Source organism: Thunnus thynnus, chromosome 8 (assembly GCF_963924715.1).
Source record: "Thunnus thynnus chromosome 8, fThuThy2.1, whole genome shotgun sequence".
In the NCBI taxonomy this organism is placed as follows: Eukaryota; Metazoa; Chordata; class Actinopteri; order Scombriformes; family Scombridae; genus Thunnus; species Thunnus thynnus.
The window spans coordinates 15,077,979-15,149,794 of record NC_089524.1 but is presented as its reverse complement, the minus strand read 5'-3'; the positions used below and the strand labels follow the sequence as shown (position 1 = coordinate 15,149,794).

The following is a 71,816-nucleotide window of genomic DNA, read 5'->3' as shown; positions in this document are numbered from 1 at the left end:
ATGGACAATAGTTGGTAATACATGTTACGTTAAAAGAATAATTTAACATTTGGGAAAATGTGCCGAGAGTTAGATGAGAAGATCATTATCACTTTCATGTTAATCTGTTATATATGAAGCTATTGGAATATTTTTGCCAAGAACAGTGACACCCTGGTGTCCACTGGTTGTCTGGTAACCTCATGACAAGACTCCAAAAAGTCACTGTACCTGGCCAAGAGATAGCCCAGCACAAAATGCCATGTTTTTACATTTCCAGTTTTGTACAGATTATACAAATGAGATACAATGTGTTAATTAGTGAGCTTTTGAGGTGTTGGCAGATATTATCACCTTTAGACAGAGCCAGGCTAGCTGTTTCCCCCTGTATCCAGTCTTTATGCTAAGCTAAGGTATTCGTCTCCTGGCTGTAGCTTCAGATTGAATGGACTCACATGTATATGGGAGTGGTATGGATATTCTCATTTTACTCTCAGCAAGACATCAGGTACAAGACAAATGTGTTTCCCAAAATGTTGAACTGTTTTTGAGATTTGAGTGTCTGGAAATGGCACTATTTTCTTTGTTCTGTTGTGGTGGCAATTATTGCTAACAATTTTCCTTTTTGCTCAGAAAAGACCAGCGATTGAAGACACAGTCTAAAAGTGCAAAATCATTTCCATCATTTTAACTGCTCCAGCAGCAATCAAAAATCACACATTCCCAGTTCCCAGAAACTCTGACTGCTTGACTGTCTCCACTAAGCTGTCAGCAGCGGCTGCACGTTGTTGTTGTTTTTTTTTTTTTTTTTTTTTTTTTTGACGAATTTGATGAATGTGCCCTCTGGACCTCAAAAAGATAAAGAGCGGGATGTGTCTTGTCATAATGCCGGGCTCTGATCAGCAGCCATGCATGTAGCTGTCAGGATGTTGCAGATGCTTAAAAAGATATTCCCTTCCCTGAGGCAAAGTGAAATTAATGGGGCTATTATAAACACCTGTCACACAGCCCAAATCGAACAAACCATAAGGGCCTCCAAAAATCCTTGATTTGTATGGTTTGTATGGCTCTGTGTCTCTTTGTGCAGCATTGAAGTGGCAGGATGGGAGCAAAATTTATGTTTTTCTGCATCTACCTTTGCACCATCATCATGTGATAGCCTATGGCAGGATGCCCAATAGGAGGTGGCCAATGTCCAGCTTCCTGTTGACAGTTTGTCCCTCAGCTCCGTGGTTCTTGTTAGCTCCTCAGCTTCACACACACACTGCTGTCTGAGGGTGTTTGAAACATAAAAACTCAACCAAGCTTTGTGGCATTTTTCTGCTACAGGTCCCTACAGGAAATCTTGTGGGACCATTTAAAAGATGATTTGCATGAAATAAAATTAAATATTTGTGTGTGTGTGTGTGTGTGTGTGTGTGTCCTACATGTGTCTGCGTGTATACTCTATTGTGTGTATGTATAAGTGCTATTATGTGTACATGGTTTGATGTGAGGACGTGATATACGAGAATCCCTGTGTTTATTAAATTCCCTCAGAACATTTACTGTACTAAGTGAGATTGATGTTGATTGATGCCTCTGCCATTAAGGAGCCGAGCCAAAGAGTGTTGTTACTCAGCAACTTCTGTCTATTCATGATTATTTGGCAACTCAAACAAGTGCACATTATCAGTAAAGATGATGGCAGCTACTTGAGCAGGAGCATTTCAGTCTCTAAATGTTCACACCATGACCACTAGGTGGAGTAAAGATAGATACAGGGTAGACAGAGGATGTATTTCATTATTTTGGATTTGGTTAAAGGCTGTTTTTTGGTTAAAGTCATTGTCTTTTATTTTTTAAAATATGTATAAATAATGACACTTACTTCAATATTAAGTTTTTTTTTTTTTTGGACCCTCTTTGCTTTTTAAATTAATGTCTTATGTCCCTTTCTTGTGGCCATATGTGAAAAATTGTGTACACTCCTTTCAGACAAACAGTTTAGTTTTTGTGTTCTGCTCAGATTATATGTTTTATATATTGTATGTATATATGCAGTGTAAATGAATTATATTTTAATTTATGTATAACTTTGGCGATTTATTTCACAGTGGTGCCTCTCCTTTTCTACCTCCAGGTAAAGTTCCAGGGCATTTTGATCATTTTACAGCTTCCCCGCTGCTGGGCTGCTGCTCACATTCATCAGAGCATACATGATCTAACTACAGTCTGATAGTCCAAAAGCTCAAAAATAAAGTGAATACTGCATAGATCTAAGTGTGTGGAAATCTCTTTCATCAAGTTTGGACTCATTGATGTTTCCAGCACTTTGCAAAGATTTAGCCTGGTGGAGCGGTAAGGCAAGGCAATTTACATTACACAAGGCTTTACATAGAGCATAAAAGGCATCAAGACAGAATATAAAAGCAACACAAGGCAATGTAAAGAGACATTTAAATACAATTTAAGTGTTACATTTGTAAATATAAAGAAGCTAAAATAGAATAAGACAGATAAAATGGGATAAAAGTTATATTGCAGTGTGAAGATATTAATCCTTAAATTATTTAATTAAAAGCCGTGGCAAGCAGAAAAGTCTTAAACTGTGATTTAAAAGAACTGAGAGTTGGCAGTCATCCTGCATGGTCCAGTGTCTACACCACAGACCCAGAATCTTCACAGATACTTAGAGCAACATTTAAATGGTTTATATAAGTTGGTGAACCAGCTTGTTAAGTGTACTTTGCACCTGAAGAGTATTACACCCTGACACTAACCAGAAATATTGGCAATTATCATATATCAGTATATCCCACTTTAAAATATACAGTATGTGCCATTGAATAACTAAATAAAACATGTAGTAACTTATGATTTTTTTTTATCAAAATATTGATATTGATATTTCCTTAGGGCAAACACATACAGCCTAAATGTTTTTTGTTAGGTAGGATGTGATGTATATTTGCTTATCCATTGTGTATTTTTAATAGCAATGTCCCTTTATGGGATTTCAGGTGTAGACACATTTCATGTATGTTGCTGCCCTCTACAGGAAATAAGACTATCTGCTCCATTACCATACAAGTTGTCCAGAAGTCTCTCTAGAATCATTAACGTTTCATCCTTTCTGCCATCTCACTTCTTGTATTGGTGTAATTATAAGTTATTCAAAAAAAAACTGAACAGGGTGACAGTTTGATACAAATATATATTTAATTATAATAAAAGAACACTTACTGAGGGGAAACAAAAAGCAATGGTACAGGGCAGACAGCAAATAAAGAGAACCAGTTAAAGCCTCCAAAATTAGCTTTTTCCCCTCAGTTTTCAAAATTGTAACACAAATATTTTTGGAATGAAATCCTCAAAAAAGGTCAGATGGTTTTCAAACATGTTCAAGGAGAAAATTAACTGTTTAATACTCATCACATTGCTAACAACCTGTGTTTCAGCAGGAACCTCCAGGAGTTGGTTTTGTTGTACCGTGAAGCCACTCCATCAATAGCATACACAGCATTTATACAGTTTTATATAGAAAGAAGCATTGACACTAACAAAGAAATTGGGGCGATTATTGACACACAGGCCAACACGTCAGATGAATGAAGGGACATTTAATGACTTGTTTTCTGAGTTGAATGGGGTGAGAGAGCACAGCCACAAATATACATCATTGTGACCATTATCTACGTATTATGCCCAGTCAAACCAAAAAATCATGTTGTAAAATTTTGATAGTTGAGTACAATGACACATGAATCAAGCAAACAAAAAATATCCAGTCAGCATTATGACTGCACTATGTGTAGCTGAAGATTCCTGAATTTGAATGAAGAAGACATTTAACTGTGTGGTGTGACAAATTTTTTACATATCTTTTCCAAAATGTTTCAGAGAATCATACAGCCAACAGACTTATTTGCATGATGGTTTCTCTTAAATACCTCTCAGAGTAAACAGCTCTTTTTAAAATGTTTGTATGGTACAAGATGGCGTGGCTTTTTTGAGTCTTCAAAACAAAGTTTCATGGACAGGAAAAATTAAAAAGTGTTGGACCTCGAGACACAGTTTAGTCACTATCTGAGGATTCACTGGAGCTGGAGGAGGAAGACGAAGATTTCTGTTTCCTCTTCTTCTGCTTCTTTTTGTGATGCTTCCCGTGCTCCCGTTTGTCCTTCTTGCTTTTCTTCTTGTGGCTTTTCAGTTTCTTTTTCTTCGTCCTCACCTCTTCATCAGATGAGGGAGAGGACCTGCTGTGCTTCTTTTTCTTCTTTGAAGACCCCCCATCACTTGACGACGAAGCATATCTAAGGAGTAGAAACAAAACACAAACTGATCCATTCTGACCCTACATTTACATGTCTGTGCCATGTCTTTTTTGTCTAATAGCTTTTATGTTTTAATATAGCCACTCAACATGACAGTGACGTTGATAGAGTGGACAAAAGAGGAAAAAAAAAACACTGAAAATTTGCAAAACAGGATAAAAAGTTACCTCTTTCTTGACTTTCTTTCTCTGCTCTTCTTCAGTTTGTGTCTCTCTTTTCTTTCACCATCATCATCACGTGAACCTAACACACACAAAGTTGTAGACAAAACAGTCAAGACATGTTTACCTGAAAAAGTAGCCAGTCATATACAGTCATTAATATTGGACCCAGCAACACTACCAGCACTTGCAATACTAGGGCTGCTGCTGCTGCTGCTCATCTATTTGCAATGACTAAATTCTAAAAATCTTACCATTCAGCTGAGTTTCTCCCTGTTTAGTTTCAAACTGCTGAGTCTACCTGGGTGTTTTCTTATTTGTGAGACAGGTTACTCAGCATACAAATACCAACTGATGGGTTGCGAGGGTGGCAGAACTGTCATTTTAAGCCACACTCTGCAACACCTTGCTTAGCCTAAATCACAAATGATAGGCTGTGCTAAAGAAAAATGTCCCATCCGGGGTTTATGCCAGCTTTTTGCCGGTATCACATGTAACTGTCTGGGAGATGAAAATATCAATGTCCGAAATGTTCAAAGAGCAGGAAATGTGCTGACTGCCAAAGAAAAAAAGTAATTCATTAATAGCATATTAAATAGCCTAATATTATGTGACCTGTCAGATATGTTGCCAAGACAATTTAAATATAAACTTATATTTTGCAAAGTTTTGTTTTTGCCTCCACTGTTATAACAATGAGAGATTCACTGAGAGTTTGGTCACGTGACTAAGCGTGGCATGAGATTCAAAAGCCGTACAGTCCAGCAACAGCCCTGCGCCTTGGCTTGACAGCAGTTAACACAACTCTGAAAAGTCTTACTGTTTTCTCTCAGGTAACATTATATCCAGCATTGGCACAGTGAAACAAATGGATCAGCCCAGAGCTCCGTGGTTAAATAACATGTAATTGATCAGTCGGAGGTTTAACTTTTCCCCGGCCCCGGTGAGGATGGGAGAAACGTATAAACATTTAGAAAAGATGATGGTGACTGAAGAAATTTAAGCAAATGTTTAACTTATAGCGGGATGCATGAGAGTTATAGTAACTTACAGGACTCAAAACGAACTTTTTCACCACCTTCCCAAAACTGTCCCTAAGCATATTTTTGTATGTTTAGTTTCTGCGTGGATGAATCTGCAGATGCTGAGTATGGACACATGATGCGGCCGGCTTAATTTTACCCAGTCCCGGTGAAAGGCAGGCTCGGGGAGACCGTGGCAGGTGGAGGTGGTGGCTGAGCTGCAGCTGTAAGCTGCCCGCATGGCTGCATTTAATTAACAACAGCAAAGTGATTTGTTTTATTTTATTGTTGTAGCATATATGTTCAGTTTACAAAGTTTGTGAAAAGTTCAATCTGTTGGATACATTTGTTGGATCATAGCGTTTGTGTTTTTGTGTTTTATGGTTGTTTAAATGTAGGCTATTATATGGCTATTTATTATATGGCAAAAGTATGTGAACCTCTAGGATTATCAATTCATTTGAAGGGGAAAGTAGTGTCAGGTGATTCAATCAATCAATGGGATGACAATCAAGTGTGAGTCTGGGAGGCCCTACCTTATTTAAAAAAGAGAAATCTGGGTCTTCAATATCAAAGTCTGAGCTTCACAACACAGGTTTGTGGAAGTGTGTCATTGCTCAAACAAAGGATATTTCTGAGGACCTTAGAAGAAGCATTATTGATGCTCACCAGGCTAGAAATGGTTACAAAACCATTTCTCAAGAGTTTGGAACCCACCAGTCGACTGTCAGGCAGATCATGTACAAACTGAAGACATCCAACACCCATGTTACCCTCCCCAGGAGTGGTCGAACAACAAAGATCACACCAAGAGCAGGCATGTAATACTCCGGGAGGTCACAAGGGACCCCAGGGTAATGTCTAAGAAACTAAAGGTCTCTCTTGCAGTGGCTCCAGTCAACGTTCATGAGTCCACCATCAGGAGAACATTGAACATCAATGGTATACATGGCAGAGTTGCAAGGAGAAACCAACTTCTCTCCAAAAAGAACAATGCTGCCATCTACAGTTTGCTCAAACTAGGTGGATAAGCCAGAAGATTACTGGAAAAATGTTCTGTGGATGGATGAGACCAAAATCGAACTTTTTGGTTTGAATGAGAAGCGTTATGTTTGGCAATGAGCAAACACTGCATTCCAGCATATAAACATTAACCCATCTGTGAAACATGCTGGTGGTAGCATCATGGTTTGGGCTGCTTTGCTGCCTTTGAACCAGGACGGCTTGCAATCATTGATGGAGCTATGAGTTCTGAGTTGTACCAGCAAATTCTATAGGAAAATGTCAAGTTATCTGTCTGTGAACTGAAGCTCAACAGAAATGGGTCATGAAGTAAGACAACGACCCTAAACACACAAGATGTTCTACCAAAGAATGGTTAGAGCAGAATAATGTTTTGCAATGGCCGAGTCAAAGTCCTGATGTTAATGCTGTGGAAGAACCTGAAGCAGGCAGTTCATGCAAAGAAGCCCACCAACATCCCGGAGTTGAGACTGTTCTGTAAGGAGGAATGGGCTAAAATTCCTCCAAGCTAATGTGCAGGGCTGATAAACAGTTAGTTTATTTTGATCACATCCCTGCTAAAACTGACAACCCATTGATTTGTCATATTTTCCCAAATTTCCTCTGTCCAAAGATAGAAACTTAAGAGCAAAATAGAAATGGTATCCTGGTTACAGCAGCAGTATGCAGAGTTTATCAACATCATGTTACATGACTTTTGCATACTAAATATCAGTTTTCAAATGTCAATTTCTCACAAGCTCTCATTTCCACTAGTGTGTAAAGCTGCTTAGTGAATCTGTAAATCAGTTGTCCCAAGACTATTTCACAAAGATATTTACTTGCAATATGTTTATGCTAATTTCTATAGATTTTCACAGCATTTTCATCATTAATGATGATCTTGTTGCCTTTTAATATATTATTAGCCATAGAGTACTTCAAAAAAGATCAGGGGGATGATATTTCTTACCTCTACGATGCTGTCCACTTCTCCCCAGCTTCTCATTGCGCTGCGCTGCAGGCACATCGTCTTCACTCTCCTCAGTGCTGGTGCTGCTTACATCCAGAACAATGTCTTTCTGGGGGTCAACTCTGACAAAGTTTCGGCACTCAAAGGTCAAGTGGCCCGCTGAAAAATGAAAGTCAAAAACAGAATAGATGAACAACTGTGACAAAGCAGGACAATTTTATTGTTTGCATTTAGAATTATAACACTGACCTTCGCAAACGACTAAGGAAATGTGAATCTGCCCCAAAAAACACTTATTACTTAACAATCAATACTCAAAAGAGCTTTAAAACAGACTATCTTGACTGTAACAAGCCCACATTTACCCAGGTTGAGAAAAGGACTGATAGCACACACACACACACACACGCGCGCGCGCGCGCGCACGCACGCACTTGAACTTGCAATGGAAATTTTGGGTCAAAAGTATACTTACGATATCCACATTTCTTGCAACCAGCTCTAATGTTGTCCTTATTAGGACCTGTGAAATAATGAGAGTTTTTTAGTGTTTGTAGTATTTGTATATATGAACTCATGGATGTCCAAAAACAAGAAGATGTATTGAAATGTTAAATATAACTGCATTCAAAGTGACATGTTATATGATGTTAGGATATTCTTTAATTCCTATTTAAGAGCATACAGTATATATCTGTATGTTTTGCTTTAATACTCTACTAACACAACCAACTACAAAGAGTTCTCACTAAGCTATGTCTTTCTGATGTTGAGACAAACGAAACTTCAGCTACTGCTTATTAATTATGTCACAGCACTATTGCTGTAGACATTTATGAATAAACAAATACAATAGCTACTGTTTTTTTGTTTTTTTACCAGGAGATGTTTGACTGTTTCTCGCTGGAGGTTAGAAAGTTGTTTGTTGTGTGTGCTCTTTAGCTAGGCTAACGTTAAGGTTAGCGACACTTTGTTTACTGTTAACGTTACTCTGATAACTGTCCAGAGAAAATTACACCAGCAATGAAATGCAATAAAAATACTCAATTCTAATACCTACCTGGCACAGCCATTGCACTTTTCACGACAAAGCCGAGACAGTACAATACTGGTTGAGCGCGAATCAACCAAATCTCCTGTCCTCACTCAAAACAGAACCGGTGGGAAACATTCGTTCAAAAATATTGGTTCCTCCGGTTCAATCTTCTTCGTTTGGCAAACCGAATAACTGGCGCATTACCGCCACCGACTGGACTGGAGTATGGAGCAACCGAGAGCACTGCACTGGGTTTTAGCTCAGAAAGGATTTGTCCCTTCAACAACAGCTTCTCAAATACATTTCAAGCCAGACGAACTGAAATACATGTTATATCATCATCATCATCATCAACAACAACAACAATTAATCAAACAAACAAAACTTGAAATTGACAGTTTGAATCCCTGTGCTGAATCAGTGTTTTGAATTAAAAACTGGTACAATTAAAACTATAATAGCAATAATGCAATTATATAAACTATATAAATAGCTCAACCTGAAGGTGTTGCTAACATGTATCACTTTGCAATTTGCATGTGTTCATTCCGGGGAATCATGGGAAGGGGTTGAGGTATAGTGGTAGCCTTACAATGTGTGCCAGAAAGTCTAGACCATCACGATTTATTTAGTGTCTTCCTGGATTATCCTGAATTTTCAGAAAAAATAATATTCTCCCCATGCCTGATTGCTTTCCCAGTAAGGCCAGTTGTGGTTTTTGTTAGCAGTTAATTAAAGCCAGCCAGAGTCACAGTGGCAGATGGAATATGTCGGGCTTCCAGACATGTTCTCATCATCATGTATGTTACTGTGACACACACACCCACACGTAATTCATGTTATTCACAATAAAAACTGATTACAGTCAGTGTTCTCTTATCAGATGATAAGCTTCTTCACAGCTCTGAAGTTACACACTGCAATTGAACTTTGATCACCTACACTTCACCTTATTTTTTCTTGAGCTCTTGTAGTCACCTCACATGCTTAAAAACACATGTGTTTTTGAGAGAAATGCTCTATTGCCAGCTACTGGCCACATGTACCTGAACTTTTCATTTTGAATCTCAGAAAACTGAAAGATGCAGATGTGAAGTTTTTGCATTCTAATATTTAAGGCAAGATAGAAATCAAAACTTCTTTTTAACACATTTGCTTCATTATCACTCAGCCTTTCTCCTCCCACATGATTTAATTTCCTCCACATGGCTGAAATGATGAAATCACTGAGAACCATATATAGCTTGGACAAGAGTGGATTTTCCTTAGATTTTCTCACATATAATTAGGAAAATGTTATTGTGACTGTCATACTATTCTTGGATAGTGAGTGAATGAATAATGAATGAGTGTGTTCTGTTTTTTGTTTTAGTTTTATTTTTAGTCAAAACGTAATCTCTGTGTTAATCTTCCTTTTTTAGCTTAATATTATATCTCATCTGAAAAGTTAGCATTACATTATTTAGTTCAAGTAATGCCTCTCTCCAGGCTTTCCTAACAAACTTCTTGCTGTTAAGAAGCATCAATTATCTAACAAGGCTAAGATATAGTTCAAAGGCACTTGCTTTATCTCTGTGTTGGTTTATCACCTGAGGTGAAAGATTAAACAAAGAGTGTTTAATAGGAAATGTACTTTTTCAGCCACTGGAAGGTGCAAAGAACATTTAGTAGACAACCCTTTGAGAGACAATTTTTGTAAAGCAATTCTTCTACTTGAAAAAGTTGAGAATAAAGACATAACATTCGTCACAAGAACGACAAATGGCACGCTACTGTGTAATTATGGTTCCCAGTCATGAAGGTTTCAAGCCTAAAACAGTTAACAACATTCATATTAGTCACTGGTCTGTCTAGCAACACAGACACAGTGGAAGAAATGCTTACCACCACCACGTCTGTGAAGGATGACAAACTCCTCTGCTGGCTATTAATTTACTGAACATATCATATTACATTCACTTTAACACAGTTTGACTCGGAGTAATCTGAAACTGTTATTCCAGATGTCTTTTCACAAGTGTTATTCTTATGATCTGTGCTTTCACTCACACATGCCTTCATCTAACATAATTATTCCACTCCAAAACAATGTTTCACTCTACTCATTCATCCTCAAGGCTTTATTGCATTTCATATCTTGATGTAAACAAAAGACACTGTAACAGAATCAAAGCACAAAAGAGTCTGCTTTCACTCTTAACCCTAATCCTACAATCTGGGGTACCTGCAGACCCCAGAGGTACATATACTTTTTATCATATCTCACAGGTGCTTTATTCTATCATTCTAATTTTTCATGACTTTGTCAATCAATTTGTTCCTAATGACTTCATATCATTGTTTTCTATTTCTGTTTTAATTAGTGCTTTTTAGAAATACCTATGTACTGGGGTTCTGGCGGACCCCAATCAAAAGCACCCAACTCTACCTATGCAGTTTTAATATATGGAACTATTTATTGAGTTCATGTTTGCAGTGGGTCCTAATTCAAAGTATCACACACTATCAGCAGGGTTAGGGCCACTTTTTCAGTCATTTTGAAGGAAACAGACACAGATGTAGCAGACACAGATTTCCTCATGTGCTCTGTCAAGAACCCTAAATTTTCATTTTAAACAATATGCAAATTAACAGGGTCTCTCCTAAAATAATAATAATCTGCTTTTTTTCAGATTACATTAATTACATATGTAACAACTAATGTTTTGAGAAGAAACAAGTTAACATTTTGCTATGATAGTTGTTTCTTACAGTGGTTTATTCTTTTGGTAGTCCTTGTATGTTAAATATGTTTGTACATTTTTCTATTCTTCTATTTGATTCAGAAGGTCTCCTCATGTTTGCCTGCACTGCAGTAACAAATAATAGTGCAAATTAGGTTGCAATGAACCAATAATTGTCTGGAATTATGGAAGTACAACATTTTTAGTGCTGCAACTAAATACCATGAGTCATGATGTGGTCAGATACCTTCCTGTTGTTTATTGGAAGCAGTATTTTAAAGACAGAGTGTTTAACTTCTGCTACAAACTACATCTCTAAGACAAATATAATTGAAAGCAAAATTATTCTACTGATCTAAGCATGACACACTTGGTACTTATTACTTATTATAAACTCTGTAGTTATTGGGAATTCTTACACAGAATGACTCAATTTTCATAGAAATGTAAGCAGTTTGTAGGCCAGCTTTTAAAACACTTGGGTCTGATCCTCCAAGCTGATCCTGCTCTAGAGTAACTTGTGCAGTTAAGGTTACCAGGTAATCTAGCCTGGTTTAAAGTGAACCAACTGATGCCAGAAAAAAAATCTGTTATGTCCAAAGCTTGCTCACTAACCTGCCAATCTTTCTGTGTGACACAGGCAACCTATATTTTGAATTATGATAAACTGTGAGAGTCAGTAAATGCTGATTTTCTCTTTAAATGTACATGGTCAAAAAATCTATGGATTGGGCCTTTAAGGAGTGCTTTATTGGTACCTGCTGACGGGCTAGTTCATAAACCTGTCTGAATTTCTGGACACATCATAAAAAGCTCCCTGATAATGATAAGACTGTAGTAAAACATTCCTCAGTTGTTGCTCCTTTTCTTTCATCCTTATCCGAGCCTCACTTCTGTATCTGTCTCCCATTTTTCCCTCTGTCAAAGGATGATTAGAAACAACAAAGTAGAGTTGTCTTTGTGTAAATATAATGAACTACTGTATATACCAGTGAATTAGCAGTAGAAATATTGCCACTGTTGACTATTTGACATTAGCACTATCTTTGACCTCATAGAGTTTAGTAGACACCATTAAAAATGGCATAAATAGACAAGTAGCTGTGCTGACTTTCTCTTTTTTTCTGCAGCATCTATGACTCACAGAACAATTGTAAGAGGAAACTTTTTTATTGTTTCTGGCACAACAAAGGAAATACAACTTTAACAATTTTGATTAACAGGTTGTCATAATGTGACACTTCCATCCAGTTTGTGGGTATTTTTCTTGACTGATGTTGGATTTGGTTTTTAATGCAAAACATTTCCATTAAAACCAGTTAACCAGTTGTATATTATATTGGGCTTGACAGGCAGAAATTCTTTCTTAGGGACAACAAATCCTTTCATAGTTATACAACCACTGAGATGAAACATTGAAGCTGCTGAGCCGGAAACATAAAAATATTTAAAAACAATCATAAAATAAATGTAATAGGTAAATCTACAGAAACAGAGGGGTTGTGATTGAATTTGTTCACATTCCTTAGTTGGATTTAGAAAATTCTCCAACTAAGATGATGCCTTTACACGCCAAGGTCAGCTCATAGCACAGTGGCTTCAATAAAATTATGGCAATGTGTTTATGAGCACAGATAAAAACAAGAGATGGAAACAATCAGTACTCCACTGGGATGCTCCACAGTCAATTCAATTTAAAATGTATTTTCTTGTTTGCCAGCTTTTGCATGCATTTTGGACTCATTATTCACATCTCTTGTGAATTCACATCTTTTCTATTGTGCCACAAACACACGTCAAAGACATGGCTTCAAATGGCAGCCTCACACAAAGTACTCTTAGTGGTTCCCTGAACCCTTTTCCCAGCCCCAGTGTTGTTGTCACGCAGTTGTATGTAACCCCAACAAGCATCTGGAGATTTGGCTGGGGACAGCAGGATGTTTTATGAGAAACTTTTTCCCACAGAAAAGTACAGTTTTTTTTGTGAAGCAGTCTTGAACAACATGTTAAAAACTCATTTTCATCATTCACATACATTAATTAACTTTTTTCACTACAAAAAAAGAAAAGTTCAGAACCATCAGGTGTGTAGTGGCAAAATATATTTTTTGAGAGCTGGATATGAGACATCACAGACAAAAATAATGCTGGACATCTATTATGTTTACTCAGGATTACTGCAAAAAGAGGCCCAGGGCAAAAACTGGCTACTCAGTTTTGCATCATGTTGTTACCTCTTCTCTAAACATTTCTTTTGTAACTAGTTAGCTTACTCATCTCTATTGTGAAAATGCAAGTTCAGTAATTCTGTTACTTACACTGTTGATCAAGGGGATGAGACAAATAGTGGCCAGAAACAAAGAAAGAGGTTATTGTTGCAGTTCTTACAGGTCACTGATGGACCTCATACTTACAAATGTATCTACAGTCCCCTGGGTGGTCCAGTGTGGTCCCCAAGAAATGTCAACCGTATGCCTTATTGGTAATCCATGCATGACTGTGTGACCTAAATACCCGAATTGTAAATGTACATGAATAGTGTCAGACTGGTTGAATGAAAGAGGCAGGCCATCTCACAGCAGTTCTACTTACGCTGCTACTGGCTCTGTCTGGTCAGCACCTGGCGGACACTGTGGACACTGCGGAGGATGTTTTTGGACAAGGGCCTGGCTGGCCCCAGCTCCCTGGGTAAATAAACCTACGTCTGACCTCAAGCGCCAGTCGTGGAGTCTCCCAACCTCACCACCTGACACAATGTTCCTCCCACAAGCACGAGCATCACGCCTGGGTGGTCATGCAGGAGAAGGGAACTCCCTATGGCATCCTTTCAAAAGGGAAAGCTACGGTGGCCCTGAGGGTGAAAACACAACAACATTTCAGAAAACACAGCGACATTTCAGAAAACACAATGACATTTCACAAACATAACAACATTTCACATGACACAAAACGGAAAAGGTAGGGACAACAATTCTTGTTTGTGATTGTACAGAACTCAAGTCAATCAAGATTGGACAGTGATAGCCTACAATAGGAGGTAAACTCCCATGGATGCACTGGCTGGCTGTGAACGTATAGTGGGGTGCTACTGGGCCTTTGTCTTCATTGAAAAAGCTATCAAGAGAAACAGGCTGCAGACAAGTTGATGTAAACCAGGGGTTTCCAGACCCCAGTCCGCAAACCAGAACATTTAGTACTGGACCACGTGGAAACCATGTGATTCGGTAAAAAATCTGGATAATAATTATATGAGTTTGCAGGCTATTATAGGCTATTTTGGGGGTAAATACTTGAACTTGGCGCAGTCTGTGCTGCATTTTCCTCATCACTCCCCAGCATGCCAACCTCTCACTCTCCTTCTTTTTTCTCTCTCTCTGTGGTGTCTTGCTATCTCTCTGTATCAAGGCGTATTGGCCTGAGGCAGCAGGATCTCTTTATTTATCCTGCCAGCCTGGGCCAATATGCAGTGATGCAGAGAGATAGCGAGGCAACAAGTGTGCCAAGGTCAAGGTATTTACTACCAAAATAGCCTATAATAGCCTGCAAACTCATATAATTCAGATTTTTTACCGGATCACATGGTTCCCTCACGACTCGGTACTAGGTATTTTGGTCTGTGGAATCAGGGATCCGGGAAGCCTTGGTTTACATCAACTTGTCTGCAGCCAGGTTCTCTTTATAGCTTTTTCAATAAAGACAAAGGTCCAGTACATTCATGGCCAATCAGTGCATCCGTGGGTGTTTACTTCCTATAGTAGGCTATTACTGACCAATCTTGAATGACTTTGGTCCTGTCCAATCACAAACAAGAATTGTTGTCCCTACTTTTTCTGTTTAGTGAAATGTCATTGTGTTTTTTGTGAAATGTGTTTTGTGAAATGTCATTGTGTTTTGTGAAATGTCATTGTGTTTTGTGAAATGTTGTTGTGTTTTGTGAAGTGTTGTTGTGTTTTGTGAAATGTTGCTGTGTTTTCTGAGATGTTGTTGTGTTTTGACCCTCAGGGCCACTGTAGAAAGCCATAAGGAAGATGAGCAAGACTCTGAATTTATGCAACTCCACCACATTGATTGAACTTCTTGATTTATTAACATTCATCTTCTTGGCCTTCATTTACTTTGACTTGGGCTGAAATAAAAACTACTTTGGGAATCTTTTTGCACATTGTTCTTTACAGGTAGGATATTTCTTGTTTTTCTGCCTGGTCTTGTCCAAGGTCTTGCCAGGTGAGGCAAACAGCAGCTGGAATTGATTTGTACTTCTGTATGCGGTAGGAGTGTGGTTGCTCTCCCTTACCCCTCTGTCTTCCCACCTCATTTTCTCCCTCCCGGCTCTCTTTTTCTCCCACCCTGAATCTTTCTCTGCATGTGTGATGGTTTCTGTAATGAGGGCTCTTTGATGTGGAGGAGATCTAGGGTAAGCAGAGTGCTTAGTTGAGTGGGAGGCGAAGAATGCGAGGCAGGTACACCGCAGTTGTGTGTGTTGATTAAAACTCCTGTTTTCTCCCATCAGACCATGCTCGACCATCCTGAATACAAATGCATCTTTCTGGATTTCTGCAGTTTTAGTCTTCCCGCATAATCCTGCTGTTCAATCAACATTTAGCTCATTAATATAAGTTTGTTTTAACATGCCTGTCTTTGAAATGTACAGTATCTACACACTTGTTTATTTCTCTGCATTCCATAAACCCTTTGTCCCACTTTGACTCCTCTGAAACCAATTCAGATATTTCCTGCAGCCAACTACAAAGCCCGAACCGATCTGAGCTGCTAACAGACATGTGTCCACAAAGGACAGAGAGAGAAAAATCCTTTGATTCAATGCATTGTGGAGGAAAAAGATGTGCAGCTTGGGAGGGAAATGGGCCTGCTCTCTGATTTGATGGATATTTCTGACGCATATTGGTAAAAAGGTGAGTACTGCTAGTGGTACAGATATGTGCGTGTGTCCAAACAAGTTTGCCTCTGTCTCTAACAAAAGATGCAAGCTGGGGCTAGAAAATGGTAGTGGTGGAAGACAAATAACTTTTTGTTTTCCATTGAGAAACTTCACCAGCCATTGTTGCAGGAGGAGGTATAAGAAACCGATTGTAATCGCTAGGTGTTTAAAGCTCCAAGGGAATAAGAAAAGCAGAAGAAGAAGAAGAAGAAAAAGAAGAAGAAGAAGAAGAAGAAGAAGAAGAAGAAGAAGAAGAAGAAGAAGAAGAAGAAGGAAAAGGAAAGTGGAAATAACCAGAATAGTGTAGGGAAAAGAGAAATGGGTCTGACTGCTGAAGACGTTTTAAAGCTCAGAGACAAGATGATACTGTTGCTAAGCTTGCTTCTCTTTTCTGGATGTGGCCATGCAGGTGAGTCAGTGTTTTGTGTTTGTGGTGTTGCTAAAAAAAAAAAGAGAAAAAGAGGCAAAGGTTAGCAAACCATAAGCCATAAGCAAAGGTTTGATGTGGTCACTATGTGCCCATGAAAGCACTTTGTTTTTTTTTACATGACGTCAAATGCAATATATTCTTCAATGCTCACAATAAAACTGTAACTATAAGCCTGTATATGGGTTTACTGCAATTTACTTTTTTCATGTCATAACTAGTTCTGAAGTCAGACATAACACACCATAGTCAATTATAGCACATCACAGAGAAACAGGCAGTCATGTTTGCATTGCATGCACACGTACACGTACACGTACACACACACACACACACACACACACACACACACACACAGACAAACATAAACAGAGATATTTTTTCTTTCTGTCTCTCCCATGCTCACGAGTTCTCTCCTCGCTCACCATTTCACACACACACATAAACTCCATATTTCATTTATGAGTCCAATTAAAAACTAAGAGGGGCCACTTCTCAAAGCTGTCAGACTGTTTGATGTTGAGGTAGCAGTCTCTTGCCATAGCTGCTGTGAGCTTTCTTGAGTCGGGACTTGGGTCTCTCGGTACTTCATTTCTAATTGTCCCCCAGTTGAGTTGCATGCCAAAACCTTTTCCTTCCAACTGTTCTGAAATGGGATCTCAGTCACCAGTGCTTCACATAAAAGACGTTACATCATTTGTGGTGCCTTCTTAAATTGATCTAGTTATATTTGTCATCTGTCTTGTAGATGTCACTGTGCGAGTGTGTGTTTGAGGGAAGGAGGATCATATTTGTGACAAGGCCAAAATAGATCACAGGCATCATTGCAGACTTAGTTTAATTGTTCCATCAGCGCTGTCTCTGTTTTTATTTTCTTTTTTATCTGACAGTCTGTCTGTCTCCTCCCTCTTTTCCTTTCCCTACTGGATGTCTGACTCTCTCTTCCCTAAGATACCATTGAAAGCATCTACAACTTTTCACCCTCAATATCCTGGGCACATCCTGTCTTTTAAAAGACATGGAAACAGAATTTGGCTCTGTCTTTGAAATTGTGGCTGTGTGGTCTGGCACCACCCACATGTATATCCTCGCTTCGACAACCTGAACCTAAACATTTCCCTCCATGAGTTGTAATCTAGACGCAAAATCTGGCTAACCACTGTAATTTACAGAATCTATAGGTTATAGGAGAGCAACATGTTAAGAGCAGAGGGGAGGGAAGCAGAGGGGAGTGTAACATTTCTAATTTACTTTAAGGGGAGTCTGACACAGGATCCAGATGCTGGGATGAAGGAGTGATTACTGTATGTAAGGTTGTGTGTGTATGTGTGTGTGTGTTTGTGTGTAACTATAAAACTTGGGTAGGTATCTATACATTTTAAGAAAAGGTCTGTTTTTACACAGCCATATAAGGCAACCACTTAAACTAACCCCTTTGGAAGAGGTAATGAATCCCATTTTACTGTACGTATGGTTATCACCAATCTTTAATTTTTTGCGACTGTTGTTTGGCCATTTTACCTTTATTTGATATTTGACAACAAAGTGTAAATACTATAAAGATTTGGATGTAGAGGGGATCAACATGCAACAAAAGTGATGTCAATGTTCAGTCACTATGCCTACATATATAGCAATTTTTCAAGGATCATCCAGAACTTCTATTTAATTGAGTGTACTGTAGGTGCTTCTCAGTGTCTCAGTGTCAGAAAAGGAGATGGTGCCCAACTGAGATTCAGCATATTTAAAGGAATGATTCTGTGCCTTTTCAAAAAAAAACTCACAGGACAGAGCATAGAACACATTAGTATTAGTCCTCATTACACATAATGGATCACATATATTTAAGAGAATTATGAACACATGCTTTTTACTGGTAAAGAAAAAATAGGGAATCTATTTAGACACCATATGATGAAGAAAAGCCCACCCCCCACTGTACAGTTTCCTCTGCTTTGTGATCTCAATAGTGTTCACCATCTGCTCTGCTACACTATAAATATCCTATACACACTCGCTCTGCATCAGAGGCTAAGAAAATATATATTTTCCTTAGCAGCATATACCTCCATATCCCTCCTGCATGTGGTCTGTGATTTATTTCAATAAACTGTAGTTACTTGTGGTCATGATTGCTTGATTTGGGGCAATAAACAAAGATGAAACATGGTTTTGTTGTCAAAGTTAGACATCTACCCCTTGGGTGTTGTAGATAGTGTAAACATGAACTAATGATTGTATTTTTAAAACATAGTAGATCTTGTGTGAAATATAAGACTGGATTAGAGTAAACCAAATGTCTGACTAAATGTTGGACATCAGTACTGTATGCGGTGTATGAAGTATGCATGGGAGTAGATTTCTTAAACTATTGTTGTGCTTTGCTTTGTTTACATGAGTCTTTTAAATTCCCATGAGTTCACTGCCTTCCCACAAGCATTCAAGCCTGCCATATAATCAGCCAACAAAAGCGCCTAAGCACCTTTTGGTGGATCGATGATCCATGCTGAGACTTAAAACAGCCACCAGGTGTTTACACTTGTCTTGCAGGACACTAATTTGACTTTCTCAACATAAGTTAGACTTTCTCTCAGGGACAAACCCATAACAGAGAGAGACATGGCTCCGCAATGTATCCTGCACATCCTTGCACATTGCTGCTGGTATTTCCAGTTCATGTGGTGTGGGCTACATCATGTGAGGCCTCTTTACCCACATTGCTGCTATGATTTTATTGCAGTCTTGATTAGGCACATGTGACTAACTGCAAACCCCTGTTGGCAATGGGTGAGTAGTTGGCAAAAAGAAGAGGTCTTCCAGAGCTCTGCACTGTAACGAGATTCAGCCTTGCGGGTTCATGAGGTGAGAGCCGTTCGCCCGAGAATTTTATTCTTCTTGCCGTGTGGAACAAAGTTGGACCAACTCACCTCATTTCACACATTAACTGTTGTGTTTGCGTCGAAGAAAGACATTTTCATTCTGCAGGCGGTCTCCACTACCTCACGGAAGAAAAATGCTAACCCCGCTTCACTTCCCATGGAAAAACCTGCCAAGTTGACTTGGTGAGAGAGGGAAAATATTGGGGTCTTTTAAATGCAAAAATACAGAAGGGGGAAAATGGAAATTTGACCATTTCCCTGACATGAAAAGCAGAGCACATCAAGACTCAATCATGATATTCTCAAGAATAGGTTGGACCTTGTTCCCTCACTTCCCCTTGACTGTTTTTCCAAGGGATGGGGGGAAAGAAATGGAAAGAGAAGTGGTTATGATTTGTATCATGATGGATGCCAACACAAATTGGTTAGCCATTTTTTTCTCTTCCTGTTAAAAACTACTGCAAAAAAAGACCTATTACAGATTTAGCACATCAAAGGACCATTCAAATTTCTATCATACACACTACAGAGTGGGGGAGCCAGGGAAGAGAGGGAGAACTAAATTAAAGTAACCTTTTAAAACAATACAATGGGGGTGGTGCATTTTCAGGAATGAAAGTGAGGAGAGGGGCTGTGATGCTACAGTGCTCTTGTGTGGTCCTAGCTCCTCTGTCTCTTTCTCTCTCTCTCTCTCTCCCCCTGGTTGTTCCTCCTTCTCCCACATTCTCTCTTCCCTCTTTTGTGGCTCTAAGCCTATGAGCTGGCGTGGGCCCTTCCTTACTACACACCCAGCGGGGCTTTAAAAAGGCAGGGCCGGAGGTCTCAGCAGCCACACACACTTTCTGCCAGTGCCTCTGCCTTTTGGTCGTGGTGTTTTGCGCTGAATGCCGGTTGTGTCAACCTCTCCAGCCTCCGGGTTGCTCGGATTAGAGATGCAGACACCACAGCGCAGGGCCCCCAATCTGCTGCTCATCCTTCTGGGTCCCATCCTGCTGGCTGTGGATTGGGTCGCTATGGAGAGCCAAGGTGAGGAGACGACACAGTTATTATTGCGCCCTGTGGTTGGGATATTAGTAGCACGGTGTGGGCAGACAAGTGGACGCGCAGAGAGAGTCAAGCAGGTAACCTCAACCTGGGAAAGGGTGAGTGTGTGTTTGTGTTTGAGGACAGACTGTGCCTGAGAGCTTCGACTGCATTGGCTCATGAGCACAAATTCAGGTGTGTATGTGAAATGGGGAGTCAGATGAACAAAAGTGTGTGTGAGTATATTTCTGCCTGTGTCTACCTGTTTGTGTAAAGTGTGGGATGGACTGTTTATTTTTCCGTTGTTTTGGTGTGTGGCCGGAGGAATGTTCCTTTTTGACTTCCTTCACTGTGAGCCTCCCAGTGGACATGAACAGACAGAAACCAAAGTGTTTTCTTGGTCCGTTTTGTCATTTTGACACCTCTTGAGAAACCCCTTTTCAAAGTGTCAGGGAAAGGCAGAGAGAGATGCATGAGCATACAGGCACCCACTGACACACTTGAATTCACTTGAAGTTTCTCTGTACCGGAGCTTTACCATTCCACACATGAAAAGACATCCACACATACATACTGAACTCTCAGTATCACACGCATGCATTATTCTCTACCTGCAAAATCTCTAAGATCTGTTCATACCCATCCACACTCATCTCATTCTCTATGTGTGTGTGTGTGTGTGTGTGTGTGTGTTTCCATGGAGCAGAGCTGTATGAGCTTGAGAAAGAACCATCCTATTGGGATGCTCAGGCGAGGGCAACACTGGATGCTGCGTTGAAACTCCGCCCTCGAGAGCACCAGGCCAAGAACATCATCCTGTTCCTCGGCGACGGTAGGGTCATGCTGTCATTATTGAATGTATTCCAGCAAATATTTGATGCTGTCTTGGTTGGGGCTGAATTTTGAACAGAAAAAGCAACTACAGTCAACCTTACTGACAAATAGAGCTCAATATAAAATTCAGGACAATGCTCAAGTGTAAGTAGTCACAGAATTCTTGCTGTGCTCAGCATGGATTGTGGGAAAGTGGCTTGGACAGTGGGCTGTCAGCGAGTAGTAGCGCATGAAGGTATCTAGATTTTTCAAGGGACTGATGGGCTAGTATTCGCAATGAAACTTTGCTATTCTCGTCAAGTAAATAACACCTTTGGTCATTTGCTCAAATGCTTAAAATGGAGTTTATGCTGACAGGACAAACTGCTGCAGATGTGAGTAATGACCTTCTTCTCTAGAAATTCAGAAGCAGTGTGGCTCCCATATGTATATGGCATGACTAAGACACTGGAGTGGAGATCTAAGAATCTTATGGTTTAAATGTTTAAAGTAATTTCCAAAAATAGTTTTAAACTGTTTCTTTTGTCTTTCTTTGATGTTTTTGTATTTATATGATGTTTTCCTGTGCTTTTATGTGTTTTTATCCTGTGCTTCACTGCTGCACATCCAATTGCCTGCTGGGGACAAATAAAGTAAAAGGGTGATCATTACCACACACTCCACTACCATTAACTTTACAGTTTCCTTCAGCTCTACTGAGAATTTTAGAATCTTTCAGCTCACTGTTTTGGTTCACTTTGATCATCTTGGGTCACGCTCACCACTCTTACCAATCACAAACTCCTTTCCAGCACAGCAGGCAGCTGTTTTCAGCAAATAAGTTTTCAAAAACCCACTGTGTACTACCTGCCCACCACCAAAGAGACAGAGAAATTTAGCGAATGGTTGGTGAACACAATGGAGCATTTAGCAACTGAAAAGCCAAATATTTCCCTCAGGAGTTGGTGGAGACCAAAACAGGGCAAAAAATTAATATTGGATTTATGTTCAGCTCCAAATGAACGCTTATGTTGCATGGCACTAAAAAACAACGTATTTTGTTGTTTAGGGATGAGGACTTGTTGAACTTTGTATTTTTAGGAGCTCAGGATGTGAGGTGGCATTTAAGATGGCAATTCCAATTAGTGCAGGAGATGGCTGCCATTCTGTAGATCTCCTAGATGTCTTCTCCTTTAGCGGTGTAGTCTGGCATTCAGTGACTATACTGTTTACCAAAGGGATTATTGCCAACTGGAGAACGTTTCCAACTGGATCATATTGAATTGGAAAATTTTTCACATTAAATGTCACTTGTGTGGTATATTTACAGCTGGTGGGGTATGAGAGGAATTTTTGTAAGGGCAGCTGTTTTAAGATGCAGAGATTTAAGAGTGTTTTTCCTGTTAACTACTAGAATCTCTGCTTCAAATCAGAGCTACTTAGTCACATTTCTGGGTGGTCGAGGGTGAGTTTTTGTGGTGCATCTTACCAGTAATGCCCAGAGCTTGTTCCCTGTTTTATGAATGTGACGTTTAAGGGAGAGTTAAGTGCGTCACATTGACATCAGCTTCTTACAGTTGGTTTTCAAAGTTAAGAGTTAAATCTAATAATGGACTATAGGACAAGATAAAAAAAGGTCCCTTAATTGTTTTATGTAATATATATGCTGAGTCGAGATATTGTAGTAACTTTATACATGTTTTTATGTTAGATATTCTACAAATAGTGGTCTGAATACTTGCCTGAAGAGTCAGCGTTGGTCTGTGTGATGATTTTGCTTTAAAATGCAGTTCTCCTAAAAAACCACTGCCTTAAATGCCCCCTCCATTTTTGCGGATTCAGCTGATGGTTAATGGCCTTGACCTGCTTTGACTCTGTTTACTTAGAGATTACTAAACCAAATTTTTACCTCGGTCTGGCAGTAATAACACATTTTAATATTTCTGGTCTGCATTTTTTTAATGTTCACAAACTGAACAGAGAGTAGTGTTCAGGGCTCTGTGGGGTCAGCAAAACATTCAAGTACATATTGTGAAAGTTTGGTAGATCATATCAGTGACCTGTCAGTCATTCTCTCCCAGGGATGGGCGTGTCCACAGTGTCTGCAGCTCGAATTCTGCAAGGTCAGATGGAGGGCAGGTCCGGGGAGGAGACGATGCTGACCATGGACACTTTTCCATATGTGGCCCTGTCTAAGGTGACAACACAATACTGGTGACCTGTAGGTCATCAGTAATTGTTCATCCACAACTTATCCAAACCATGCACAAACCATGTAGATTCTAGATTTACTTTTTTTTGCATTTTTTTCTCCACAGTTGCTTCCTGAAATGTATTTATACATATGTGTTCCTGGTTACAGTTTAACATTATTATGATAACTTTTTACTACCATATCTCATTAAAAACACCAGACTTGTATTAGTTGATTTATAAGTTTGAAATAGTCAAAACATAAAGCAACAATGGCATTAATGTCATGTGTTGGTGTTGTTAGATGTTCATGTCTTTTTGTGCATGTGTGAATCTATATATGTTTCTGTGGTTTCCTGGTAAACCAGTGCAGTTGTGACAGATAGAAGGAATGAGTGAGAAAGAGACACACAGAGAAAGATGCACCACAGATGAATACCTCAGTAATAGTGAAGGGGTGGGTCAGTGGTTTAGTGTGTGTGTCCATTTTTCACATGCTTTGTTCTCTTAACATGTTGCATCTTGCCTCATTCCATCCCACAATGGCTTAAATCCTCAAATCTTGTGTGAAAAGAGTTTCAATGGATTAAGCTAAAATCAACACTTTAACGGAAAATTGCTGACATTGTGGTAGGAGAAGTGAAAATAGACTTAAGATTAAATAAACAGGAAGGGATAAATGGGATTCAGCATCATGACCAAGCACAGTCCCTCGATGATTGTAACTTAAGCGAGAGTCAATGTGAGTATTATTTTGCTGTTTCTGTGTTCTAACCTATACTCAAGAAAGATTTGATATTTTCTGGTCCGGTAGGTCTAATAGGTCTTTCCTAGAAAGACCTTTCCAACTGCCTTCTGTTCAGGAATCGATTGTTTTTACATTTATGAAAGTAGCAACAGTTGTTTGTTTGGAATAATATAGCAACTAGGTATGTTCATGGCTGAAGATTGCCACATACAGAAACTGCCACCTTTCCCACTTTCCACTACTGTGTTTGAGTGAGAAATCATTTTGGCTCAGCAACAAGAAACAAACAAGAAAACAACATTTTTTTAAAAGGGGATCTTGAGAATAATTACTTATATTACTAAATATCTGTTTCCATTGTCTTATTTCTCCATTTCTTTTTATACCATTTACTGTCCATACAACTCATATTATTGTCAGGCTGTGGATGTTAATGTCTTGTCCCATCTTTAATAGTGTTTGTGTTTCTATTCCACAGACCTACAGTGTGGATAAGCAGGTAGCGGACAGTGCTAGCACAGCTACAGCCTACCATTGTGGGGTGAAAGCCAATGCTAAAACAGTTGGAGTCAGCGCTAATGCAGTGGCCTACGAGTGCAACACCACCTTTGGTAACGAGGTCTTCTCAGTACTACGACGTGCAAAAGCACAAGGTAAAGATAATAAATGGCTTAGCTAAGTTGTGGATGTGTTGTGTGATATAAAGTTCAACTAGTTTTAATTATGTTCTTATCTTGAATTCGTATCTGCCATAAACTAAAATACAAAGAACAAGACAATCATCAGATAAGAATGTTCTCTGCTTCTTGACTGAGAACAATTATAGTTCAATGTTCAGAATAAGTCTAATCATTTCATATTGACAGACTTAATTTTTGTGCTTGTGGTAACGTGGTTTTTGTGCTTGTGATAACACGCCATTTTCCAAGGACAATGTAATGTCAATTTCATGTGAATTGAACCAGTTAGATTGGTAATTATACAATGAGGATTTGTAAAAGTTAAAATAAAATATATGTATAAAGGGCATTTATTTACTTTTTTCACTCATGCGTTGCTGTGGCACCAAGCAAACTTACAAGCTTTCCCAGAGAGCAATAAGCTGTGTAGTTAACTGAAACCTCTCTCTACCACTTCCACTGGGTTTTATTACATAGCTTGAAAAGACTTTGGCACTGTGGCTACACCCATTGAGAACTGAGCCAGTGTCATTATTTCTTCATCCAGAGCAGTCTGTCTCCAAGAAATTTTTGAATAAGCACTGTAAACACCCAATCTGCATATTTAAGGTCCCGTTGTCATCTGTGGTTTGTCGCTTTGAATCAATGCCACCAAAAAGAAATTCCTCCTTGTGTGTACTTACTGTGTACTTAAAACTAAATGGTTTTATCCCCAATTTGGCTGTATCTCTATCTTGTCCAGGAAAATCAGTTGGTATCGTAACCACCACTCGTGTCCAGCATGCCTCACCAGCTGCTGCCTATGCCCACTCCGTCAGCCGGAGCTGGTACAGTGACGCCGACCTTCCTTATAGCGCCCGGCGTCAAGGCTGTGTTGACATCGCCACCCAACTGGTCACCAATGTTGACATTGATGTATGTAAGAATATTTCTTCTTTTTTAGTCTTTATTATTATTTTACCACCAAATAAGATGTTTCATTTGATCAACTCAAATAAAAAATACTGCACTGTCACTGACTGTTTTAATTATATGACTGACAGCACAACTAAAACATAGTAGTATGGTCTTTGATGCTTGTTTTGTTTTAAGGATGGGTTGGGAACAATTTGGATATAAATTCTTCATATAAAGTATATTGCTCAGCAGTAAATGTAATTAAGTAAATTTATTAGAATATGACGCATTTTACTTGCAAAGTGCACTGGGTCCACATAGACTTTGATCTGGTTAAATTGTTTTAAGACATTACAAGGCAGCTGTAGAATACAAGACATACTAGGTGCAGGGAAGAAAAAAAAAACAAGACTAGGTCTAAACCTAGTATATGGCCGGACCATGTATGGTCAATGTGAATGTCAGTGTGTGAAATTGTGGTCAGTTTGTTACAGGGATAAACAGTGGTAGTGTCTATAATGTGAATTCCTGGATATTAACCACTCACTGGCAATTTTGTGTAGTGGTCCCAGTGATATTTCTTGTTAAAGTGTACTGAAGTCACATATCACATGACATGGTTAAGCAACATTAGAGTAAAAGAAAAGGATATAAATGCAGTTGAAAGAACAATACTTTCCACTCATATCTTGGGATATTTTATTTAGTAGTAGTAAGGGCGAGGACCCTATTGTTTTTCGTGTGTTTCTTTCTTTCTTTCTTTCTTTCTTTATTATTACGCCACTTAAACCCTTAATTTGACCCCCTAAACATGCTCAAAAACTCATCAAATTTGGCACGCACATCAGGTCTTGTGAAAAATTTGATAAAATGTAAAAATTAACCCCCAAAGTGCAAAAATGCACTCTCTAGTGCCACCCATGCAACTAAAATGGCCACCACAGCCCGTAGGAATGTCGTAGAGAGATCAAACCAAAACTCAATTATTTGTCTCATCAAGACCTACAAATCATACACTGACACCCCTGACCTAAATCCAACAGGAAGTCCACAATTAGCCTTTCAAAACAAGACTTTGCCCCAATTTTGGCCCCTGAACAAATGCTATCTCCTCCGAGGGCGTTAATGGTATCGGCTTCACACTTTGATATATGACTTATAACACTATGGTGAAAAAAAGTTGTTAAAAGCTTTGTAATAACTCGAACGGTTCGGATTTAATAAGCCCTGAAAGTTGCAGTGCCATATCACCTTTACAATGTAAAACAATGGGGAGGTATGAACTTTGTGTCAAACAGAGGCTTCTGACATCTAAACTATAAATCTGACCACTTTCAAACCTGTATTAATGGATTTGCCACGAAATTTCCTACTATAATATGATTTTTAATGTAAGATTTGGCCAAAGAAATGGGATTTATGAGGATATTTCACAAAAAGTGTTTTCTAAAATCTTCCTCTCCAACTGCTCCTGGTGATGTCACTCCCTCAGTGCTGTGAAACATTCCGCAATACACTCATTATAAAATCACAGGAGGAGCAAGAAAAGACTTTAAAAGTCAAACTCTAATATCTCAAAAACAGTAAAAGATAGAAAAAACATGTAAATTCAAGATTTGTAGGTTAAAGTCTCGTGACTCATTTAAAGTTCAAATGAAGTCTGTATCTAAAACTATGTGGAAGCAGTAAATGTTCAAAAAGGTGTGGGTTTGTTCACACTCTCCATTCAAATATATGAGTATTTTCCTGTGTCCAGCTGCAGTTACTTATTGTCTCTACACACCTGACAGTACACGTTTCAATCAAAATTTCAAAATAAAAGCACACCACACTCGTAAGAAATATCCCTCATTTTTAAAAAGCAAAATGATCTGATCCCGATGGGCCAGAGTACGAGGTCCCGACCAACACTGCTTGCCGCTTTAATTTATATTTGTCCTTACTCTTGTTTTTTTTTTAAAATATATATTCCCCTTAGTTTGCATTGGCTCTCTCTAATTTTAAACAGCCTCTGGATAGTTAGGAAGTAAATTATTTTGTGCTTTGTACATTATCTGTACAGTTTTAAGATCAACTAGATCACAAAATTTTAATGCATGGAAGTTAATGAATAGTGTGTTTGTTGGTTCATAATAATCTGATGGATTTACAATTCTTATAGCTCTCTTCTGTAGCATGAATTTATGCTGGGTTTGCATGTATTTCCCCATACAATACAGTATATATAGTGAATTCTGATTCAAGATATCTTTAGTTTATATAATACTACAATGGTTTTAGACATTTTTGTTTATTATCTATGTGTGATTTCTAACATAGTTTATGATAAATTATCATGCCCAGAAATTTATTTTCATACACTTTCTATTTCAACATCATTGATCATAATTGTTACTTGATAATTGATTTTCTGAATACCACATATTATAAACTTTGTTTTACTTAAATTCAATGATAACTTGTTAATATCAAACCATTTCTTTAAGACTTTCAATTCCCTTTCCACTTTATTCAGAAGTTGTTCCAAACTTTTCCCAGAGCAATATAAATTAGTGTCATCAGCAAATAAAACTTTACAAATATCATATTATATACAGAATAAACAGTTTAGGGGCTAACAAGCAAGTAACCTTCAACAAATCTAATTTGACATTATTTATTTTTACATATTGATATCTATCTATCAAATCAATATTAAAATCACTCCATACAGTTTGCACCATTTTGTCATTCAATTTGTCAAACATATAAACTAATTTATCGTTGAATGTATCAAGGCAGGCTACTGGTTACTTATATTTTTAGATTTTTCAACATCATTTCTATAGTTAAACATTCTAGAATATTTTCTATAGTATTTGACATTTTACTATGCTGCATCTTAAAGCTGTATCACTATACAGATCAACTCTTCCTTTTTTATTGATCCTGTTAATCACAAACAACTCATATCCTCCCAGTTCCACATCATAAACTTTCTCATTATCAAGCCAAGTCTCAGATACAGCGATTACACTGGACTTACTGAAGTGACACATATAATCCTTGATTTATGAGTTTCTATAGAGGCTTCTACTGTTGACTTGTATTATTGATAGAGTACCTACCATTTTCACATTACTGTGGAATTGTTCATCTGTGTAGTACTCACAATTGTTGTTGATGTTATTGTAGAAGTGGTTTTCCAGGTCAATATCATTTTCAATCTCATATAATTTGTGCTTTGTGTGGTCAAAGGTTTTAAGGTTCAAATTTTCATAGTTACTATATAATCTATGTAGATGATTACCAACACAATCTTTGCCAATGTCTTCAAACTCCTCCCCATCCATGTCTTTGAATGGGAATCGTCCTCATCATGATCTGTCATTTATTTATTCAATATTCTGTGCAAATGCTCCCCCACACAATCCAAACCAATGACCATAAAATCCACAGTAATTAATATCTTCAAAGGAAATATTCCATGGTATCAGCAGAAACAGGCCTTAGTTTTTATAGTTCCTTATCTGTACTGATAAGTCTTTTAATTCTCTTATCATAACTACTTTGGCTTCTTCGGGTGTTTCATTTGGCGATATAATCATCGCTTCGCAGTTTCTTGTCCATGTTCCTCGTATCTTGTTTTGTTTCCCTAAGATGCGTGCATGTCTGGCAATGTCTGCGTTCTTCATCATATCTTTATTTTCCAAAATCTTTATGACTTGCTGTTCCAGCGTTTGTAGTTCCTCTGTCAGGCACGTCCTCCGTGTCTTCACCTCTGGCCATGGTCCTGGCATAAGTTCAGTGTATTGTATCCAGCCCGTGCACTTGAGATTAAATCCTCCATTCTTGTGTATTGTTCCAGGTCATAAATTGTTCGCTCAAGGTCAATTTTCTTATCCTTCTCTTTAACAATGTTCTTCAGTTGTTTGACTTCGTCCATCAGATCAAGTAAAATAGCTTGTTTAGCCACTTTGCTCAGCTCATCCAACATGAAGTTCAGAGATTCTGTGATTTCCTCCAACTCTTCCTCAACTGCATTATTGGCTTTCTTTGGTGGCATTTTGTCTCATTTTCATTTAGTTTATTTTCTTCTCACTTTGCTTCTGTTAAAGTAGCTGCACTCCACAGGGCGCCACCATCTTACTGTCCTATGCATAATTTGAAAGAGAACTTCTCTTAATTTGAATTATAACTGTTCTAATTATCTGTTAATTCCCCTGCACTTTCATCTGTTTCTATCTGGTCTCATCCATATGTTCATGTAGGATTAGCATGCTAGGCTAACAGTCTGTCAGCTGTGTGAGTTTATATCCACGCTGTGGCATGTTTCAGAGCACACAAACACCGCAAACACACCCATCACCTGCCCAGCACCTACCCAACAGTGCTGTTAAACTGGAAACACCACAGCTACACTTTATTTTTATACAGTCTATGGGCTACACACAGCATGGCACGTCTATGCTAACGATTCCAGCCATGCTAACTAGATGGTAGCCACCATGCAGACTAGTAAAATGGATCTGTCACATCTCCTTGTATCCATGGGTTGGTGCTCCTGTCAATTTGGAACCTCCATGCGAGACACCTCAGTCGATAAATGTGTGTTTTTAAAACTTATTTCGGAAATGCGCTCACTCTCAGTCCCGCTGCACTCAGGGTTCCACTGTAAACACCCCCTGAGGACGTAATATAAACTGTAACTTCACAGCACTCTGTGTTTGTTTTGGATAGCAGTGTTGTCTTTTTTTTAACCAACTACCTTACAGATAGACAAAATCTCGAACCCACCCAGTGATAAAATGATTTACACATGAGATAAGGTGATGACACCTGGTAGATTAGAAAAGCAGCAGTACGGTGAAAGCTGCATTGCTAGTGCAGTACAGTCCCTTTATATAATGACTCTGTCTGACTTCTGTCCGGTGTCCCTTTAAGGTGATTCTGGGGGGAGGGAGGATGTACATGACACCAAAAGGCACTCCAGACCCTGAGTACCCCACCTCCAACTCTCGCAAGGGGGAGCGCAAAGACAGGAGGAACCTCATTGACGTGTGGCTGAAGGCTAAACCAGTAAGATTATTTAAGATTGCTGTCAGATTCAGTCAGTTTCCACATGTTTTTAAGATAAGTACAGAGAGTCATGTGTCCTCTGGTTTGTGTTTCAGAACAAGAAGTCATACTATGTTTGGCACAGGAAGGAGTTTGATGAGATAAACGTTAAAACTACTGACCGGCTCATGGGTGGGTAACTTGCTGCAGCACACACACACCATACCCCATACAAATAAGACTAAAAGAACAAAAACATATACATAGCAATGCATGTGCAACACAGAGGGTACTGTACACACACATACACACATTATTTGGACCTCTGTGTCTATGTTACGCAGGTGTTGACAGATTAACTTCTTATCTAAGTTACAAAACCTTCTCAAGGACTTAGAAACAAAAGGATTCTGGTAAGGTCAGCTATCATCTTTACAGCCATGTAAGATAATCATGGTGGTGCGCTGTAAATTCCCAGTTACCTGAAGTTATCACTCCTTATTACAGTGATAAGAACTAGGGGTGCTTTCTTTGCTGTGACAATGCAGACAAGAGTGCTGATGCAACTGCCTGTGTAGCAGTGGTATACTCTCTGACACGCACACAGTCACTTCTCAGCTCTTACCCGGATTTATTCTGATAACAAACACAGTGGCATTAGCTCTCCACAGCCAACTCTCACAGCAGCAGTCGCAGAAAATATACACTGAAACAAAATAAAATTAATTACTCGCTGCAGATATCCAGGTGCATCACGAGCAGTAGCTACGAGCTAACATTGAGCTAGCAAGATCACTGATAACCGGCTCAATAAATTGCTACACATAGATTACACACACCCACATTGTTGCCAAAACTTGTAGTTACTGAAAGCTTATCTCAACATATCATTCAAATAAAACACACTTTTACCCATAAAACAAAGTTATAAAACATATGAATGGAGCTTAGTACAAATGCGAATTCTGCAAGGGCCCGTTCAAGGGGCATTTAAGCATACACACAAAAATAAGACTGTAGTAGCTTACACATTGTAAGAGTAACAAAGTAAATAACATAATATTAAAAGAGATAGGTGACTAATAATAAATTAGATTCAGTGCGTATTCAATAATAAAACATGGCAATATGGTTAGTTATGGCAAGTGGATTCATTAACTCTGTTACACCTGCAACACAGAATCTTTATTGTCTTGCACTGTCATATTGATATTATGTATACATTACAAATGGATGTGTACTGTTCAAAATCATTCATACATTTAAAAGTGTTCCTACATATAAAATATGAGGTCATAGGAGAACAGAACAAGCTTTCCCAAAAGGCAAGTCTATAAGTGCTCAATAATTTTCCCCTTGTCTTACCTCTTTCACTTGGCCTTCAGTCTTTCTCTCATTAATCTGCCCATTTACATTAAACAAAGCAATACTGTCTGCCACAGTGTCTTTTTAGAATCTACCGCCAGATGATGCCAGCATCCGATCCATTCAAATTCTGCAACAGCTTTAAAATTTTCCCTCCTTGTTTGGTTCTTTGTTTCCAGGTCTGTTTGAGCCAAAGGACATGAGATTTGAGGTTTACCGGAATGACACGCGTGATCCCTCCATTGTGGAGATGACAGAGAAGGCCATTCAAATCCTCAGCAAGAATCCGAAAGGATACTTCCTGTTTGTGGAAGATGAGTACCGACAGCAGCTTAGACCTATTTTTGAAGAATTATGGATTAAAACACATGAAGAATAATCAAATATATCTCGACATTAAGCACCAAAGACTACAAAACTGACAGCTCAACAAATGAAAACCAAGATTAATATTGTATCTATTTGTTGTCTTTTATTACGAGGGAGAATAGATCATGGCCACCATGATGGCATCGCCAAACTGGCACTGACAGAAGCTGTGATGTTCGACCAAGCAGTTCATCGTGCTGCACAGCTAACCAGAGAATCCGATACACTGACTGTTGTCACTGCTGATCACTCTCACGTCTTCACCTTTGGTGGCAACACACCTCGAGGAAATCCAATCTTTGGTATGATCCACAACACAAACCTTGACCGTTTGTCAGACTGAAATTAGCATCAAAATCATCCTTAGCAACATGAAATTTACAAATTACTGGGGTAAATCAAAGCCACTTTAACTTTAAGGAAATAATTAAGCTTGACAGTTGAAGTTTTTATTTTGTTTTGTTTCATAATTAACATGTGTTTGCCTCCATCAAAACATAGAAATATATGATCCGTGCCGTGTATTATTATTACTCACCTTCACCACCATTTTTTTGTCATTCAGGTCTGGCACCAAAGAAAGCTGATGACAAAATGCCTTTCACCAGCATCCTGTACGCCAATGGCCCCGGTTACGTCCATATAAATGGAACCAGAGGGAACATCACATTGGTGGATTACTGTGAGTACACACTAATGTCTTTCAGATGCGGCATTCGTTTGCGCTGATGTGTAGACAGACAGCTTGAACTGATGTGGTTATGGCTGACTCATGCCTGTGTTTCTCCCTGGAAAACAAAGATGAAATATGATGTTTATGGTGGTTCACTTTGCTGTGCTCTTCTTTGTTGTATGCAATGGTCTCATTGTGTACATGTAAGTTGACTTAAAAAGCTATTTGTGTTTCTTTGTGGAACACTGGACAAGCAATGATCCAGTTCCTCCCCCTCCTGTTCTGCACCATTTGTTGTAGTCATTGCATGAGTGTGTATACTTTAAGGTGGAAATACTCTTTCCTGGAATGAATTACCTATTTAAACCCCCAATTTTGTCTGTTTAAACGGAGTGGCATTACTTTATGGTTTTGGAGCCAGTAGTTGGTTCTCGGAAAATGTAATTACAAGTAAGGGCTTCATTTCTAAAACTTTATGTATCCATCTGTAAAAATATAAGGCACTGCAAAAGTCAGCCTCTATATTCTGATAAAGGCTATGAGTTCAAAACACAAGGTTGCATTTTTTAATGAATGGAGATGATTAGCTACAGGCAATAAAGGCCTTTCAACCCTTTTTTAATAATTTGTCCTCTAAACTGCAACACCCAAGCCTATAGCCTTTTAACGTCATCGACAAACATCGACAACAAGGTCATATTTATGTTCCAGAACTATTCATTAGTTTCACGTGTAAAGGTTATTCATAATATTAGATATTCTCTTTAGAGAATTTAAGCCGTAATGTTGTAATTACATTAAAAGGATTTAAATTACCTCCTTACAGATGATTTGCAGAACACTTTATGGACAAAACAGCCACATAAATTACTATAGGGTGAATGGCATCCCAAATATGTGAAGTGGTTGATATTTCCCTTAAAAACCAAATGGAATTCAATGCTCTGTTATTTCTGAGTGGCAAAGGCAGGATATTCCATGTTTGCTTTTTTTGTGTGGTCCAATGCTGTGAGTAATATTTATAATGTCTCAGTAATTACTCTGCTGGGTTTCGGATGACACAGTTGGGTGAAGAATATAGTTCAACTGGATTGTAACACAGTCTATACAAACATCTGTTTTTTGTTAACAGTTGATCATCCAAGTAGAGAGTTGCCTGAAACTGTTTTGGTTACATACTCCACTCTACTCATTTCTTTCTAGATGATGAGGAGTACATGCAGCAGGCTGCCGTCCCACTCGATGCTGAGACGCACGGCGGGGAGGATGTGGCCATCTACGCCAAAGGCCCGATGGCTCACCTGTTCCACGGAGTGAAAGAGCAGAACTACGTGGCACATGTCATGGCCTATGCTGCCTGTCTGGAGCCCTACACGAACTGCCCTCCTCACCCCCACACCCACACTTCCACCAGCTGTATGAATACACCCTCAAGCCTCCTGTTTGGCATAATTGGCCTTCTCTGGCTGTTTAGATGACCCCCCCATACACACACATTAACACACACACACTCACGGTTGAACAAATACATTGTATGCATGCAGCAGAACATTTGTACAGTACATGCACACCTTCACTGTATGCACACAGGCTGGTAAGTCAGATTGCAGGGATGAACATACATGTGTAATATCTCATTTTCAAATGCAAACTACCATTCAGGCATTGCAAGGTAGTTAACATGCAAGTATGAACATTAATTCACACACAAGCAGTGCTTTAAAAACATTTCATGCAACTGTTGCTTATTTTGTAAAACACTCTTTTCAACCTGTAATGGCAACATGACTACTATCTTGCACAAAGTAGTTCTTTCATTGGCTAGTTAGATTCTTGCCCTTGTCTCAAGTTACCTACAATCTATGCTAGCACTCATCACTCAGACCTATCAAACATTTGCAAGGAGCTGCAATTTCCTATTTACACATCAATCTGAGGCTTTACCTAGAATAACTTGAAATAGGCAATCGAGTTTAGGGCTTACTGTTTAGCTTGTGGACACACAGCTGTTGATCTACATGTCGGTCATTGTGTGGATTTAATATATGACTGGACGGTTGCAGAAATCTGTACCAGGAGCCATCATGCCATGCCAAGCTGCGACACCAACAGATGTTACAAGAACTCATAAAGATGCTGTACCTCTTTCTGAGTCTTTCAGGAGCATATGTAGCTTTTAAGTTTTATGAAATTTCTATCTTGACCTCATTGGTTCCAAATAGTTAATCTGTTTGTCTGTCAAATTGTCTGTCACTTGATATGTAATCTATTTGGATTGTCCTACATGAATGTATTTTATAAGCAAATATTGTCAATGTATTTTTTATACTGTGTATTTGCAAATGTTACTAATATAAAGATCAAACAATATTTCGTTTGATATCAGTTGTTTTAGCTAGCACCTTATTTATGGATTAACACATCTTATATTTAACTTATTTCTTGTGAGGCTTCCTACAAAGGACGTTGATTACTAAAGAAAGAAATGATGAGATTAGGGTTAGGGTTAGGGTTAGGAGCGGGATCCTCACACTTAGGTCTAATGCAAGCATTTTTTTTTTTTTTTTTTTTAAGGGCCAAGTATTTGGTCTCTATGTTTTCATAGGGGCAAATCTTAGACACATAAGAATCTATCTAGCACATTTAAATGGTATCACTTTGAGACACATGGTAGATATATTGTAGTATTTGTGGTATCCAAAATCAAAATACAAAGAAAACCCTAGAAATACACAACAAATTGTGACATCAAGATAAACCAAGGCATTGATAGAATAAGTAAGAAACAGAGGGGAAGAAAATATGGCACAGATATCAAGATAAACATCATGCATTTTTACATCGGTTCATTCAGTGATACAAGATACAGCTTATATAAGGACCTAAGGACCGTCTACTCTGTGACCTTTCTGTAACAATATCACACTGTTAAATAAAACCCTAGTCAACATTCTAGACAAATTTCCAGTGAAAGCAAAATCGATGGCATTGACCTTTTGGAAAAAGGTCATTGAGTATACATACTGTACACTCACAACAGAATCACAGACTCAAAAGTTATTAGATAACAGTTCTGATAACAGTAATAATGCCACAACTTCAAAAAGTGGTTGCTTTGTTAGAAAACTATTTAAATGAAGCAGATGCAGGCTGGATCTTGACCTGTTACATAATCTGTAGAGATTCACAAAGCTGCAAATAAAATATACCATAAACTGTTAGATAGTAGGTACTTAAGTTACAGCTGGTAAACATTTACCATTTTTCTGTATTGTGTTTGCACTCCACTCACCTGGAACTAATAAAAACAGCATGTATTCATTAGATCACGTTAGATCACAGTTAAATTATTAATGAGCCTATTGCACATGCACATTGTGTCAGTTTGAATTTATTGCACTGTCTAATATATACACTTCAAAATGTAGAATCATATTTACAGCCAAGTTTACTGAGGGCAACAGACATAGGTAACCTAAAATATGGTTGAGGTTTGCGAGCAAAGCAGTTGAAGTTGAACATGTTTTTTTTTTTTGTTTTTTGTTTTTTTAAATTTGAATACACAAAGGGACTTCACCTGAATAATAAGACATGAGCTGAGATGAACTGTTAGGCCAACACCAGCTCTTACAGGAAATCAGTCATTTGAACAGGGATACTGAATTTAATATTTTAATAACAGCAGGAGTGATATTCCAATATAATTTGCCATCTGAGATAATACAATGAACTGCAAGCCCTTTGTCACATGCCACCTCATTCACACCCTACACAGTAGGTAGATAACTACAAAGGAAATATAGAGCCTGTTGTAGTTTTTCAGATACCAATGTGCAATTTACTACCTTTGCTCCTGTCCTTTGTGTGTGTGTGTTTTGCTGTGTGTTGTGTATAATCTCTCACTCACGTTGTAAGGCTCCTCCATGCAACCTTTGCGCCTTGGCTGCAGCTATAAAGAGACCTTGGTGTGCGGACAAGCCTTCCTATACACAAAAATTCACAGAGTTAACGCAATGGCCGGGAAACATAAGCTAATTTTCACTGGATTACTGATTTTCATTTCAGTGCAGTGGACTTTGTCTTCTTCAGGTAAGGACATGTTATATATATATTGCTGCTGATGGACAAGAGTTAGGTACCTGCAGAAACTAAAAATGTACACTTTTAGATTTCAGTCACATTTTAATTAAAAGGCTGGATTTCAGAGACAACACAAAGACCATGAAACCCATATTATACATACAATCATATCAACTTTCAATTTAAGCAAGTAAATTTATTACATGACAATGATTTTATTACTAAAATAATGTCTTGGTGAAACAAAGGACTCCACTGAAGCTGCAGGAAAATATACTATACTTGCTCTAAAATATTCACTGGTTTTAATAACATGCCCATTTGCTACAACTGCTTTCACATATTTCATGAAATAAAACAAAATGTTGATAATTGGCACAGAAAGTAATATAATGACTGAGTAAGATCACAAAATCAGCCGCTCCTTTGTTCATATTCATCATTCTCTGGCATTTTCGTTTTGCCTGATAATCCCAGTATCCTGGGAAACGTGCCTGTCCTTCATGACTTTGCTCATTAATTCATTTGCTTTTAATATGAGTGTTTTGAGGATTGATGTTTATACACTTGTTGTTGCAAGTCACTGAGAATAAAAGCATCACCTGTGTGGCTCATGTAGATTTACAAAATAGAAGTACATCTACAGTAATAAGCCACTTCTGGGATGTGGATGACAGTCTTTCATTGTCTATTTCTTCTCCAAAGACGACGAGCTCTATGCCAGCTACTGGAACAACAAAGGGAGGCAGGCTCTTCTCACTGCCCTGAATGTTCAGCCCAATATCCGCCAAGCTAAGAACCTCATCCTCTTCCTGGGAGATGGTGAGTCTGAGAATGGAGCTTTCCCACCATTTAAGTGGTTTCTTTTAATTATGGAACATTTCCCCCCTTTAGTTCTGTCTATTTGTTCAGGTGAGAAGAAGTCAATGGACCTTGAAAGTGTGAGTCTCATTATCATTGTGGTGTGGTTCACTAAGAGAGAGTGAGCATGCAATGTACACCAACTATGTATGACCCCCAAAAAGTAGGGTTTTATGGGTAGAAGGAGATGGATGTTGACATATGATAGTCAGCAGTTAATAATGCATGGGAATCCAAGCATAACAAAATGTACTGAGGGTAAACCACAGTCTACACTGCAGGGGTAGCTTTTTCCTCATGTGTCCTCAACTGATCTGAACACCATAAAAGGTAAATCACAGCAAAGAGTTCATACAAGTCCACCATGCATAGTTGAAGTTTCAGGAACTTGTACTATTCAATTAGTTTGAGCTCCCTTTAAAGCTAAAATCTCAATACTGGTGGCATCACTGGTTGCCAGATTTGGAATGTACAAGTTACTTTTGAGTCATGTGTGATTAAAAGCTCTGTATTTGTTTTTTGTTACTGTGAATGTAAACCAAACAATCACTAAATTAGGACAAAATAAAACAAAGTAAATGTTCGCCATGACCCCAAACCTCATAAACAGATATAATAGTCACTGTTCACTTCCTTCTATGATCCAGTGTGTTGGGTGAAGTGAGTGATGTTCAGATGCCAAGTTCAGTTTGGCAACTCCATTGCACGAATTGTAAATGTATTGATATGAGTGGATTTATGCATTTACAGTGGCCTCCACCCGCACCCACAGACACTACATGCTGATAGCAGCTGATGTAAGATTTTATCAGTCTTTGGGATTGATCAGCAACATTTAATTGCCCCATCTTTATGATAACAAATCGCAAAATTTGTGTGTGAATGACTCAGTGGCAATACCTTCTTAATGAGGAATAACATATTTGACTAGTAACTTGCTGTAATTTGATGCCCAGACATTTATCTGATTTATGTTGAAATACAGTATATTTGACTTTTCACCATAAATTTAAAGATTTTCAAAGGCATATTTAATCTGAGGGTCAATCTGATTACCATAGTGACACAGTAAAGTGCAGACAAGAAATTAGCTAAAGCTTCGTATATATTGATGTTTTCACTTTGCATATTCGCCACTATTTGTGATTGTAAATAACTTGGATGTCTTTCACCACTCTTTAAACTTTCACATCAGCTGAGCCTTATGAGTTTCTCAAAGAACAATGGCAGCACTGTGCCTCCTTGGCCGATGTTATCTAACATTCAGGTGTGCTTCCACCTGCTTCCAGGTATGGGGGTACCGACAGTGACCGCTGCCCGTATCCTCAAAGGCCAGATGGCAGGAAAAACTGGAGAGGAGACCAGTCTGGTTATGGATACCTTCCCTCACCTGGCACTGTCTAAGGTCAGTCCACTCTCACTAACACATTCACACCGCTCTGTAGGAATGTGGATTTAAACTGTTAAAAGGCAGGGTACCACACATACACTGATGGTGCTTTAAGAAATCATGAAATAATCTCATATACTGACTCAGTGTTATGCAAGGATAATGTACACTTACCAATCATTACTGTAAAGACTATGTGCAGAATGCATCATCCTTTTGGACAACCACTAGAATTAGGATCACAATTTTCTTTCTCATTCATTGACACTACTTTTTTTAAACCAACATATTTAATGCATTATTATGAAGTACAAACAATATTTGAAAACATGTTTACTTTACTAGTTTTATTGAGTAACTTAATTTGTGACTTGTGCATGCTGTCAACACTGTCAAATACTGTTTACACATGCTCTACTGTCATCATCATCTTTATATCATGTCTATAAAACCACCATAATATTTTTGTTACCTGGTTTGGGCAAATTTGTTTCTCTTTCTTCATGGCTAGCAGGGGTTGGATTATTTATTTTTCTTATCAATTTGATTATAAATCAATAAAAACAGCTTTGACTACAGATGGGTTTGATGTGACACAGTGAGTCCTATTGTTCAGAAATGACCTCATGCTTTCATTGGCCAAGTAGAAATCAGTGTTTGAGCTGCTTGTGCTCTCATAAAAAGCTAACAAGCTGATCATATACTTGTTATTTGTGATTACTGGGGTAAAGCAAGCTGTATTTTGAGGTTTGAGTGGCTGTTATTATAATCATGGTGACACAAATAGCCTATTTCAATTTCAGCTTGGCTCTGACTCTTGTTGGCTTGTTACACTGGCTAACCTGGTTTAATCAAATTACTTGAAATTAAATCTTTGTTTGTTTGTTTTGTTCCTAGACAAGGAAAGGATTACAAACATACAAACTGTAAGAGTGTGTTGCCCATGTGTTCATATAAGCAGTAGGTAGTTGTCAGGAGTTCAATGTATTTGTTTATTGTTATATCCTCTTCATATACAGTACCAGTCAAAAGTTTGGACACACACTCCCAGTCACTTGAGTGAGAAACTGTGTCCAAACTTTTGAGTTGTACTGAAAGAATATAACTTTAAGTGTAAGTGAGAAGACGAGAACATCTGCAAAATTCTCATGTGTATGTGTGTGATTGTATTTCGCCCCGGCAGACATATAACGTGGACCAGCAGATGCCAGACAGCGCTGGCACAGCCACGGCATACTTATGTGGAGTAAAGGCCAATTACGGCACCTTGGGTGTCACTGCTGCCACCCAAAGGTACAACTGTAGTGCTACCCGCGGTAACGAAGTCAGTTCTGTTCTGCATCGTGCCAAGGAAGCAGGTAGGTTCAGGTTCACAAAGCTTTAGCTTATAGTGGTTTTATGTAGACGTGTATTTGCATTGACACTGTTTGAATCCTTGTCGCTGCTACTGTTAATCAAAACTTCTGGCCTTTTCACCCTAAATGCATTTTAAGAGCATGTGAATATAATGGTCAGAAGCAACAAAATACTTCCAATAGCCAAGAAGGAATATACTTAATTATTAGTAAGTGGACTGAAAAACTTTGAATGATTAGTTTTTGCATGTCCCATGGATAACTTCTGGATTTTTTAATGTTTCTTTAGACCTCAATCGCAATGCTTTTGTTGGTAGATCACTTTTGTTTAGCACACATCAGATAAGTATCCATGTCAATGTGTCCTACAAAGTCGACTTAAGTTTTGTTGATTTTTGTGAAACCCTGGGAGTGTAATAGTCACAGACATCAGGAAATGTTGATTCTAGAAAGTATAAAAAATAAAAATGTTCACATGATAACCACAAATTCTTTCTGTGTTTTAGGAAAATCGGTGGGAATTGTCACCACCACCCGAGTGCAGCACGCCTCTCCTGGTGCGAACTACGCTCACGTTGCTGACAGAGGCTGGTATGCTGACTCTGACCTCACCCCTGATGCTCTCCGACATGGCTGCAATGATATTGCATATCAGCTGGTTCATAACACAGAGATAGATGTAAGCCTTAATATAAAGTTGTTTTTGTATCAAAACACCAGAGCACACTAGCAATAGAATTTCTATATATATATAACCAATACAATATATATTATATGTATTGTATAACCTTAGTCAGTGAACTGGATGATGACTCTTGGATGAGTGGTTATACGCCTTCAAGACCAAACAGATTTCAGATTTCATTCTGTTATATATATAAAATGTGTCTCTCAATCAAGGTCATTCTTGGTGGAGGTCGTAGGTACATGTTTCCCACAACCACGCCGGACCCAGAGTATCAAAACCATACAGGATCCCGAAATGATGGAAGGGATCTCGTTAAAGAGTGGATGAAGAATAAAAAGGTAAATGGTAGATTTCACATGTGTGGTCATTAGGCTTTAGTTCGATTGTGGCTGTTATTTTCCTTGTGGCTTTAACTCCCCCCTCAATTGTTGTAAATCACCATGCATTCTTACTAACCTTGCTATGATAAATAGGGATAAAAAAGATAATCATTAATGCAGTCATCATGAGAAAACAAAAGAAAAAAGTTTTCAATCCCTCCCCCTATCCCTACAAAAAAATCTAATCAGTGTACTTATTTTCTGTTCATGGCCTACAGAATGCTAAATATGTTTGGAACAAAGCTGAGTTAAATGCTGTCAATCCTGCAAATACAGACTTCCTGATGGGTAAGAATAGTTCAATTTACCAGTTACACATGGTGAAAGGTCTAAAAACATGATCAACAGTTTAGCACAACATAGACACACAGCACAACATTCACACAGTTTACCGTGCAGTTGTCTTTCCTGCATAATGTTAAAATCACTCAAATTAAAATAACTAGGATGATGTCAGTATGTGAATGGCTGAGGTATTGGATAAAAATTCTTCTGAAATGATTTGTCAATTGACAGAAAAATTAATCTGTGACAATTTTGACTTTTGATTAGGTGAATCTCAGGGTCTCAATTAGATGGAAAGGATGCTTTTACATTCCAGATTTGTGATTTAGAGCAACATGTACATTTTTCACACAAGAGCTTACATTGTACACATTTGATCATGACATTGACACTTACAGGTTACCGTTCTATTCCAATTTAATGTGAACATCTTAAAAGTTGGTCTTTCTTAGTTCCTCAAACTGAGGCCTGCTATTCTCTCTGCACTTAGGTCTCTTTGAGCCCAAGGACTGTCGCTACGAGTTGGACCGCGATACGACCATGGACCCATCCCTCACTGAGATGATGGAGAAAGCAATCAAGATTCTCAGCAAGAACCCTAAGGGATTTTTCCTCTTTGTGGAAGATAAGTGTAATTGTTTTCTGTAGGTCTTTCCTGGATAGCCAATAAAATATTAAATCAATGTTATGCTGTCAGTGTAAACCACTTTGTCCAAATTACAATGAGATTGAAGTACACTTAACTATTTATGTTATTGTAGATACATAAAATATAAATGTATTATTAGAAAAACATTAAGAATTAGAAAGAGGGGATGTGGAACTTTTACTTATTTGTCGATGACTTTCTTTTGGACTTCAAGGGGGAGAATTGACCATGGTCACCATTCAGGGTTGGCCAAAAAAGCTCTCTACGAGGCTGTTGAGTTTGACCGGGCGATCGGGAGAGCAGCTGAACTCACCAGTGAGCTCGACACCCTGACTGTGGTCACTGCAGATCACTCCCATGTCTTTGCCTTTGGAGGATATTCTGGCAGAGGAAACTCCGTTTTCGGTAAAATGCATTCTTTGATAAGAGCTAAACTGAGGGGGGTTTTGTCATAAACAGTGATCATCATCTGATCTTCCAAGTCTGAAAAAAAAATAACTTGCTGATACCAATTTGTCCTGTGATTTACAGGGGTGTCTCGCTCAATAGCTAATGACAATAAGCACTTTACCACCGCTGTGTACGGAAACGGACCAGGACACCAGATTGTCAATGGTAATCGCCCGGATATGAATGAGACAATTTCATGTAAGTGTACTATGATTATCACTCTAGAGAGGGCACAGTAATATAGTAGCTCCATCTTGTGGTGTAAGAGGATACCTATCATAGAGGCACAAAGAAGTAGTGACTGATCAGTCTTACAGAAAGTGACTTTGAGCCAGACAGTGAATCCCCATCTGCTCACTCATTGTAAAAAAAAATGAGTTATCGCATTAAATGATACTTTTGTATTTTGTGAAAAATGTAATACATTTACCAATTTTATCCTCTGTATGAAATGTACTGAATAATTGTTTATCTATACAATGCAGTATTTTGGACAAGAGCTTTGAAAACATCTTCAGTTTTATATTATTTATATTGTTTATGAGTTAACAACATTTTAAAGTGTGAAGGGGATCACTGCAGATAAATATTTCTTCCAGCTAGAAATAAAAATAAAAGATCTCTTTAATGTCAACATAATGACTGTTAATGTATTACAGGCATAATATATAACATAATAGTTAATATTAAACTACCAAAAACATACTGTAAGTGTTAAGAAGAATGTCTATTCATCCTAAGGGGATGCAGACTGTAAAGACTACAATAGTAGGCCTACGATGACTCAAGACTCTGTCAGTGGTTTACTGTTTAACTACATTGGATGGCATCATATTGTCTGGTTGCCATGTTATTCTAACAACCCTCTATATTTAATGTGATAGACACTTCACTCTGGGTTAAAGCTAATCCAATCCTCCTTCTCATTCTCCCTCAGCGGGTAATGATTACCATCAGCAGGCAGCTGTCCCTCTTGATTCAGAGACCCATGGCATAGAGGACGTAGCCATCTTTGCCAAAGGTCCCATGTCACACCTCTATCACGGGGTCCAGGAGCAGAGCTACATTGCCCACGTCATGGCTTACGCTGCCTGTTTGGAGCCCTACGAGAACTGTGGACTCCCCCCAGCCAGCCATGCTGGATCCATCCACCCCAGCCTGCTGCTCCTCCTGATGGGCCTCCTTCTTCTCTCTCTCTGCTCTGTCTAAGACTTAGATGACAGCCGTCAGAGAGTTTGTCCTTGGAATAACTGTGCTATCTGACATTTTGGTTTAAAAATAAATATTCTTATGTGCAAATTCTGTGTGTCTTTAAGAGCTGTATAGTTGCAAAACTTCAAAATCACTGCCATTTTGGGTAAATTGTACTTGTTCAGATAACCTTGTGAAAGATTACTGTTATTATTATTAGCTTACAGCAATGACTTTTTACTCTATGTTGAGTTTATTTATATAAAAATATAGTTGTGATTATTTTGAAATGTTTTGAATAAAGAGGCAATTAAACAATTATTTAATATTGAACCACTAATTTCTCATATTAGCTCTTACTGAAGTCTGGTTGTGATACCTACAATGGAATAATTCCCTCTTTTATACAAACATTGAGTAGGAAGAGCACGATGAAACTTTAAAAACAAATGTTTTCAAGCAACCTTTATTAGAGCATACATCCCAAGCACAGGGAAATGTACAACACAAGACAGTATGAGTTCAAAATCATAAAAAACAATAACATTTCCATTTAAGGAACAAATGAAAATAGAAATACAGCCAGGGGGTAAAGTACATTTAACAAAAAAGCACAATTAAGTGAAAATATCAAAAGACATACAGATGCTATTCGTTTTCACAGCTTTTCTATTCTCACTGTTTAAAATAATGGAGAATAAGTTTTTAATTTCATTCACCAGAGCAGCAAAGAAATAAAACGAGTGTAGATTACTAACGTCTCGCTTGATTGGTGAAAATGAACGCATTATCCAATCAGAGATGCCTGTGGGCGGGACTTCCGCCCTCTGCAGTTAAGAGGAGGGTTTGTCTGCTTGGAGGGAAGTTTAATCAAAATAGTCATGCAGCCTCCTCGAAAATGAAATCTACGTGGATAAACGATTGCGTTTTGAGTTTGAAAAACAAACTCTAGGAACATAATTTAGGATTATATGAAATAACTGTCGCCTAACCGTGTAGAAAATCGCAGTTTAACGTGCGCATGCAATAACTAGTACACAACTTCTCAGTCTCTATTAGCTTAGCTTGCTAGCCGCGATTGTGTTTTCCATACCGCGCTGCACGGATATAAACTAAAATGCTGCTGCTGATAGATTTTTTATAAACGCATACTTTCTGGCCATGGATCCAAAGACGAGGAGGCTCGAGAGTCAACTGTGTAAAGCTGTGAAGGATGGAGACCCAAGGTGATGTGCAGCTCTCTCAGTCTTTCTCTTTGTTTTGCCCAGACATGTCCTCTGTTGAACAGGATGCGACAACAGAGTGGGAAATCCGATTGCTGGACATTTTTCCATCTAGACTTATTTTCAGTGGCTACTAACCATCTTACACGATTTTAACTAAGTTAGTCTTAAAATACAATTGTGAAGTAACTTGAGTGTCTTTGATGAACGAAAAGGTCATTTTCCAGTCGTGGCTTAACGTACTTGTAATCACTTAATATGTGTTTGAAGTCCTTATAAGCAACTTAGCCTTTAAAACAAGTATTTGATGCTGTTCGATGATCATTGTTTGAGTTGTACACTGTTCAACTGTAGCATTGTTTAGAAATCATCCGTAAGTCAGCACAGTTTAGGGTGCGTTTGTGACCACTGCTCTCCTGGTGTATGACATATAGTGTCCCTGTCATCTTTCAGACCTTTACCTTTTGGCATAAAACATGTTTCTGTGGTTTTATTGATGCACCAGTGGGACCTTGTTTAGGGTATAATGATGGAGGATGTTATAAGTTATACAGATTGTAAAGCCTTCTGGGGAAAATAAAATATTTTAGGCCATATAAATAAAATATACCTGACCTGACTTCATGTTCGTTTAACAACAGATGTCCTTTATGACTGCTGATTTCAACTCAAAATTATCAACATACTTCACATAAACATTTAGGCTTGACCTACAGTGGATGGTTAATGAAACAAGATTTTAAAAAAACTAGATAGAAAAGCCTGATAATAAGAGCCCAGGCAGTAACTATCAAATCAGTGGAGTTTGTAATGTCCAGGTACATTAACTGATAGAGGTGCAGATGTGATAATACCAGTACAATATCAATATGTATCAAGCACAGTAATGCAGAAATGACTGATGTGACAGCACTTCAGACAGTGACTGCTGCCGTTTAATTACGTTTTAATATACGACAGATTGTAACAGATCCCTCTTCTTTGGCAGATCTGTGCAGCTGCTTCTCTCACAAGGTGCAAGTCCTGACCTGGTTGGTAGTAAGGGGGTAGCTGCAATACACTTGGCTGTTGGCAAAGAGACTGAGAAGAACAACCGCTGCTTGAAAATGTTGCTGCAACATGGAGCTGACCCTAATATCAGGTATGATTAATAACACAGTGGCATGAAAAATCAACTTGTTAGATAATTTTCCACATCGTATTGATCACATATATAACATCAGATACCCAATCTTGTCAAATTATGTGTAAATTATATTATATGTGAATTTAAAGTTAATCTATAATAATATTTAAAGTAATTATATTTAAAAAATGTTGTAAATTTAAATTTTAACATGACATAACATGGTACAGCAGTTAATTTAATTTAATGATTGTGTGATTGTGTTTTCTTGTTTTTCTCCCAGATCATGTGATGGTCTGACTCCTGTTCACATTGCTGCCTTGTGGGGATGTTATCAAAACCTGAGGTTTCTCTTGATGAATGGAGGGAACCCCAACCTTAAAGATAATGTAAGAATAGTTTGGTTTTTTTTTAAAACATTATTATTAATTTTCCAGGGAAGTGCATGGGTTAGATGTCAGTCGCCTGAACAGCGCATGGAAAATCACTTCATATTTACATATACAGACACATTCACATAAACATTTTGCATTCTCCAAGATAACATTCTATAGAAAAATGACCCATTTTTGCTAACAGTGATTATTAAGTTCTTGCTATGGCTGTGTGTTACAGATGAATGAATACAGAGAAAATACCCAGAACTGAAACAAGAAATCTCCTAATATCTGGCTTTGAATGTCTGCTTCAGTTTGGTTAACTCCTGTTATCTTCATTCATGCAGGAAGGAAATACGCCTGGGCAGCTTGCAGAGCAACAGGAGAATCGAAAATGCGCCCAGCTTCTTCAGGAGCACCAGGTCAGCTGTGTGGACAAAGAAGAGGACGACTGGCCTCATTTCCAATACTGTAAGAAAAATTCTTTGTCATCTTGGGTAGAAATTATAAATATTTAATCTTTATAGCCCAATAGGGTTCAAACTTATTCTGTCTAACTTGTTATTTTAATAATAGAAGAAAAAAACTTGAAGAAAAAGATAATTAATCAATGGTGTTGGAAAATGTAGATATATTACTTATTTATCCAGCCAGTCAAGTTTTTAACATGCTTCTTGTCTGCCAGCAGATGGTCATATCATTTTATTACCACCATCATTACTTTGATCACATACCATTCTCAAGCTTTAACTTTCTTAAACACTTTGAATATTTAAAATCACACACATTTGAAAACCTTGTGAATTTTTTAACATGGAAACTCTACCAGTGTAGATCTTGTCTAGCAGCGTATAACAACTCAATCAGATGACTTGCAGCTACATCTTCTCAGTATTTGGCTGGCTTGTGGTAATTTTTTACTCGGTATGAACTGTGTTAATTCATATGTCTCTTTTTTTTTTCTCCACAGCTGTATGTTCAGACCAAACCGACCTGTCCAGCTATCCTGAATCAGACTACAGCTTCAGTTCCCAGACGTCTATGATAAGTGACTTTGGCGAAGCCCCATTGAGCAGCACAAGGCGCTCATCATTTTTCAACCTTTCTAACATTAATGGAAGGCCGAGTTGCAGAGGAATATCATATAACAGACTTTCTAATATGGACACTAAACAGCATCATAACCAGGACTGGAACACTTCCTCACATTGGGCATCTGAAGGTCCCTCCATACTGTCAAGCACTCGCATGTCTGCAGTGGGGCCTGCACCTGCAATATCAACTCTTAAGGAGGAGGATTTGTTCACTGATGATGGTTTGTTCACATCAAAAGCAAATGTACATACTGCTGCAACTGATGGCAGAATCTCTCCCTCCAGAAGAGACACTCTCCCTGCATTTCTGTCTAGGCGAGCGAGCCGCAAGAGTGTAAGCTTCAGGGATGTAGATGAATATTTCCCGGTTTTTAGTCCTGAATATCCAAAAGAGCAGCCCGCTGTCGGCACCAGCACCTTACCTTTTGACCTGTCTGAGTACTCTAGCTTCCTGGATTCAGAACGTATGGCCACTGTTTTACCTGAGCAGGGTATCGACGTCACATCACCAGACCATGTTTATGTTTTTGGCAGGGAGAGCAGTGAGAGCACAGGAGAGGACATGGAGAAAACGGTCATCGTTAGTCACTGTGCTTTTGAAGAGAGTGATGATGAAAAAGAGGGTGAAAATGTAAAAGAGCCTCAGGGGAACATATCGAAACAGCTAGCGGGTTCCTGCGGGGGCGGCAGCAGCAGTGAGACCGGCAGTAGTCATTACAGTAGCTGTGAGAGTGACCATTACACCAGCGCTCTGGATGCTTCCATACACCCCAGGCATCTCTTACTCCCTGTGGTAGAGGAAATATCTGTTGGTGCTGAAGTTGCCAAAAAGACTGCTCAAACTGACATTCAGATAAATTCAAAACTGGAAAGTGTTGAGCATTTACCAGGTATGCTTGATAAACTGGACTTGTCAGAAGGAAAACACCCGAATAATGATGTATTTAAGGCGGACACCCCACTGGATGATGCCGCAGAAGTGACAAAGGAAGACTTCAACTGTCCATTTACGCCAAGTCCTTTTGTAACAGGCAGGACACGTTCAAGGTTGAGTCGCTGCTCACTGAGAACAAGCAGAACACCCGAGAGCCTCCTCCTCACGTCTTCTCTGTTTGAGGAGACCCTACCTGCACCAGTTCGATCGCGGCGTCAGATGCCCAGGCCTCAGAGCAGCGATGCCTTTTACAGTTCACCACATGCACCGTGTTATACACTATCCCATTCAGGGAGTAGTACAGGGGGAGACTCCTTGCCTGCTGATTGCCAGGAAACACAGTCCAGCACCCTCAAAGCCGGTTCAAGTGTTAGCAATAGCCAAGCTGATACCCTCATCCTCTCCAGGAATGTAAGTGACTCTGCTGTTGAATCACAGACTCTGTGTGACACAGTCGTACTGGAAAAAAATCAGGACTCTTCAGTGGATGCTTATGAAAGAAACCTTGCAGAGATTATACTGGCTATGCAAGACCAAGGCATGGATCTTGCTGAGGGCGGGGATTTTCTAACTGATGATCTGACAAGTACAGATGAGGCAACAACAAGGGGAAATGTAAATGATGCCCCTGATGTGGACCGCCTGAAAAACAAAGATGACTGGATCACTGAGGACTGTAGCTCTCAGCCGGAATCTGTGTCATCTTCATCCAGCTCCAGCTATTTTTCCCCAAGGAGGTCCAGGGAAGACTCTGACCTTCCTTGCACCCCAGGCACCGGATGCACCCCTAGATACAGTATGAGCCGGCTCTCAAGCTACCACAGGCCACAGCACCTGGCTAACCTGTCTTACACCCCCGGGGGGCGTCCAGTCATTCAGGATGTGGATGAACCAGTGGAGTACCTCTACACTGATACAGAACAAGGCCACAAGCTGATTGAGACTCATGTCCCACCTACAGCTAACACCTCATTCAGCTCCAGCATGAGTACTACCAGCAGCGAGGAAACCATCCTTTATGACTGGCGCTCTATGCAGACCGACATGAAGCAGAGCACAGAAAAGGAGAACCAGAAACCACAGGAGACATTACAAAATGAGGAAAGAGATGAGGGAAAGGACAGGTTGTTGGCAGAAACCAAAGGGATGACTGACAAGGAGCTGAGACTGAGGCTAGTGGAGCTGGGGCAGAACCCAGGTCCCATCAACAGCCGTACCAGGCCAGCATACATTCGAAAGCTGTGCCGCCTCGTTCAGGAGTCAAATTCCCAATCACCACATCACCAGAAACAGTTAAGCCAGTCAAAAACAGGTAATGATTGTGTTCCTAATGATTTTTTTTGATTACTGTTTACCTAAATTGAGCTTTTAGTTCTCTCATTAAGTAGCATAAAAATGGAAAATTAAACTTGTTATTTGGCATTTAAGGTCTCCAACACTGAACTATATGATACATATTCATATGCTGTCATTATTATTATTTAGCTAAAGTCGCGATTGTATCGTTGTTTAGCCTATCATCACTCTCACTGAAACAGCAAGTCATTTTCGTGTTCTTTTTTCTCTTAGTTCCTGCAGATTTAGGTTATAGTCCAGAACTAAATCTGGCCCTGCAGACCTTCAAGCTGCCTGATTGCCGGGCTGACGAGCAGGCTTTGTGCCAGCAGTTTGACCAACCAGATCAGAACAGGAAGTGGAGGGAGGGCATAATCAAGTCCAGCTTCAACTACCTGCTGCTCGACCCAAGGTCTGTTGTCTCTCATGTTGCTTTGTGTTTGTCTTTGCAGTGTTGCAAGCTGTCCAAGAAGATATAGACTTTGCAAAAATTTGCCCGATTCACAAGATGTGGTAATTCTTACTTTGCATGTGAAATGAAATTTCTACAGTACACTGCTTACATCAAGTACTGGAGGCCACAAGTATGTGTGTATGATAAGAAATCATTATCAGAACAAAGAAATCATTATCAGAAACAAGTAAGGTAAAAAATCAGGAAAAGACATTTGCTAAATTGGCACCAGTTTCTCAGTAGAGAGACTCGGTCAGTAGAGACAGTTAAAGTCACCTCCACAAATGTGTGTTTTTAGTAATTTAGCTCCATGATCATATCAATTCTGGCAGCGGTGGCCTAGAGGTTAGAGAAGCAAGCTTGTGACCGGAAGGTTGTCGGTTCAATCCTCGGACCGGCTGGATAAGTCTGGGTAGGGAAAGTGAAAAAGCAGTGCTTGCTCCTCCCTCATTACCACCACTGAGGTGCCCTTGACTCTTCAAAATTAAGCAATCACCATTCAGTTTTCGTTATATCTGTAGGACTGTTCTTTCCTTGTTGAGTCAGTCCACACCCTTGTAATGCAGATGCACACCATTCAAAACATAATTTAAATGGATCTTTCCTTTTCTTTTCTCTCAGAGTGACAAACAGCCTCCCATTCAGGAGTCAGACCATGACTCCACAGGAGTGTTTCCAGACTTTCATCCACGCTATATTTTATGTGGGCAAAGGAAAACGCTCCCGCCCCTACAGCCACTTGTATGAGGCTTTGGAGTACTACAAAGGGGACAAAACGTCCAAGGTGAGTTTAATTAATTAAATTCAGTTTAAATGAAATTAGATATAAAAATTGTATATAAAACACTTTTCCATTTCTTCTCTGTGACAGAAACTGTGCCGCAAAGTGCAGCACATCCTTCAGGTATGGGACGCCAAGCAGGGCGTCATCTCACTGCATTGTTTCCAGAACGTCATTCCAGTGGAGGCTTACACAAGAGAGGCCTGCATGGTGGAGGCCATTGGTGAGTAGAAGGAAGGTGAAATTCAACCAGTTACCTCTTGTCTATCTCACTGGAAAATTCAGGAATATAATTTGAAAACCCAGTACCCATCTGCTCTTTTTTTGGGTATTAAATCACCTTGTCAAAGCTTATTTTGTGATACTATTCCCTGGTTATTAGATATAATACAGCTTTTTAGGTTGTAGTTGTAGACTAAAGAGGGGAAGTTTGAGAACTGCAGAGCCAAAAAAGTAAAAAATAATAAATAAACAAAGGGTTGAAAATATTGAAGCAATTAGACAAAGAAGATGCAGGAGAGTGACACACATGGTTGTGACCAACTGCATGTGTGTCTAAGGATAGAGGGTGTTGTATGTTGTACAGATTTGTGAATTGTGTAGATGGGCTATATAAATGAAATTGACTTGATTTGACCAACATAAGGGACTGGAGAAGAACTGGATATACAGAATGTAGCCACTTTGTTTTTGTAATTAAATTCTCAAGTTTTTACTGCTGGATGTAATATCATAACTTCAGTACCACTTTAAAAAAATCAAACACGTGACCACTGGCAGTTCAAAAGTACTCATAATACCTGTAATAGTTCTAAACTGTTCATTTTTGATAAATTGCAGTTTTAGTCTACCACATTTTTGACATTGAATATGGCTGTTATATTTTCCAGAAGGGTTTGTCTTGATCTCACTGGTCCTTCCTTCTTGATTTACATTTTACATTATTTCTTACAGTGCTGGTAAGTTTAATAATGTTGTGACCATAGCTAAATAAGCACAAATGAAACAATAAAGTTATTGGAAATGTTCTCATGGCAGTTCAGCCTGTCTATAACACACTTCATTCTCCAATCACGTTCCCAGGGTTAAAGATGCTCACCAATCAGAAGCGGGGAGATTACTATGGTGTGGTGTCCAACTGGCAGTTAAAGAGGAAGCGTGAGCTGGGTGTCCACCTGCTCTACCGGGCCATGCAGATCTTTCTGGCTGAGGGTGAGAGACAGCTCAGACCAGCAGACATCAGACAGTAGCGGCCCCCACTGGAGGGGGGTGTAAAGTGCAACACGGAGCCAACTATCCGATGGGAAAATACCACTAGTTCAGAATCCAAAGTCAATTTTGCACTCAAGAGTTGGGTGGGAGTTTACAACATCCCTTGGTCTGATTTCTCTTTCCCTTCACAATATACAGTTTGTCATATTCTCCGGTAACATTTAGATCCCTTGAGCTTGTCAGTTAACATCTTTCTGCTTTTTTCCATTCAAGTGTCTTAAGATTCAATTCAGAAAAGCTGCCTGGTTTCCTAATTTCTTTGCGTATATATTAATTATAATCTGCTTAGATGTGTCTCATCTCTGATTCCACAAAAAATTAAAGGTGGAGTCATGTCGTCCTGTATTCATTAAGTTTTCTGCTGACAGAAAAGTCAGTGAATGAGCAACATGATGTGAAAAACAAAACTGTGAGACTGCAGATGTTTCAGATGTCATGACAAATAAGCACAACAGTCAGTTCTCAAAAACATTCTTCCCAGTAGGATATTTTTCTTCTTGAATTCTTCATCACTAATGTCTTTTCCATATTGATACACAACCATATGCAAATGTCTTATGCAGCATTATCAAATTAACTAGTTCCAGATTGCATAGAGCAATTATAGTTTTCTCTCAACCTCATACTGTATCACCTGGGGCTGGCTTTAGGAAAAAAATTAACGTGTCTTGACTGAGTTTTGTGTGAGGTGCACACATTCTATTTTTATAAATACCACTTCATGTGCAGGAAATGGCGTGTGCATGTTTTTCGTGCGGACTCATCGTTTATACATCTGGCCTCTGGTAGTTAATCACTTTGCTTTTGTAGTGTTAAAAGACAGATGGAGATGAATATCAGCAGAGGCTGGTCACTGGTACTTAGCATGATAGGATTCATGGCTAAATAAAGAACGGAGTGTGTAGTTTTAGAAACTTAATGTTTGATAAAATATCGCATGACTTGTTTACATGGCTGGATTTCCATTTCATTTGTTATGCCATTTTGTTTCTGTAAAAAAAATGCTTTGCAGGCAAGCTGATGATATGATAATGATAGGTGTTAATTTGTATACATTTCTTTAAGAAATGCCAGCAGTTATGTAGAAACACAGTGTTTGAGTTCGTATTACATCAGCAATTATGATGTTAAGAGATCTATCGGCCAAAGTAATCCCAGGTTGAAGTTACTTTTTTTCTTGAAAAGTTTGCTTACATTCTGATCTCATGGTCTACACATTAATGACCTGAGCTTCAAAACCATCCATTGTCTTCTCAGGGTTTTATACTTGATCAATTGTATTTTGGATGTATACATATATTTTTTTACATTCCCAGTCCCTAAGTTAAAGAAATAAATGCATTAAATCATCATAAAGTGGAGTAAAACACGTGACCTATAACATTAACTTTTAATTATGAAATTAATATTACATATTAATTTAATAGTACAGTGAAAAAAGAAATGGACACAAAGCCCCTTGATTATGATCTGTGTTTGACATGGTTTCATGATTGATTGATGTAATAATGTAGTGCTCTCTTTTCATTATTATCTCCAACTGCTACTGTTACTGTCATATCTTTGCTCCTTTACTTTTCATTCCTGTAAACATAGTGAAAAAAATACGACATAAACCTGAACTGGATGAGTCTTTGTCATTTCTTGTTCATGTCTTGTTCTGTGGTGTCCCTCTAGTGGACAAAGGAAGTCATTAAATTTTGTTTTTCAAATTCAGTTATTCTCATGCAGTAAGCGGTCTTCTTCCACTATGATTTATTCAAATTAGTGTTTGGTGTTAATATTACAGGCATTTATCTCATGTAGAGCTTTATATTGCATTTAAGCCTAATACCCTTATTTACAAAAGAGATTCAAAAACTTTGAAAAATTTAATTTAGGAACCATTTATGTATTTTAATATCTGCAAGTCACTGAGAAATAAATTTGTACACGTCTACCATTTTGAGTTTAGAGTTTCAGTTGCATCAGTCCTACAAAAAAAACACAATTTACTGTAGGCTTTGACAGTTTGCTGGCAAGAATTATTCTTTTTTTCTAGATGAGACAGTGCACATCTAATTTAGGAACAATGGTCTTCAATTACTGTTATCATGACTCATTCAGTTTCATAGGTCTACAGCTTCTGGCTAGTGGTTAGAAAATATTTTCTTCCGAGCATCATCATGGTTTCTACAATAAACACCATCAATGTCCTCTACTCTCTTGCATCAGCTGTGAGCCACAGTGACCCCACTGAGACATTAAATCAGGGCTGCATATCTCATCTGAATATTTGCTCTCACACGCACACATTTCACAATTTGGACTCGAGATAATGGTCTTAAATGTGCAGAATAAATATTGTGTAATATAGACAATCTTAAAATAGCACTTTATTAAAAAAATAAAGTAATAGCAGTAATGCTGATACTGTTCATCGTCAATGCTATATTACACAGCTATTTTGAAAGCTAGAGATTACAATAATGTGACCTGTGGTGCATAAATGAAACTAAAAGACCACGTAAAGACGGGTTTTTCCCCTTTTGCACCTGTACTGTTCTCCATCACTGCTGGTCAAACACTGGCTATAACACAGAATGAGCACCCTTCAGTTTTTCAGTGAAATACTGTGCAGGTACTTTCCTTGCTGGGTAGCACAGTGACCTGAAACTAACACATAACACACCCAGCAGACTCTGAAAGTCAATTAGTATCTAAGTATGTAATAGTATTTTCTTAGAGTGCTTCTTTCAATCACTGGTTAAATCAAGGCTTAAGGAACCAACTTTACTGTGTCACTGTGATTATTTGTTTTCCTCATGCAACAGAAAAAGACAGCTCAGCGGACACGTGCATACACACAAAGAAGGATCACAATATAGATATAGTATATTTTGCTCATAAAAATACAAATGATTCAAGTTCAATTTACTGGAATTATACAATGGCTCAAGTTGTATTTTTCTAAAAATATATTTTTCTCAATTAGGCCAGCTGGATAAGCAGTTGACTTTATCTTGTTTTGCAGAAAAAACCTCTACCAGTATATTGATTTTATTTACATTATATACTGCCTCATAAATTTTTAATAGAAATTATATGGCATTTAATTTAAAATGATAGAGTAAATATGAATCTTGTTATCACATAGTAATCTACTCTAAATTGAGGCCAAATTAATTTGGGCAAATAAGGAAGCAAGGGGCAGTTTAGTTGTTTAGTTTGTTTACTTTGCACGTTGAGTCATAACAGTTTTTGCAGATTGCTGTCATTGTTGCAAGTTGTCTTTATTTTAACCGCTCCTGCTGCTCAGACAGCTTGTTTAGCTTGTGCATGCGTCATAACTGTACTGTTATTGTTTGTATGTACTGTATGTATGTAACTTGGTCACTAATCTATTGTATAAAAATACATTTCTTTAAAAGGTTTATATAATCCTAATAATATATATTAACACATAGGACCCTTTACACTAGTACACAAGTATTATCATACTATTAACAGTATTTTAATGTATTACATTATCCCCTTGTAAATAATTTATATTAATATTGTAAATGTGAAGAATCAATGTAAACACCATAAAAGACTTTTTTTTTATTCAACAATTTTTCAACACATTGTTTCTTGCTGTAAAATTTGAGCGGGGTTGGAACACATTCACCTAATACAAAACGTTCAAGGTAATGATTAATCAGCTGTTACCAAAAAAAAACCAAACATATCAAATCTTATCAATAGTCAGTTGTAACACTGAATATTGTCTAGGTTTAAATATCCATTAGATCACTGGCATGTTACATTAATAATAGCAATTATTTATTTATTTATTTTTTCTGAATACTTGAAGAAATTGGCTTTGATTCTGTGTCACATTTAACCTAATCACTCTCACATCTGCTCTGACCGAACTAAAGAAAGTAACTTGAAAGACCGACAACATCACTGAGGGATCAAATGATGAACTTTATTCAATAAAATACAACAGACCATCCAGCAAAAATTGTATAACAATCATGAATACGCAGTACAGCTCTGTGACTTAATGGATCTTAAATGGTTTGCCAGACAGAAAAACATTAATGAAACACAAATAAAGCATTTTATTCTACATAATATGAACATGTTTGTTCCAAAATTACGTTAACCATTTGAAAGATGTTCAAGTATCTACTAAACTTACCTCAACATGTAAACAAATGATGACATTTATGACTATTAATGAGTAAATTCTTTGTGATGAAAGGTGAATATGTGACCAAAAAGTTAATTTATCCAATTGGAATGCATTTGTTCGTCTTCAACACACTCTTGTCTCTCCCAAGTAATATTTACAGTAACTAAAACATTTTTCAGACACTAGATGCAACCCGAGCCACACATTATGCATGTATTTTTCTTCAAAAGGTCATTTTGTCCAAATATCTCTTGCATCTTTTTTTCCATTTTCCTCTGCTGCTGTAGCCCGACTCGGACTCACCCACCCCAGCCAGTGTGATCGAGATGCAATCTGAGCTGCCTGTCAATTCACACCACCTGTGTTTGCATGTTGGTGGGAGGCAAGGGGGGGAGACAGGCGGAGAAATAAATAATGCCATCATCAGCATATCGTGACGCTATTCCTTGTGACGGTCGGCTGAAATCTGGGACACAGTTGCATTCATCGTTCAGTGAGCTCTTCCACACAGTTAAACCCACCGACAGCAATGAATGTTGATTGTGACCTTTGCTGTGGTTTTGAAGCTTTTTTGAAGAAAGTATTTTTTTCTCCCCCTTTTTTTGTGGATGTTTGTTTGTGGAAGAGGGATGCAGTTTTCTTCTTGTGATGGTTCAAGAAGTCATCGGCCATGCCTATGTGCAGGTTTCTGCATGTGTTTTACTTCTTTTTCTTTCTTTTTTGAGACACTGAGTGACAAAGGCTGGCCACAGGGTACAATCAACGGTCGATGGTTTTTTCAATTTAGCTGAAACTCACCGACAGCGTTGAATGTTCACTGGGGCGAGCACAGACCTGATGGTGACTAGGGATGACAGTCTGCTTAGAGATGCAGAGGGAGCGTGTCCTCTCTGCTAACTCTCTCTAAGTCCCTCTGTTATCTGAGAGGGAAGGACACTGAAAAAGTCAGTCATGTTTTACCATACTTTGGAGATGCTATCTTCTCCATTTTTTGGCAAATATCTACAAATGTCTCGATCTATAAATAATTCTAAATAGTTTTTCAATATTGATGAAGAGTATTCAAATTCACAACACCAGTTCATACATGTATTCACATGTATACATGTCAACAAGCTGCCTTTCCCATGCATTCTTTGCACCTGGTCTTGGCCAATTACTTATTGTACCTGAGGATTAGAGACAGAAAAAAGAATTAATATGAAGGATGTCAAATAAAATGTATTATTAGAATACATAAAAGCTTCTGCTCTCTGTTTCCACTACCACAGCCCTTGTAAAAAAAAAAAAAAAAGCAGAACTGGCTTTGCCTTACCTATTCTTAAATCATGGTTGATGACACTCAAAATGTTGCCATTGCCATGTGTATTATGCATTATTAACGACACATGGTCATTCTAAATCTAAAGTGTCAAATGTATGGGAACACATTTTATTTCACTGTATGTAGCAGTCAGAAGAGTGAAATAATCTTGAAACTCCTGACTCATAGTGGGTTTTAGTAAACAGCGACATGGCCTCCAGAGAGCTACATGCAAGGTGGAGGATCAGGAGGACGAGTATGAAACTGTTGACTCACCCAGATCAATAGCGCCTGTTGTTTCGCTATGATGTGGCACTGTGGCTTAAGACTAGGGTGTTTTTTTTCTTCTTGTACTAATACCGGTAAAGAAACTATGCACCATCTTGCAATAAAGGTTTTATTACACACTGCTGAATCATTGTTTCTCATCATGAGAAAAAAAAAGCAGTTTGTGAGAAGGACAAACATCAAATGCCACAGAGCTGTCATAGCAATTAGATATGATGTGACTGTGGCAGTGAGTCAAGATGTGGTCGGAAGATAAATATGGTGTTGGGACACTTAAACAGAGCAGGATAAGGAGTGACTAAGATGATGTGGTGGACCTCTCATCTCCTGCCAAACACTCATTTCACACAGACAACAGAGTTAAAAAATAACACAATGACTCTGGTAGTCTTTACTATTAAACAACACCACAGTGAGTAATAACATCTGAAGATTTTTAAAGACATGAAAGCGAAGAGTGTGCTACTTCTTTTCTCTCCTTTGGATCACAAGAGCTGCTCCTATTTTGTCATTTGCTGTGCATCACAGTTAGATTCTTCTGAGAAGCTTGTCAGTTGTGAAAAAAAAAATCATAACTCAAAATACCTCAAATCAAAAAACAGTTTGCTTGCTGCTGACACGTCACCAAGCCAAGCTTGGACCAAAAAGCACAGTCCTTGCTGCAAGGGACATCGGCCTCTCTCCACTCTCCCGAAAAATGATTTGAGTGACAGTGTTGGAATTGACAGAAGTGGATGAGAAGGAATGTTGCTTTATAAGGTCTTCTCTGGCCGCAGGACGAGGGTGATAGTAGGAAGAAAGATCCGGGACACGCAACTAGAGAGAGAATGGCCCTGAGCTGACAATGTGGCCCTAATCTGAATGACAAGTTCTGCACATCAGCCCTCAAACCAGCCTGGGTGGGTGAGGGGGATAGATGATGAGGGAGCTAACGGGAGAGAGGAACGCAAGGGGAGATTGAGAGAGAGAGGAATAAGAAGAGACAGAGGAGGGAGGGGGGAGAGGGCAGGCAAGGGTGTCCTTCCTTCAAACATGCTGGCCTTAATGGCATGGACAGCTCTGACATTTAACCACTGAATCATTTTTAGATAAGTGGATGTGGTGGTTTGTGTGGGAAGAGTTGTGACTTGTAAAAATTTCAGGAGGCGCTTTTCAGACTGAATATAGAGAGCTTTGGAAAAAAAAAAAGACAAGAAACCAGCTAATCACAGAACATTGACGATCTGCCTAATGAGTGAAACAATTTCAATTCAAGGACAAGGTTGGATAGAAGGGAAGAGAAGCAGGTTTGTGACTTTGAGGACCAGTTGTGTGATTTAATGAACCAGTTTGGAAAATCTGTGCAAGAGAAGTGAATTGATAGCTTTACTTTCCTTTATTTATTAACTACTGTTGAGGATCTATTGAGCAACGGCATAGACCCCCAGTTGGTTCAGTGGAGCTGCTCAGCAGCCAACACCATTCCCAGAGGGGAATTACTATGAATGTGATACAGGATGCTATTGATAAAGAACACATATGCTGAGCAGATCATGAATGAAAGGCATCCATGAAATCTGGTAAAAAAAAATAAAAAAATAAAATGTCAAAGCTGCTTTTAGGTGCGTTCACAGTAGCAAACTAGTCAAGCAAGTTTTTGTAACTGATACTGTCAAAGTTTCACAATTAGTACCGCAGACCTTGTCAAAACATCTTAGTAATCTCAGAAAGACAAATCATACAGGAGGTGATTAAATTACCTCAAAATAACAAAAAAAACATCTGCATTTGATATTACAGAAGCGTGTGAATGTGCTGCTCTATTTCAGTGTCAAAGTATATTGACAACTGAGGTTAAGTGAGACTGTTGAACTTAAAATGTGGCTAAGCAGAGGACGGGTCATTTTGAGACAGTCTTTCTATTATTTTTCTAAACAGGATTGATATTTTTTCGCCACTCTTCAATGTCTGCTTTTTTTTTTTTATCTTACTGTCCTAAAGTGTAGCTTTATGTGTATTCTGAGAATCTTAGGCATGAAAAAGTTGAACCATTGCCTGGAAAAAAATCATGGGTGAAAACATAAAAATATTATTGTTATTTTATAATATAAAAGACCTTGGAAAATGAAAACAACATGTGAAAAAGAAGTTAAAAAGAGCATCTCCAGAAGGGAAAATTCTAAAGCTGTAAATGTACTTGGAAAACTAATTACGAATGAAATTAAATACAAGTACATAAAAGAACTCAATGAAAATTAATACTTTTGAGAAATGAATTATCCTGCAACAAGAAACAAAATAAGAGGAGGAGAGGAATGTTGTTAGTATCATTTAATGTCACCATCTAATTTTGGTAAAATTTTAAGCACTAAGTTTGTAATGCACTTTATATGGGAAAATATTATTTGGATGTTAAATGTGTTTCTTTTATCACCAAAAAAATGCTGCTACATGTCACGGGTAAAGAAAATATTTTGCGACACTGAAGGTAATAATTAAGAGGAGGATTTGCAAAACCAGTTTCTGTTTAGGCTTTACAATTTGGTTTGCACAAAAAAAAAAAAAAAAACACTTCAGTGGAAAACCCAGTTAATGTCTGTCCCTCACCTTCAGTCTCAGTCTCTCCCTCTCTCAGGAGGGGGGGAAATTCCTGGCGAGGGTGCTGTGAGTTGTTGCTCTCTGCCTGCAGGTACAGACCGGCCTCCTCTGTCTGCCTGTCTGTAGATATCATACCGCGACGTGATCTGTTTAGCTGCCTGACTTAATGCTCACCTGCTCACACGCCTCCGGGTCTGTGTGTATGTGTGTATACGTGTGTGTGTGTGTATATGTGTGTGTGTGTTGACTTCTTCCATCTCCTCACAGCTGGAATGGCATCTCCCTCTTTATCTGCTGCCCTGCGATTACAGACACAAACACACAGAGAATGATAGATGGACTTTTACTAGGCTGACAAGATATTTACAAATTTAAAACACAATTAATCTTCTAGAAAACAACACGGGAAAACACACAAACACAACGTTTCTATCTGTATTGGTTTTTCTGTATATCTCAAAAATTAGAGCAAGGCACTATCCCTGTGAGAGTGAGGAGTTTGATCCCCCGCTGGGAAGACCAATAAGGAAACTGGATGCATTCCTCTGTTGAGAGGATTTGGCGGCACCGTGTGCCAAGCGGCATATTATGTTCTATATTTTTTGTTATTTCATCCTCAGGTTGTCACGGCGCTGACAGATACAGGCTGACGTGTACAACCACGTTCCGAAAACACACACAGACACACTTGAGTCGGGCTCTGAGTCCAGCTGGAGGTGGTCTCCTGCCAAACCTGCAGGGAAGCTGACTGTATTCATGTTCATCTCACACACGCTGATTGAAACTGACAGGACACACACACACACACACACACACACATACACACACACACAGGCACGTACACACAGCTGGGAAAAAATATTTACTGGTGAGTAAATCAATATTTCAAGGGCAACCTGCTATCCTAAAAATTTTATAACCAGAATCTATTTTGCTGCCTCTGCTGCATTATTCTGTCTTTTGACTTCTTTTTCTGCTAGTTTATCTACCGTCACAAAAGGTATCTGCACTGTACATTTAAAAAAGGGAGGGCCATTGAGAAAAAGAGAAATCGAGGTGGATGTGAAAGAGAGACAGCCACAATTGGATGTAGACTAGCACTAGTGAGTAATGCCATGAGAGAGGAGCAGACTGGGGAGAAAAAGTGAGAAGTGAATAGCCAATAGGCTGGGAGAGCAACAGAAGCAAAAGAGGTGGAGGAAGAGAGTGCCTCTCTCTCTCTCTCTCTCACTCACTCATTCACACTCACACACACACAAACACTAAGCAGAGAGAGACTCCGCGGGGCGCTAAATAATAACCTTCCTTGTCATTATCATCGCCGAGCCAAACCGCTCTCCACTCCTCCTCCACCTCCTTCCGTCTTGAACACAATCATTGCCCTATCGTTTACAGTGTGCTGTTAAATGGGAACATCAATAGACACATCCATTAGCAGTGCGAGTCCTTTCCTCTCTGATTCTCAAGTGCTTTAATAGCCGGCACACACACACACACACACTTTTTCATTCCGCGCCTCGTCCGACTGTTAACCAAGCTAGCCCCGCGCAGGCAAAGCCGAACTGATGGAGTGTGTCATTACAGCTGGTTAGTAACACGGTCGCAGCGAGGGTGGTGCTGTCAGTTAACCTGGAGCTAGAAACAAAGAGGATGGTGCTGCTTTCCAATTTAAGTAGCTTTGAAGCAGCAATCCTGCAACCCCTTTTCTTTTTAATTATGTATTTATTCATTTTGCTCACGTCTTTGTGTATTAACAGCTATGCTGCCATGTTCTCATTATACTTTTCAAACATGACCTGTTTTATCGTGACACCTTCAAATGATTTTATGTTGATGAAGTTTAAGCCTTTGTGGGTGGTGCTCTTTTGTCTTTTTTTCTTGCAACAACCACTCACGATATCAACCCAGTTCTTCTTCTTGTTTATTCCAAACAAATGTTGTGGGAGAAATGTGTGCGTGGGAAAGACCTGCAAGATGTCAGGTGTTTAAACCTGAAGTGTGCATAGGATGAAATACCACTGAGTTATATCCATTGTGATAGCAGTCACATGAACCCAAAACTGTAATAAGCCCAAACTGTTAACTCTGCTTCTTTCCTCATATTTAATTCAACACACACACACACACACACACACACAGGGCCTGAACTATTTTAGCCAGTGCAGTTGGGTTGTTTTGCATGTCTCAGTGTGATAACCTGGAGACATACTGAACAAGATCAATGCAAATTATTTGAAGTTTTTGTTGACTTATAAGCTGTTGTGTTCATAAGAGGTAATTACACACACACACACCTTTTCCCTTCAGTTATCCTAATAGAACAAACAGTATCATCTTTAATGTAATTTGCGAAGGCCAACAAATAAAAAATTAATCATATACAAAGTGGCCAATCTTATTAAGGACTGAATTAATACCTTGTTAACCTCATTCTGAACTTCAGTCACTGTAACTGTAGATGCAAATTAACTTGGGTAAGAAAACACACCCCGCCCGCACTCATCTAAAACACTAACGGAATGAGAGAAAGATAAGGAGGGACCAGAAGGGCGAAGAGAGTAAAGAGGGAGGGAAGGGTTTCCCACAAAGTCGCCTCACACACACTGTAATTTCAGCACGCATGTTTTTTTGGAGGGAGGGTGCAGGATGCTGGGAAGCCTGGGAGGGGCACTTGATGCTTTTAGGGGGTTGGTTATGGGTGTTTGTGGGATATGTGGTGCAGCTGTAAAACTTGACTTGTAGAGATTGGTTTTGACTGATGAAAATAGAAAAAAATGAAGCAGACACACTACAAAGGGCAAAGCACGCAAGACAGCACACACACATAAACACCCCTTATGCAAAACGACATTGAACAACTGAAGAGTTTTGTTTTAAAAAGGAGATTTTATCGAATATAAATTTAACATAAATCCCTGTTGAAGGAAAGGCTAACACCTTTTCAGATCGTCCTTTGTTGTTAAATTACTGAATTTAACGCAATTTGGAGGACAAGTCATCAATTTGTCTTCGAATTATTCAGAGAAGAAAAGAGCACTGGATGAGTTTGTTTTCTCACATTCACACCATTATTATCCTCCTGACTCGGTGGTCTCCGATTCTTACCGTAAAAGGCGTGTGTGTGTGTGTGGCAGGGTGGTGGTAGACCGCAGACAGGCTCTAGGTGCCGTTGTATGTGTGTGCGCAAGTGCGTGCCTCCTTCATGTCTGGACCTGGGAAGAAAACAAACAGAGGAGAAGAGAGCACAGGATAAATTCAGGTGTTGTTTGGTAAACCGTGTTATTAAAATGTCATACAACACAAACCCACAGAAAATATGCACACTGTAACGTGCAGGCAAAGCGTATGAATTGGAAATAAGCACACACACACACACACACAGCTATAAAGACACAGGCAGGAAAGAATGTACATACATAGATTATGAACACATACACACACACACACACACACACACACACAGAAAAGCCCTTGTAAGCAACTAAATGTTTTACTGTGTTTTATTACACCAAATTCAAGGTTTTCTTTTCACACAACTTGGTTTATAACAGCTCCCTTTCTAAACACATTTGTAGTGGTGATATGCGTCTTAAATTATTCACTTAAATTAATCAACAGCTCCGACTGATGTGTGTAACACAATTAGCTGTAATAAGTCTGCACTTCATCTCCTATAAAGAACTCACACATGATTTTAAAATGTACAACAAGCCCACTCAAAACCCAATTCCTATAAACACTCTGGGTGGTCTTGAGAAACAATGACAAGGAGTCAGCCAGTGTGTACATTAACACATGATTCATCTCCCAAAAAAAAAAAAAAAAAGTTGGACGTAGGCTGGGTGGTTTAAAGAAAGAAGAAATTAGTAAGAACAGAACACCAGTACAGGAAACATATGGAATCAGCCTTTGAAGTATTTAGCAGTCTAAAATCAGATCTTGATAAAAACATGCTGGTGATTGTGTGTTGCAATGATTGTTATGTCTCTTTTAATAAAGCTGAAATGTCACTGATGTGCTTTTATGTGCTACCCTAAACACAATGAAGAATTTCAGGATAATGACAGAACTGGCTGTAATGTATTATATAGCGCCGGGTGTTTGACATGCCCACAGCATGATGAGACTGGGAGTGATGTGCATTGAGACAGAATGAATTATCAAAAGGAATTTCTGAGTATAACATCTTAAGTTGACCAGATGGAAAGGGAGAAAAAAATCTGTACAACCTGGAGATGCAGCGGGGGACTAGTGACTACTGACTAATGCAGCCTTCCTGGTATTCAACTACGCCTATACACAAACATAATTAACAAACAGAAAAACATGTATTTGACTTATTTTCAGAGATATGTCAAGAGAAAAATATCGTGATAGAAAAATATTGTCTTTTCATGTGTATAAAGCCTGTCTGTTGTTTGAAAGGTTTTGTTACTGTTCTTCTCTACAAGAGCAATGGAGAAAAAGAGAAAAGAGAACTAAGATTGCAACTTTATTTATTATTCTCATCCAATAAATCTGCCAATTATTTTCTTGGTTAAATGTTTAATCGATCGTGCTATAAAATGCTAGAAAATAGTGAAAAATTGCTCATTTTGCTTGACCAACAGTCCGAAACCTATAATAATAATAATAACAATAACAACAATGATCATAATAATAACACTTTAGAAGCTGCATTAAAATTGTTACTATTTAATTTTCTGTCAATTTACTCATCAATTAATCTACTAATAACAGTATAAGCCCTTCATGATCCTCATAATAATTCAGTTTTAGTGCCACATTTCAAAAAGATCACTTATAAAAGTTTGGAAAATCAAAATGTAGAATAAGTGTATTTAATCTCTGTTGGGATGTTGAGAGTGACAAGTGTGAAAAGACCGTCCCAACTGAAATGTAACTTCCAACATAGGTTAAAAATAAATTAGTAAATATTATAATAGTAGTAGTAGTTGTACTAGTACTAGTACTAGTAGGATGAGGAGTATTAAATCACATTACAGTTTTTCCATTCTTGACTTTGGACAGTCATTGTTATACTCTACATCCCCCCATGTTTTCTTTGATTCGAATGCCATTCGGTCTCCCATTGTGAAAATAATGAGTCACACTGTGTACTCTGAAAGCTCTGGGTTCATTTGTGGCCAATAAGCACATTAATGTTCCTGCTGAAAACATATTCATAAATGTTTTTAAGCCACTTTACCCATTTTAATGATTTCTTTGAGCAACCCTACTGCTTGAAGTTTTAAGAAATCCCTGAGAGTCTTTTTTTACTCATGTCTTCTTTGGTTCGAGAGCCATTTGGTCCTTGGCAAAGACAAGTGAGAGGTCATGGTTAGATGTGGTAAGTAAAAGTGCTTCTTTCTAAAGATATCTACAGTTCATGTGCTGTGTTTAAGCATGCTATATATGGCCCAACCAGTTCCATTTTTGGTTTGTGTAAACATCAGGAGTGGAGTTTTGGATCTTAAATATGATCCAGGACCAGGACCCTGATCCCAAAATACAAATTTTCATGCAGAGACTCAACTTCAAATTTGACATTTTATTATATGTAGGAGGAATCTTCAACGTTCATATCAATCTCCATTTTCTTTCATGTTACATGCAGTGAGTCACATATATTATTATAAAGTCAAGGCTCTAATGTAACCCATGCTAGAAAAATAACACTACTGCTGTAATAAATGGACCTGAAATTATATATGTGATCTGAAAACCTAGTTGCAAATGAAAACACACACACACACACAAAAAAAAAAAAAAGTTGTCCAAAAGGTTGCTAAAAGGTGGCTTACTAAAATAGACTTGCTCGTGAAATATGGTTCCTCTGAATTCCTCTCAGCCGGATTTACATCCACAGAGAAGGAACAATGATTGACCTTGGCCGGATGAAAAATTGCCTCAATTGTTCTTACTTCACTTTGATGTTAAATACAGTGAAACAGGGCAGCGCAGGAAAGCTGCTTGCCACAGCCGGAGGAGAAATTAAACCTTTTATGCCGCCTAAGACCTGCCCCCTCCATTTCTCTTTCGAAAGTCCCCCTCTGTCCAATTGCCTGCATCTGCCAGAATATACATGCAATTTACTATTTCTGTCTTGCCTTGCTAATGTATCCTTCAGTTACTGTTCTTCTATACGGTATTTTCCTTTTTAAATCACCATGTTTATTTAACCTTTTTGTATCATTTCTCTCACACTTCTCCATCCCTCTCTCAGTGTTTTTTCTCTCTCCCACTCCCATCTCTCTCTCTCTCTCTCTCTCTCTCTCTCTCTCTCTCTCTCTCTCTCTGCTCCAGTAAGCAGACTCCCCGAGACCAGGGAGGGCACCTCCGTCATTAGGGTCCTGGCACGGAGTCACCAATTTATACTCTCATTAACTGATCCATGTGTTGCTCAGTACATAAAAAAAAAAAAAAAAAATTCTGGGACCACCCACGTGTTTAGGCTCTCTCAAAACAAAATGCAACAATAAAGATCTGTGTTCTCTCTGCCGGCTAAATGAGGCAATTCGCGGAAAAAGAAAAAAAAAAAAAAAAAGAAGTTGCAAATTAAGGGAGTTTTTGAGCTTTTGATGGTACATGGGGTGTTTATGTGTTAACGAGAAGATGCTATTAATCAGGACTGACTGCTTGAAAAGCCCTTGTTGTGGGAATGACTGGCCATGTACTTTTTGTTCTTTTTCCACAAAGTAAAAAGAAACCTTGCATAAATTAGTTTGCTTTCAAATGTGTCAAAAGAGACTATGTGTAAGCCAGTTGGATGTCATTAACTGTTATACTGACATTTGTACTAACACATACATAACAAACTGTGCTGATAAGATAATATTAATGACTGTATATCCTGATTTTATTTTTTTTTCTTATCTTTTCATTTCCTCATTCCGATGTGGTCAGTTAGTTTGAGAGTTTTTAAACCGTATGCTGTGCCAGCAGTGTCAAGTCACAAAATACACACATGATGCTAAAAGGTTATTTCTAGTGATCCAGGTGACATTTTTCTCTCTCCTGACTGCTGCAGGGTCAAGCAAATAAACCTAGCTAGGAGTTATTAATGAACACCCTCTTTGCAATTTAAGTAAAGGGGAGTACTTGTGGTCCTGCAGCTCAATGCGGCTCAAAGAACAACAGTTCAACTTCCTGTGGGTTGAAATGTGAGATGCTCGATAGATAGATAGATGCTGTTTGCGGAAAGTTTGTGCAAATTTATCACAAATGTTTCCCAAGATTTTGTCTCAGCTTCTTAAAGTTAATTAAGTGCACACAGAAAAACAAAAATCAAAAGCATTTATGGTCTTTATGGTTACCTTATGTACACAAATGTAAAACCTTTCTGCCTCATCTGGCTTCTGTTCAATGTTTAAATAAAAGCTCACCATGAAACTGTAAAATAGAGACATGCATAATGGCCTGATGTTACAAGTTGCTTAAGTTGGCTCTGTGATGAAAAGCAGAGGGCACAGACTCACAGTTGTTCTTTGTAAAGCAGAGAATCATTTCAAGTGCACATCTATGAATGTCAGGTATGTCTGCCATCTGCTTTGATCAATTCAGCTTTTTAAAAAAATCTGCTTTGTCTTATCCAAACAACCAACAGGGGTACCAGAGCAGGAAACAGGAGACATGGCTGCGCTCTTCTATTTCTATACTGTTTATGTCTGTACGCACTATATGTGCTGATCTTTGTACTTTGTCAGGATATGTCTGTGTTCTACCATATTGTGCCTGTTTGTAATAAAACTAGTACAGACATGTAGAGCTAGACAACCCAGAGCAGTTACTCACACACCCTCCTTACTCAAAAAAAAAAAAAAAATCACTAGTCTTAATTATATCCATCCTCTGGGCGTGTCTTTCTGCTCAAAACAGACATCTGAGCCACCCCCCAACCATCAGGCCACAAACCTCACCGAGGCCTTATGGAAAGAACTTTTTGGTGAACACATTGACCTTAGATGGAAACAAATGTATTCGGTACTGTGTGGAGTTACTTTCACTGAGGTTACAAAGACAATCTGATTTTATATTGTTTGTTGTTGGATTATCTCCTCATGTACCATAAGATCTGTAAATGATTCCAGACTTTAAAAGTTCCTGCAGAGGTTCTTTTGATAACAAAAATCTCCAGCATGTTAAATTCAAGTGGGTGAATCATTTACCGTATCAAAAAGGAGGTGGGATAAAATAACTAATATTAAAAACGTGCAGAACACTTAGATGAAAGGGTGGAAAAGACAACACGACGCGTGCGTGTACACACACACACGCAGGTTGCAATACACAGGCGTCTGCTCCAGGGAGGAGGTTGTTGTGACTGCACTGTTCTTTTTCACAATCTGTAATTTTCAAGCTGGCACTGTGAGGGGGGCAAGCTAGTAGTGTACACATACAGAGACATAGCGACATGAAGACATACAGAGAGAGAGAGAGAGAGAGTCTACACAGGCAGGACTATCTGCCAGACAAATCCTCCCCGGGCTTTGATCCTCTGCCCACTTCTCTCTCTGCGGTTTTTGTTTTCAGGCAAACAACTGTGATGTTTAGCTGAAGTGCAATAAGATTCCAAGACACTAAAAAAATAAGGACTCTCAAAAGCCTCTGTTAAAAAAAAAAAAAAAAAAAAAAGAAAACAACACAAAGGAAGCACAAAAGATCTAATTTAAGATGGAAGAGGCTAAAAATAATAAATGATCATCATCCCTGTCCATTCCTTCCTCCCTAATGTTTTCAATATGCTATCCTCCAAGGATCAAGGGGTTAATCAGCTTCTGTTGTATTTTAGCCGAGATGCTATCGAAGGCCATTTGTTCCAAGCAGCGAGGCTAATGACCCTGAGCCGACGCTTGGCGTTTGGCCGGGAACTCAGAGCAAGGGAAGGTAAGTAACCTCATATATTCTCCGGGGGCTGAGCTAATGAGAGGCAATGGGAATTCGAGCTACGGTTCATCATCTACTTAGGAACTAGACAGCAGTGTCGTCGTCCTAAACCAAGTGTACACACACGTATATACACATATACAGGAAAACGTTAATAGGAAACCTCGGCATCCTCCTCCTCTTGCACCCAATTTTACCCCTGTCTTGTTAAGTAAATGTACGATGTGTAACAGTTTATCATCAATAAGTCAATAGCACATTAATTCTGAGACATTAGTATTATTACTATAAACAAGCAGGATTATCACCAAGATGGCTGGCAGCTCCCACTACCCTTTTATCCTCATTTAACCACCTGGTTGGATTTTGTCTGCTGGGTGTCTTGACTGTATAAAATATTTTACAGAGGTGCTGTTCTTTCATCACAAAAAGCAAGTAGCAATATCCTTTTTATGTCAGAAAGTAAAAGAAATATAGTATAGCATTATTATATTATTATACTATTAATTTAACAAGGACATAATACTAATGTTTAAAAAATGAAGCATGTTCAATCTTTAAAAGTGTTTTCTGTGGCTTCACTTCTTAATCCAAAGATTCTTCATCACATATGACCATTAGAGGTATGCGGTATATAAACATCAATTTCATGGTGCTGGGAATTATTTATCATGAGCTGGTCGTGCCATCAGCTCCTTAAAGTTAAAGTTGTAGCTATACACAGTGTTATACACACACACACACAAGGTATAGCTGAGCGTGGACGCTGCTGCCATATGAGACTGAGTGAATTCTGCTGTGATGGGAAAGCGGCAGGGGGTCCACTCCTCTGCCTTTATTCAATTCAAGTCGAGCCTGGCTGCCTCTTTCACTCCTCTGGCACGCATACTAATATTTATGCCTGTGTATGTGGAAAAAGAGAATGGGCACAGGAATAAGTACTACTGCACCCTGTATGTGTGTTTATAAAGTGTGTTTGTGTGTGTTGGTAATACCTCCAATGGCAGACTAATGATAGGTCTTATCGACACCCAGCAGTGAATGCAGGCCTTTGTCTCCTCTCGGGACGCATTATGGAAAGCTTAGGGGGCTGCCTTTGACTCCTTTTCATTCTCTCACCCACTGATAAAAACCCAGCACAAAAAAGGCAACTGTTATACAGCTCCTGTAGCGCGGCAAGTTGAGACACAACACACCCCTGTAACCTCATCATCAAAATAAGCAAAAGTTCGGCGCACAGCTCAGAAACTCAGAATAAGTCACTGACAAAAGATAAGAAAATAAGACTGAAATTCACATTTTGGAAAACAAAATCCCAATGCCTGAAATTACTGTTCATTTATAGTATTCAGGGTGAGCAGACAGAAAGACAGTGACGTTAAAGCAAAGTGTTAAATATTCAATCCTCAAATAATATTCA

The 71,816-nt window shown here is 38.6% G+C and overlaps 4 protein-coding genes across 5 annotated transcripts; 3 read left to right on the top strand and 1 right to left on the bottom strand.

Moving 5' to 3' along the window:
- Window positions 1-3,155: 3,155 nt before the first annotated feature.
- On the bottom strand, window positions 3,156-8,640 carry srek1ip1 (SREK1-interacting protein 1). The gene is made up of 5 exons (XM_067596726.1): window positions 8,514-8,640; window positions 7,929-7,976; window positions 7,454-7,612; window positions 4,463-4,538; window positions 3,156-4,274 (listed from the first exon to the last, which is right to left on the bottom strand). Exons 1-5 carry the CDS (start codon window positions 8,524-8,526, stop codon window positions 4,037-4,039), a joined length of 534 nt encoding a protein of 177 aa, XP_067452827.1. The 5' UTR covers window positions 8,527-8,640; the 3' UTR covers window positions 3,156-4,036.
- A 10,567-nt stretch (window positions 8,641-19,207) lies between these two features.
- On the top strand, window positions 19,208-35,608 carry alpi.1 (alkaline phosphatase, intestinal, tandem duplicate 1). 2 transcript variants are annotated; one of them, XM_067596725.1, is made up of 11 exons: window positions 19,208-19,440; window positions 21,187-21,312; window positions 23,375-23,490; window positions 24,713-24,887; window positions 25,657-25,829; window positions 30,735-30,869; window positions 30,965-31,040; window positions 32,393-32,527; window positions 32,693-32,884; window positions 33,148-33,264; window positions 34,459-35,608. In XM_067596725.1, the coding sequence occupies exons 3-11, from the start codon at window positions 23,377-23,379 to the stop codon at window positions 34,731-34,733; spliced, it is 1,392 nt and encodes a 463-aa protein (XP_067452826.1). In that variant the 5' UTR covers window positions 19,208-19,440; window positions 21,187-21,312; window positions 23,375-23,376; the 3' UTR covers window positions 34,734-35,608. The 2 variants fall into 2 exon arrangements, with proteins under 2 accessions (XP_067452826.1, XP_067452825.1); XM_067596724.1 differs by lacking the exon at window positions 19,208-19,440 and adding an exon at window positions 20,207-20,483.
- Window positions 35,609-37,180: 1,572 nt separating this feature from the next.
- LOC137187659 (intestinal-type alkaline phosphatase-like) lies at window positions 37,181-44,917 on the top strand. Its single transcript, XM_067596723.1, has 11 exons — window positions 37,181-37,344; window positions 38,041-38,157; window positions 39,486-39,601; window positions 40,770-40,944; window positions 41,448-41,620; window positions 41,842-41,967; window positions 42,228-42,297; window positions 42,785-42,919; window positions 43,157-43,348; window positions 43,475-43,591; window positions 44,331-44,917. Exons 1-11 carry the CDS (start codon window positions 37,269-37,271, stop codon window positions 44,600-44,602), a joined length of 1,569 nt encoding a protein of 522 aa, XP_067452824.1. The 5' UTR covers window positions 37,181-37,268; the 3' UTR covers window positions 44,603-44,917.
- A 256-nt stretch (window positions 44,918-45,173) lies between these two features.
- ankle1 (ankyrin repeat and LEM domain containing 1) lies at window positions 45,174-54,896 on the top strand. Its single transcript, XM_067596722.1, has 9 exons — window positions 45,174-45,810; window positions 46,796-46,948; window positions 47,217-47,322; window positions 47,658-47,781; window positions 48,281-50,650; window positions 50,908-51,085; window positions 51,749-51,911; window positions 51,999-52,131; window positions 52,992-54,896. The coding sequence occupies exons 1-9, from the start codon at window positions 45,746-45,748 to the stop codon at window positions 53,156-53,158; spliced, it is 3,459 nt and encodes a 1,152-aa protein (XP_067452823.1). The 5' UTR covers window positions 45,174-45,745; the 3' UTR covers window positions 53,159-54,896.
- The last annotated feature ends 16,920 nt before the right edge of the window (window positions 54,897-71,816 follow it).

What these genes read in the sequence shown, in the direction of transcription:
- ankle1 (XM_067596722.1), top strand. Translation starts at nt 45,746, where the DNA reads ATGGATCCAAAGACGAGGAGGCTCGAGAGTCAACTGTGTAAAGCTGTG. An exon ending in GTGAAGGATGGAGACCCAAG is followed by an intron (nt 45,811 to 46,795) that starts GTGATGTGCAGC and finishes CTTCTTTGGCAG; the next exon opens with ATCTGTGCAGCTGCTTCTCT. An exon ending in CTGGCCTCATTTCCAATACT is followed by an intron (nt 47,782 to 48,280) that starts GTAAGAAAAATT and finishes TTTTCTCCACAG; the next exon opens with CTGTATGTTCAGACCAAACC.
- srek1ip1 (XM_067596726.1), bottom strand. An exon ending in TTGCAAGAAATGTGGATATC is followed by an intron (nt 7,613 to 7,928) that starts GTAAGTATACTT and finishes TTCATTTTTCAG; the next exon opens with CGGGCCACTTGACCTTTGAG. An exon ending in GAAAGAAAGTCAAGAAAGAG is followed by an intron (nt 4,275 to 4,462) that starts GTAACTTTTTAT and finishes TCTACTCCTTAG; the next exon opens with ATATGCTTCGTCGTCAAGTG.
- alpi.1 (XM_067596724.1), top strand. Translation starts at nt 20,342, where the DNA reads ATGCCGGTTGTGTCAACCTCTCCAGCCTCCGGGTTGCTCGGATTAGAG. An exon ending in GGTCGCTATGGAGAGCCAAG is followed by an intron (nt 20,484 to 21,186) that starts GTGAGGAGACGA and finishes TCCATGGAGCAG; the next exon opens with AGCTGTATGAGCTTGAGAAA. An exon ending in CATCACATTGGTGGATTACT is followed by an intron (nt 33,265 to 34,458) that starts GTGAGTACACAC and finishes ATTTCTTTCTAG; the next exon opens with ATGATGAGGAGTACATGCAG.
- LOC137187659 (XM_067596723.1), top strand. Translation starts at nt 37,269, where the DNA reads ATGGCCGGGAAACATAAGCTAATTTTCACTGGATTACTGATTTTCATT. An exon ending in CATCCTCTTCCTGGGAGATG is followed by an intron (nt 38,158 to 39,485) that starts GTGAGTCTGAGA and finishes ACCTGCTTCCAG; the next exon opens with GTATGGGGGTACCGACAGTG. An exon ending in ATTTTTCCTCTTTGTGGAAG is followed by an intron (nt 42,920 to 43,156) that starts ATAAGTGTAATT and finishes TTTGGACTTCAA; the next exon opens with GGGGGAGAATTGACCATGGT.